Source organism: Salvia hispanica, chromosome 2 (assembly GCF_029641045.1).
Source record: "Salvia hispanica isolate PSC_SH4W2 chromosome 2, Shi_PSC_v1, whole genome shotgun sequence".
NCBI lineage: Eukaryota > Viridiplantae > Streptophyta > Magnoliopsida > Lamiales > Lamiaceae > Salvia > Salvia hispanica.
In genome coordinates, this window is record NC_142693.1 from 62,304,832 (window position 1) to 62,369,767 (window position 64,936).

At 33.6% G+C, this 64,936-nt stretch overlaps 5 protein-coding genes, 1 non-coding gene and 1 pseudogene across 12 annotated transcripts; 3 read left to right on the top strand and 4 right to left on the bottom strand.

Moving 5' to 3' along the window:
* The first annotated feature begins 4,858 nt into the window (after nucleotides 1–4,858).
* Nucleotides 4,859–6,175, top strand: LOC125210887 (uncharacterized). Of its 3 annotated transcripts, XM_048110520.2 has the most exons (6): nucleotides 4,859–4,988; nucleotides 5,075–5,140; nucleotides 5,222–5,281; nucleotides 5,351–5,410; nucleotides 5,484–5,528; nucleotides 5,592–6,175. In XM_048110520.2, the coding sequence occupies exons 1-6, from the start codon at nucleotides 4,933–4,935 to the stop codon at nucleotides 6,019–6,021; spliced, it is 717 nt and encodes a 238-aa protein (XP_047966477.1). In that variant the 5' UTR covers nucleotides 4,859–4,932; the 3' UTR covers nucleotides 6,022–6,175. The 3 variants fall into 3 exon arrangements, with proteins under 3 accessions (XP_047966477.1, XP_047966469.1, XP_047966492.1); XM_048110512.1 differs by having other exon boundaries at nucleotides 5,484–6,175; XM_048110535.2 differs by lacking the exons at nucleotides 5,075–5,140; nucleotides 5,222–5,281 and having other exon boundaries at nucleotides 4,890–4,988; nucleotides 5,484–6,175.
* Nucleotides 6,176–7,290: 1,115 nt separating this feature from the next.
* On the top strand, nucleotides 7,291–11,150 carry LOC125216764 (eukaryotic translation initiation factor 4G pseudogene; annotated as a pseudogene). Its single transcript, XR_007175455.2, has 3 exons — nucleotides 7,291–9,153; nucleotides 10,187–10,303; nucleotides 10,825–11,150. The product of XR_007175455.2 is annotated as a eukaryotic translation initiation factor 4G pseudogene (transcript).
* Nucleotides 11,151–22,097: 10,947 nt separating this feature from the next.
* On the bottom strand, nucleotides 22,098–25,509 carry LOC125211992 (transcription factor bHLH74-like). 3 transcript variants are annotated; one of them, XM_089063930.1, is made up of 9 exons: nucleotides 25,355–25,509; nucleotides 24,193–24,994; nucleotides 23,895–24,098; nucleotides 23,731–23,796; nucleotides 23,578–23,646; nucleotides 22,848–22,919; nucleotides 22,623–22,763; nucleotides 22,467–22,548; nucleotides 22,098–22,381 (listed from the first exon to the last, which is right to left on the bottom strand). In XM_089063930.1, exons 2-9 carry the CDS (start codon nucleotides 24,673–24,675, stop codon nucleotides 22,359–22,361), a joined length of 1,140 nt encoding a protein of 379 aa, XP_088920056.1. In that variant the 5' UTR covers nucleotides 24,676–24,994; nucleotides 25,355–25,509; the 3' UTR covers nucleotides 22,098–22,358. The 3 variants fall into 3 exon arrangements, with proteins under 3 accessions (XP_088920056.1, XP_047967954.1, XP_047967945.1); XM_048111997.2 differs by having other exon boundaries at nucleotides 22,467–22,545; nucleotides 24,193–25,509; XM_048111988.2 differs by having other exon boundaries at nucleotides 24,193–25,509.
* Nucleotides 25,510–37,368: 11,859 nt separating this feature from the next.
* TRNAN-GUU (transfer RNA asparagine (anticodon GUU)) lies at nucleotides 37,369–37,442 on the top strand. Its single transcript has one exon. It is a non-coding gene; the product is annotated as a tRNA-Asn (tRNA).
* A 1,753-nt stretch (nucleotides 37,443–39,195) lies between these two features.
* On the bottom strand, nucleotides 39,196–42,694 carry LOC125219247 (AP2-like ethylene-responsive transcription factor CRL5). Of its 2 annotated transcripts, XM_048121207.2 has the most exons (8): nucleotides 41,598–42,694; nucleotides 41,343–41,425; nucleotides 41,213–41,221; nucleotides 41,051–41,139; nucleotides 40,895–40,968; nucleotides 40,762–40,812; nucleotides 40,591–40,667; nucleotides 39,196–40,236 (listed from the first exon to the last, which is right to left on the bottom strand). In XM_048121207.2, exons 1-8 carry the CDS (start codon nucleotides 42,266–42,268, stop codon nucleotides 39,578–39,580), a joined length of 1,713 nt encoding a protein of 570 aa, XP_047977164.1. In that variant the 5' UTR covers nucleotides 42,269–42,694; the 3' UTR covers nucleotides 39,196–39,577. The 2 variants fall into 2 exon arrangements, with proteins under 2 accessions (XP_047977164.1, XP_088922146.1); XM_089066020.1 differs by lacking the exon at nucleotides 41,213–41,221.
* Nucleotides 42,695–54,873: 12,179 nt separating this feature from the next.
* On the bottom strand, nucleotides 54,874–58,002 carry LOC125211451 (uncharacterized). Its single transcript, XM_048111254.2, has 5 exons — nucleotides 57,606–58,002; nucleotides 57,401–57,528; nucleotides 57,152–57,264; nucleotides 55,171–55,356; nucleotides 54,874–55,081 (listed from the first exon to the last, which is right to left on the bottom strand). The coding sequence occupies exons 1-5, from the start codon at nucleotides 57,953–57,955 to the stop codon at nucleotides 55,052–55,054; spliced, it is 807 nt and encodes a 268-aa protein (XP_047967211.1). The 5' UTR covers nucleotides 57,956–58,002; the 3' UTR covers nucleotides 54,874–55,051.
* A 1,519-nt stretch (nucleotides 58,003–59,521) lies between these two features.
* On the bottom strand, nucleotides 59,522–61,614 carry LOC125202584 (heterogeneous nuclear ribonucleoprotein 1-like). The gene is made up of 2 exons (XM_048101011.2): nucleotides 61,231–61,614; nucleotides 59,522–60,626 (listed from the first exon to the last, which is right to left on the bottom strand). Exons 1-2 carry the CDS (start codon nucleotides 61,453–61,455, stop codon nucleotides 59,733–59,735), a joined length of 1,119 nt encoding a protein of 372 aa, XP_047956968.1. The 5' UTR covers nucleotides 61,456–61,614; the 3' UTR covers nucleotides 59,522–59,732.
* Nucleotides 61,615–64,936: the final 3,322 nt, after the last annotated feature.

A 64,936-nucleotide genomic window follows, 5' to 3' on the forward strand; every position in this document is an offset into this window, starting at 1 on the left:
AACGGAAATTATATTAGTCTTACATTAGATGCATATTTATTTCGAAAAAAAATCGTGTTATATGATCGATTTATGATTAAATATTAGACTCTATCAAATATTGATTAAAACTAAGGCATCATCGTACCTTATTGATTAAACACTAGACACTATAAAATATTGATTAAAACTATTAATTTGTCATTTAATAGTAATTTTAATAATTAAAAAATTTTATTTATATTTAAAAAGTGAAATTTAAAATTTAATTTTATAAAATTAAATCTAATATTGAAATAAAGAAAAGGATGATAATTTTGAAATAATATCAGATTTAATACATTACTGAAATAATATCAGATTTTACATGTAAAAAGACCAAATTGCTCAAACCCCCAAAGCCCCTAAAAGGGTATTTTCGTCACGAAACAGTGAAAAAGGACTATTTTCGAGATAAACGCTTAGTTCAGGGTTGTCTGGGGATATTTTTAAAGTTCAGGATTCATTGACGAGATAAACGCATAATTCAGAGACTATTTTTGTAGTTCACTCATTTCACAAATCTCAATATAGTGTACCTATATCAATAACAAAAAAATAATAAATATTATATACTCAGTGTAATAATGTGTAATGGATATTAATCAAAATTCACCTCCATACTCCTAGAATCTAAATCTATCTGTAAAATTAAACTCCACCATCTCATACCATATATTTTTATAGTAGTAGTACTTTGTTAACTAATGCTAGTAACTAAAAATAAATGCTCCCCTATCATAAAATTAGACGTGTACAAAAGACAAATTTAAGTTTATCCATGACTAATAAAGTTAGATATTCATATATTTGAATTATCCATCCTACGTTTCAATCTTCCATCATTTTTAAATCTAGAATAAACAAATGATATATAGATGTTACAAATGCTGACTATTTGCTTATAATTAAACTATATGCTAATTATATACTCCCTGTTACGTGATTACTCATTTACCAAAGTACTACACAATTCACCTTAGCAATTACTAGCATGTATAATTATCCCTAGTACATAGAGTACTGTTGCAACATAGTGCCAATTTCAGGGGTAAAGGAATACTAGAAACATAGAGTACTACTACTAATTAAGTTTCATTCAAGCTTCTCGATTGATAACTAAATAAATGATTATGATTAACTTATTTATATGAATTTATAACTATTTACATTATATAAACTCAATAAATATACTGATGGAACTGACAGCGGAAGCGTCGTTGTTTAATTTAACTAGTGTTAATCCACGTGCGATGCACGACGGAATATTTTTTCATCATACTATTTTAAATTATTAATTAATTAATTAAAATAAAAAATAATATAACTATGGAGATTAAAAATATAAAAATACACTATAAATAACAATTCAATAAATATAGTATTTAAAATGAAACCAAGACAAACACAATTATTTGGACAACGAAGAAGAGAGTATCAAGAGTTGACACTTTTGAAGTCAACTCTTGAAAAATATGTTTCAAATAATAATTCATATCTCTCTAAAAAAATGTAAATCACAATTTTAGTAATATAATAAATCAATAATTCATAATATTCAAAACATCAAAATTATGATCATAAAAATATTTATATGATAAACTACACAAAAATAACATTAAATTAATTGGTTTAGGACATTAATTCATAAGTGATCAAAAAATTTTTTACAACACTTAAATGTAACTATAGCAACAGCGATAATAGAATTGTACAAAAATAATAAATTGTGTAAAGATGAAAATAAATATTATGCATGTCTTGAGTCAATAATGTTACGATTCTTCTCTTTTTAAGAATTGTAAAAAATATTAGGATAAAATTCTCGAACCATATATACATGCGCTACTCTAACTATTGCAATCAAAAGAAAAAAAAACAATAAATAAATGAAAATTACAATAAAAATTACTATAAAATAAATTGAACTATAATTCTAGTTGAGAAAATCCTTCTTTCTGCAAGATAAATTACATTACAGTTGGTGATCTCGGATTGACGTATTATTACCAAAGATGAAATCCTCCTAACGTACATAACATCTCAAAACCGAAAAGCACCGATGAACTTGGTGGGACTCCAAAAATTGAGTAATACAATATTCCTAAAATGTACAATAAAATGTTGAGAGCTTGAGAGAGAATGGAAAATGCTTTTGTTGGTGTGTGATTTATCCACAACTTCATGCCTTTTATAGGCACAAAATTAGTCAATGATAGATCATGGAATTAAAACATCATAAATTATAAAATTAAGATAATAGAGGTTACAAACTTTGACTTTTCTTATTATTTTTGTTGTTATTAGCCAGAGAATAAAAGTTATAACGAATAAATGAGTTTCTTATTATAAAATTTCAAAAATTGAATAATAGTATTAAAGTACTAATCATTGTTTTTAATAGCTTAACCCTTTCACATTTAACTCTAGTTTGACATAAGTCTCCGAATTTCTTCATCATTTGGCCATGGAGTCATAAATTGTAACAGCATCATTTAGTTATGTCTAGCGGTTTGTAATTAACGCACAATTGGCCGTTACAAATCAAAAACATGATTTAGTTATATAGACCCAAAACTTATAAATATTCAAAAGCTTACCCAAACCTTATCAATATTCAATATAAGGCCAAAACTCGCCTTTTATATAAGTATAGATTTAACACACAAATAAATCACATAATAATCAGATCTATTTAGCAGATTATTTATACAAAATATATTCGCGTAATTCTCACATGTATCATGCTCATAACTTGAATTAATCATGCTTTAAGAACATTGAAACTTAAAACATGCTTTTCTACGGAGCAGAAAAATACCTAAATAATTCTCCAAAGAATTGAAGATGGCTAGCTACTTCTCCACGTGACGCTTTGAATACTAGACCACAAATCTTCTCTCTGGTTCTCGAACTGTACTCCGATATCAGTGTGGGCTGATCTCACCAGAATACTAGGAGTCCGATATCAGTGTGGGCTGATCTCACCAGAATACTAGGACTTAAATAAAGAAGACAGAAGAAATCCTTTTGAGAATAGGAGAAGAATTCGAAATTCTCCTCAGCTGGGAGGGGCGAAAATTTTCAAAAATTTCAACAAAATAAAATTGTGATTATTCTATCTCCTTTATTCTCCTATTTATATTAAGTTCCTTTTGCGCCCAAACAGGGATCTATGGAAGGTTTTGGATATGGGTTCATCCAATTTACTTTTTACTAATTAAATTGAACCCACAATTTAATATAAGTTACAATTTGAATATTACGAGCAGCCACTACAGAAGTAATATTGAACTCTCCCCATCCAAATCCGAAATTACAAGTAATCCGGGTTTCCGTTTAACTTTCATTTCCCATGCTTAAGATAAAAATGTCCATTAATTAATTAATGTCTGCTATGGACTTAATTAATTAATTTCTTATTAATTCCAAGAGTGGACTTAGCATGAAACGCTTATTTATTATTCATAGAGTAATCAAACTCCAACTAGCTAGGTTCCGAATAATAAAACCTTATTTCGCGCTCCTCTTAAGGACATTATCAAACGAGACTCAGCTCGCGCACGATTCAATATAATAGCAATCCTAGCACCGCTAGATATTGATCACCACTACCAATATATCAGGATCATTGGGTTACGAAAAACCCGCACCATTTGATAAGTCAAAGTAATGCATAATCAATACCGTATGCTCAATGCTAACCTACATTGATTAAGAAACAAATATTTATCAAGACCTCGCCTTTCAGTAGATAGCATAAGGACAAGTCTTGCTGTTAGATCCGTTCAGTGCTATACCACACCAATGTCATCTTATTTCAGTAAGACTTAGAAATATGCGAACTGTCATTGCAACCTTTCTCGATGGATAGTCAAATTCCAACTAGGTTGTGAAATTCATCTTTTTCTTTGTTTAGAACTGACCGTGTTACTTTAAAGTGGACGCCGACCACAACCGGTCTACAAAGACTTAGACTTTGTTAAGTTAACTTATACATTTAAACATGCATTAACATCCATTAAATGTAAAACATAACAACATTATGACAAAAATAATCTGTTTTATTCATTTGAAAATAAAATAAGAGTTTTACAGTATTCAATCACTCGAAACGTGATTTCTAGTATACAAACTCTAACATACACGACCTACAGTTATTACCACATTTTAAATAATAAATACATTAATATTTATATTAAGAGCCCTATAGTTATTTTACTACATCTTATAATCTAAAGACAACTGTTTATCAAACAATTCCATTATTTCTATTTAAGGATGTTAATCAGGCCAACCCATGCGGGTTGTTGGATTATGCGGTGCAGGCTATTGGGCTGTGGTTTTTTCATGGTTATAATTTTTCGACCTTAACCTTAATCCTTCTGATTTGGGGCTAATCAGACAAATAAAATCAACAATGCACAGTTCTAATTTTTATTTAATTAAGACTTAGATTTCGTTTTCACTACTTTATATAAGCAATATAATAATTACTAATAATAACATAATTCTTGTGCTCCGTCCTTCTCATGCTACTCACATCACTTAAAACTAATATACGTTAGACTTATAAAGTTATACTCCTTCCGTTTCACAGTAATAGAGACATTTTATTTTCCATTTTCTGCACTCATTTTGAAAAAATGATATTAAATAGTTAAAGTGAGAATAAAGTAAGAGAGAATAATATAGTGAGAGTTTATCTATAATATTTTCCTTATTTTACTTTTTCTCCACTTTAATTACTTATAATTATTTTATTAAAATGAGTGCGTAAAATGAAATGTCTCCCACTCGTGGAAAGGGAATATTCACAAATTCCATTTTCCAAAATCCTTCTTCAATAGTAGATGCGTTTTAAGAAGTGTATTTTTTGTCCCGTTCCCCAAATCTCCCGCATTTTTCTCGGTTATGGAAAAGGGCTCCGCCGCCGCCAGAAAACCGCCCCTCCCTCCCCGTCGTCAAAGGTCAAATTCAATTGGCCTTCCCTTGCTGATCAGCCGACGTTCACATACCTATCTCTCTCTCTCACACTCTCTTTTAATTTGTGCAGAATTGATGAGAAGCCCTCCGCCGCCGCCGCCGCCGGAAAACCTCCCCTCCCTCCCCGTCGTCAAAGGTCAAATCGGCGTTTCCTTGCCCTTAATTATCAGCCGAATTTTACATAGCCATCTCTCTCACCTTTTATTTTCCCCTGCAGAGTGGATGAGAAGGGTTCCGCCGCCGCCAGCAAACCGCCCCTCCCTCCCCGTCGTCAAAGGTCAAATCGGCGTTTCCTTGCCCTTAATTTTACATCGCCATCTCTCTCATCTCTTTTTCCCCCCTGCAGAATCGATGAGAAGGCCTCCGCCGCCGCCAGCAAACCGCCCCTCCCTCTCCGTCGTAAAAGGTTTAATCCAATCATGACTAATTTACACACAAGTCCATCAATCTCTCTCATTATTTCTTGCTTTTTTGTGCAGAGTGGATGACAAGTCCAGCAAATCGCCGCTTCCTCCCCGTCAAAGGTCAAATCGGCCTTGCCTTGCTCATCATATAATTTCTCATTATCTCTTGTTTTTTTCGGGCAGAAAATCGGGCGATACATCAAATCGTAGTTGGGTTGCCGATCAGCTGCGGTGTGAGGATAATTATATCAAAGCCATATCTAATATCTGTGTATCAATGGTAAAGAGAGCGTACAATCTGCCAGCAGACTTGCCTGATGATTTTAGTGTTGATTTAACTCAATACTTGATAACCAAGGTTCAAACTATTGAGCATGATGATCATGATCAGGCTGCCTTATCCTTGCTAAAGGATGGTCATTGCCGTGTAATGTTTCCCTTGTATCGCCACCTAGCACTATTTCTCCTGGCTCTGTGCCAGGTCGACGGAAGTTTGTGGCCTGATATTTTGGCTTATCATCACATTCAATATATTACAATGAAGCTTCGGTCATCCATCAAGCAACCTGATGCTGACGATGCTAGCCCCTCAAAGAAACTCAAGGGATCATAGATTTTGATCAAATATGTTATTTTCTTGTGGCTATTATGTTGACAATGTTATCTTCTATTAGGTTCCTGCTCATCTTCTGTATTTTGATTGTCTATTACTACTTTGTATGGTGGTGCATTTTCTATCTATATATGATCGTCCTTTAATTCTTGAAGAGCAACTCTAGTTTTAGGAATTTACTTTTTTAGTTGCTCTGTATCTGATTCATAAAGAGAGAATGTTGATTTCTTTAATTGCTCTGTATGTCTCTCCAACTGTTTGCTGCCTTCATTGCCATGGTGTTGGTACCAAAGAAATGGAGGAAACTACACAATTGCTATACCATAAATCTATTAGGACATACTAATTAGATTTAACTTAAATGAATCCTATTTTACCTGTTGTAAAGAGAAGAATCTACAACATAGAAGCAGACAATGCTTCTTGCAGCAAACAAGTCCTCTAGATAAACATTATCCTACTCGTTCATGATTCTCAACTTTATTCTCTCATCACCATGCTAACTTTACAGTTTTTGGTGTTGTTTTAGGATGTAATACTAGTTGATCTTTTAGGCAAGCTTTGCTGAGCTTGGACCTCTATATGGTGTCGTAAACTATCATCGACTCTATTTGGTCAACACTGAATATTGTAGTTAGTCTAAAATCTCTGTTTTTTTGCTCTAAAATCTTAATCATCATCGAGTTTTGGTGAAGTCTATGGAAATATGCATTTGTTACGTATCGAAAATATTTGGTAGGCTCCTGCTTTTGTTCCTATGGATGGTTCTGCATAATTATTAAAATAAAAAGATCCGCTAGTAGGCAAGAAATAAAGTAGCCGTGCCTGGTTCAGTTAAAAGACACGGCCAGCAGGATCAGGTATGATATGTCTTGTTTGTTTATCCAGTTATCAGTACCGTCCACGTTATGAAATTTTCATTATTTATGGGCTATATTACCCTATTATTTCAAGTTGGCAGGTAAACACCCTCGCTCTCAAGTTTGATTTCTCGATCCTTGGAAGCTGAAGCAGTAACACCAAATCTCCGTTGCCTAGAACTCATTTCGCATGTGAAACTTCCAAGGAATCAATATCTTTATAGTTTATATGACGTACAAGGGTCATGTGGACAAGAAAGATGCTGTGATCTATGCAGAGAGCATTGAAGAATCTTCAAGCATTAACATGAAGCAGTCATCTGAAATTTCTAGAGAGAGTGACCTGCCAAGGGAGAAACCTCCTCTGACTAAATCTTAAGCCTTTTTCCCTTCAGTCTTCGAATTCTGAGATTTCCTTCTTAAATTCGTGGAGGAATGCACTGCTCTTCCAGAAGGACTTGAGATTTCCCTTCATACGTAGCAGATGTACAGTGTCAATATGCTTGAGACACATCCTGGTCCTGGAAGAAACATTCACAGGGTTTCTGGATAGCCTCGCACGTTGCTGTGGAGGATGAGGATAAATGGAAAATTTTCCAGGCCCACTTATGTCAGAGCGAAAAGATATGGGTGCAGATATTGGATATGCGAATAATGTTGTTGGTTTTCGACCTGGTCAAGTAGGTAATTGTGGGATTCTAAAGAATCCACGGCCTCAAACACCCATGCATGGTTGGGGGCATCCTCTCAGGGCCAACGCAGTCCTTGGTCCTCAGGGAGTGTTATGAAGAAATAACTCCAAATCGGATAGATGGCAGTGGGGAACTGCTTTCCAGAAAGGTTTGATGCCTTCTCCTCAGACACCAACCCCAGTTATGCACCTAGCTGAGAAGAAGTAAGTGGGTAAGGTTACTGATGATGAAGAAGAGGAACAGATGCAGTTGAAGAGCATATTGAACAAACTCACATCTCAAAAATTTGAGAAACTGTTCCAGCAAGTTCAGCAAGTCAATGTCGATAATGTAGTTACACTGTCTGGGGTCATCTTGCAGATTTTGGATAAAGCTCTGATGGAGCATACCTTCTTGTTGCACCGTACTGCGGTCTTGCCTGAATTGACACTTTCAAGAGATTACTCTTGAAGAAATGGCAGGAAGAATTTAAGTGAGGAGAAAGAGAAGAACAAGAGGGGAGAAAGAGAAGAACAGGAGGCAAATGAAGCTGATGAAGGTGATAGTAAACAGACAGAAGAAGAGACTGAGTGTTGGGTAATATTAGACTAATTGGAGAATTATACAAGAAGATGTTGACTGAAAGAATAATGCACGGATGTATTGGTAAAATGTTTGGTCAGTATCAGAGTACTGGTGAAGAAAACATAGAAGCTCTGTGAAAATTAATGAGCAGAATTGGTGTAATGATAGATCATCCGAAAGCGAAGGACCACATGAATGCTTATTTTGACATCATTACACAACCATCCAATAATATGAAGCTGTAAGATTCATGCTGAGAGATTCTATTGATCTGAGAAAGAATAAGTGGCAGCAGCGGGGAAAAGTCTAAGGTCCGAAAAAGATTGAGGAGGTACACAGAGATGCTGCGCAAGAATGGCAAGCTCAAACTAGCTGACTTGGTCGTTTCAATCAGAAAGGGTCTGTCTATGTATTTTGCTCCTAGAACTCCTAGTATGTTATCTCCTCCAGGTCACAGATCAGCAGATTTTGTCCTGGTGGGCACAGCTGCGTGGCCATGGCTCCCAGGATGCTCAGATGGATGAGAGACATTCCTATGAGAACAGGATGATGTACATTCCTCTGCCTCAAAGACCCATTGGTCATGATTCCATAACCCTTGGGCCACAAGGTGGCCTTGTCCGAGGAATGGCATTCGGTAGTCAACCATCTGCATATGCCTCTCGTATGGCTGAGATATCAAGTCCTGGAGATGAACACAGGGTGGGACCTGGTCTAAATGGATTCAGTTCTATTCCAGAACGGGCAGCTTATGGCCAAAGAGAGGATCCCATGCCAAGATATGTGTCAGAAAGTTTTGGTGCTCCATCCAGCTATGACCGATTGGTGAAAGGAATGTTACACATGGGAATAGAAACACCAACCGCATTGATGAATCTCTTCCTGCTTCTCCACCTGCTCGTGGTTCCGCTCCTCCAACTAGCACAGAAAATATGTGGCCTGAAGAGCACTTGCAGGACAAATCAATGACCACTATTAAAGACTTCTACTGGTTTTTATGTGCCCCCGGTCAGGAGGTTTGTTGTTTCATTATGTTTTTATCAACCAGTTCCACTACCCTTGTTTTTATTGATTATTAAGTTGGTTGAACTAAACGATAGATTTCTCATTGAAATTTTGAAGCGAGGTTGAATAATAAATATTCCATTAGACACCTACAAAGACCAGGCTCATTGTTGTAACTACATTTCATACTTCCCGTCACATCTTGACTATATAATTTGTTGAGAGGTGGCATATGGATCAGCAGTTGGCAAGAAAAAGAAATGAATCAAATTTTGTGTCGAAACTCTTCTGGTTTGACTTGAGCTAGGGAAAGATTTAGATTACTGCTTATTGTAAAACACTTCTGGAGGTCTTTTTGCGTGTTCTTGACTCCTCGCCAGACCTCACTCCTTTGAATCTTTCTTGGTATGACCTTTTTTCATTTTGTTGAAGTTTCCAAACTGATAACACTGGAAACTCCTAACATATGTTATTTGATGGATATCATTTTTATTAGTACTCCTTTTTTATTCTTTAGATTCCTAGGATGCATTTTTCGTTGTACAGATGTATTTATTATTGCTTGGCATCCCCGGGCACTTTGATATGGCATTTGTGGAACTTGAGCATTGCCTTCTGACCTATTGAGTCCTGCACTGAGTCTTTGATATAGTGTTGGTTTGTATTGTGTCAAAAGTATGCATGATGGCTTACAGTGGAAAACCTTGATCACCCTAAAAAATATTATCCTAGTCAGTTTGAACTTTGAACACTATAAAAGTTAATATAGGTAATACATAACTGGCTTAATCTCAAACTACTTGGAATTTTGATATTGAGCTCGTAACATGACAAAAAGAGAAATGATAGATACCAGTGGCACTTATGTGTTCAGGAACATTAACTAATTACATATTGAAAATATATGGTTGGATGTAGAGCATATGCATTTGGCGAGATTTTGTGAATAGATGATTATGTTTTTGAGTTTTGACATCATATTACACCCTTATACTGTGTGATTCTGCATATGCATGTGACGAGATTATACTTTGGTTGGTGTAGGTGTTAAAAGCCATGAGGAGAAACAAGGATAAATGATTTTCTGATGTCTTATACCTGGCTGCGAACAATAATAGAGACATTGAGGAGGTCTCAGCTTCTAATGTTTTCGCGAAGAAGGTATTTATCACCTAATTCTCTCATGTAGAATGTTCATCAGATGTGTCAGTATCTGTATACCATGTATTTAACTCGTGTATATTGCAAGGTACAATCAGTGGGATATTCTAGGGGGTAATCCATGGATCTCATGCTTTTAAATGTGGGGATAACATTCAACTCTTGTTCCGGGAACAGGAGCTTTGGCCATCCTGGCCACTTTGCTGTCTCTGTATACTAGTCCCGAGAAGATGTTATAACTAGTCCATTTCATGCTATAAAACAGTTCTCATCGCGATGATTAGCTAGGCATATCCCACTTTGATAGCTATAGTTAGCAGGTGCTTTCTTTGTTGCCTTCTGCTACACTGCAAGATACAGATGCTTAAATGCTTTTGGTGTGCTGTCCTAGTATCGAACTTTTGAGTCTTTTACGATCACCAACAATTTACATGCTTTCTTATTAGTTTATCTTCCTGGTGCATCGACATCCTTTGGTTCAATTTTTTTGAAAGCTCTACATTCTCTCTGAATTCGGACAGGTTGAGGAGCGTTCTAGTCCGATTGAAGAACTACTTGAGGCAGACGAAGTTTTCTGCACCGGAACTGCAGTTGGTGTTGCTCCTGTAGAAGTATTACATATACCTAGGGTAACAGGTAAAAGTTCTAACTCCCAAAGCTGCAGTGCGTTTTCATCTTTTTGTAGCTGACACTGTCCCGTTTCTTTGAACCCGATAAGCTTTTGAGTACCTGGATACCTGAGTAGGGTATCAGGCCCCGAAAAATCCGGTTCCCAAATTGCCGAATTTTTTAAAAAACATTGAAATGTCCTTTCCTGTTGAATAATGCTGTACAAAAAATTATTGTATTGGATGACTAGCATTGATGATGAGCGAAAACTAAAAGCATAATGTTGTTGAATAATATAGTACACAATTCAAATTATGTGTGCGGGTTTGGTACCCGCAACTGCGGGTTTGGGATACCCGATGCGGATATGGGGTTACCCGTTTAACTATACGGGTCGGGATTGGGTATTATAATATTGAAGTTTTCGAGTACGGGTACCCGTTTCGATACCCCTAGTTTCTTTACTAACGTCAGAATCACGGTACATGAGTTTATTGGTAATAACTTTTTCCTTTGGTTGGAGATTCAAGTTACTTAGAAAAATAGTACTCCTACTAGGGATGTCAATCTAACCCGAAACTCACGGGTCAACCCGAGTTACCCGGTAAAATCATAGGGTTAGGGCCGGAAAATTGCAACCCATATTCAGAAGCGGGCTACATAGGCTAACCCGTTCGGGTCGGCGGGTTATACGGACTGGCCCGGGTGGGTTGTGGGTTAGCCCACAGGTTGAGCATTTAATATAAAATATTATTAAATTTTTGGATTATATACTTATATGAAGTATATTTGGTAATATCAATATTAAATATAGTAGTACAACATTTGATATGAAGAATATATGGTAATTATGTCTTCTCTCTCAAATTAAGTTAGGGTTATATGAAATGTATGATTTCCATTTAATTGTAGTCAGATTCATGTGTGATATGAATTAAACGATATGTTTATCTATTTTGTTTCAATTTTCAATTGCTATTATTTTATTTCTCTTGATCACTTTCATAATATTTTACTATATGCAACAATCTACTTTTTAATAATTTAGAATATTGGATTGGATAGAAAGTTACATATAAGATTACTATTGACCCGAATAGCCTGTGGGTTAGCTCGAAACCCGAAAATTTAGGGTTAGGGCCGAAAATTTATAACCCGAAAAATTCACAGCCCGAACAACCCGCACCCAAATAGCCCGACAATCCGAGTGGATTTTCCAAACCCGAGCGGATTAGCCCAATTGACATCCCTAACTCCTACTACTGCTATGTGTTGATACGAATTTTGAAAACTTATGTGGGACAAAAAAAAGTCAGTTACATAGGCCTTTAGATGTGTTAAAAATTTATTTTCTTATCTCGGATTTAGCCGGAACTAAACAAATCTGATGTTATTACTTATTGGTTAATAATTACGAGTTTTCATTAACTTTTCATTGTTTTTTTATTAATCCCTTAATTTTAAATGGAAATATAAAATCATCACTTTTCAATATCTTATCTTGCAATTGTATCGTGAAAGTCAAAATCAAAATTAATTTGACAAAATTAATAGTACTATTGATATAACAATAAAACCATTTATTTTTAGATATATATATGCATGTTTTTAATTTTATCAGTCCAGATTTATATTTATTGATAACACTTGTCCATAAATCAGAATTCCAAACTTCATATATGCAGCATTGGAGCTGGAACTTGCTATTGGACTTCATATAGGAGTATTTGTTAGTATTTGAATGATACTCCTATAATATACGTTGAGGGATGTTAGTCCACCACTTATTGGATATCATGAGCATGCGAATATTCTGTGATACAATGAGAGGTAACTGAAACATTCATTCATCGCATGCTCCGGATTGGACTTCTGTTCGTCCATAAACGGTATAAATGTCGCACATTCAACCAATTCATTTCACTCACATATTATTTAAACTAATACACACAAGTCAGACCGTGTTTCACTAACTTTTCTTAACATTTGTTAAAATTCATGTCAGAAAGTAATGAGTTGTGGACGAAGGGAGTATTATATTAGTTTTGCTAAATATTTTAAATTTAGATATTCTAAAATTCGATCAAAAATTGCAGTAATAGTAAAAAACTAAATGGAATGAACCGGCACACAAATCATTTTAATTATCTTTTGAATAATTCATAGGTAATTCATTCCCTATTTAGCCAAAAGTTAGTCTATTGGTTCAAGAATTAAAGGGAAAATGCCCCCAAAAAACACAGATTAATAGAGAATTAGTAGTAACTAATAGTAACATGACATTAAAAAGATTTCAAAAATAACATCCTTCCTAATAACATAGTTCTATGATGAAACTTGATGAAATGATTTGAGTTTGTTGTTGGAGGGCAATGCATCATCAACATCAAGTGGCTTAGTGGATGAGTGAAACTTGATCAAGACTAACTGAACGAGTTCATCAGTAAAATGATGAGGCCACCAGTAGCGGTGCTTGAATTCGCAGGTAAGTTGGAGCGAGAATACGAAAGCCTGAGCAATGCTATACAGTGAACGTGAAGTAAGATCCTCTGGGAGGGGAAAAGGATGATCGTCAAATTGGCGTCGCTTATGAGCCGGCGTAGATCGAAGCTTGTTTGCAACAAATTCCGCGATATCTAAAGTATATTTATATGACCAATTTTCCTGCACATTGTACTTTCTCTTTACCATAAGCGCAAACGCCTCACCGCTGCTCTTTACATACCTATGCTTCTTGGTACAGCGAAGTTGATCGGAAATCCATTGCCGAGCTGAGCCGAGACGGGGATGGAGTGGCGGTTTTCTGCAGGAGAACCCCTTCTTCTCCTCCATTATGTTTAACCTAATTTCAATCAAATTTGGGGATTCTTTTATAACCGAAAAATTGGGGTTTTTGTGATTCAGTGATATCATGGCTATAATAAGATTATAGTACTACAACTTAAAGAGAGAAAGAAATCAATTTAAATTAAGAAAAAGTCGCATGCATAATATTTACTGAAATATTTTTTTCTGCGTTAATTTTATTCTTATTTTTTGACATGATTAGAATAAAAGTAGAAATAGAAAGGAGATAAAAATGGATTTTAAAATAGAATTGGATTTATGGGAAAAGTTACACTTCCTGTCCAAGAAAATAGAGCATATTTAAAAAAGGAAGATTTTCAACGACTTCTCTCTTACTAATAATATGAATACTATATTACTAACACTATTTCTCTCTTACTCTTTTTTTTTTTTCCTTTTCTCTTATTTTTTCTCATCTCTCTTACTAATGATATGAACCTCACGTTCCACTAACACTACTGCAGGAGAACCCTTCTTCTTCTCCATTTGTTTGACCTAATTTCGAATGAAGTTGAAAATTGGGGATTCGGAATAAAAGAATCAAAGTTACAAAATCAATTGAAATAAATTTAAGAAAATTGGATCGTAGATCAGTTTAAATAGATCATAAATCAATCAAAGATAATCTAAGCATAAAATAGATCATTGGAAATACAAAATAAATGTGAAAGGAGAGCAAAAATGGATTACAAGTTAGATTGAATTTACTAGAAAACGTAGCTTCACACAATTTTATTTTCCATATGTCCCATATCAAGTGATTGAATATTTTTCGACACGTGATTGATGAAAATGATAATAAATGGTTAAAATAGACAAAAAGTAAAATAATTAATAGAATAATGAATATATTATATATTATTCTATCTCTTACTTTACTTTCTCTCCACTGTATTTATTATCATCTTTACAAAACAACGGCAAAAAGAAATCAATACAACTGGGAAGGAGTGAGTATTAATTTATAATAATACTTACTTTGATAGTAATGGGATTTTATCAAATAAAAGAAAATTATACTAAATTCTTAGAAAGAGATGAAAACATATGTAAATATAAATAAACAAAAAAATTAATAAAAATACTAGCAATATAATGTTCTCTCTTCCGTGCCATATTTATTAAATTAATTTACTTTTATCAAATTGACGAATAAGGAGAGGTACACTTTAAAGTTGAAATTTGACGTCGTAAAGAGTAGACACTCAATCTATCTACCTGCTTATATAATTAAACTCCATGCATGTGATTTATTTCGATTCTTTTTTCCTATATTTTCTTTTCTCTTTATGATAGTGAATAATTGCAAGGGAGGAAATTAATCTATGCAAGCAAGCAAGTTAGTAAACAAAAAAAAAATGTTGTGATTTATTTCAAGATTAGAGGAAGATTTCCTCAAAGTAACACCAGGAATATATAGGGGTCAAACATATTTTACTGATCCGATAAGAAAATTACAATTATTTTTTACGATAATTAATCCAAAATATGAGTATGTTATAAATGATAGTAATAATTAATTTAGATGAATTTACTGATTTGCGACTTAGTATTTGATACGTCAGTAAGATTAGAAATATCAATTGAATTGAATGAACAAGACCAGTGAGTTATTAAATTGAAAATATAGGCTCCAATCCAAATCAACAACATTGTATAGGTAAAACAACTCTGATTTATTTCATCATTTTTTAACAGCATTTTAAAAATTGCCTTTCAGCCCTCAGCTTTAATAAATGCGTATATCTAAGTACATAATTCAATTGCAACTACAAAGTAGTCATCGACTCAATGTGTGATCAATTCCTTTGCAAGTTCAAGTATATATGAAATCTAAATATACACTTGTGAATAGGAATGTGGTCAAATGAAAATTCTAAAAATGATATAAACTTAAAACTATGATCTGGACCACTGAAAAATGTCAACAGATCAAAAAAAAAAAAAAACATCAACAGAAAAATGTCAACAGAATTTCAACGGGATTGATGTTGTGTTGATATTGTGTTGATACCATGTTGACATTTAAATCTAGAAATTTTACATTGTGTTGATATTGTATTGAAACTGTGTTGAAGCTGTGTTGAGTAGTTTTGAGTTTGTATCATATATAAGTTTGCATTTTATCACTACCCCTATGAATAATCACAAATAAATTGAAGCATAAGAAAAGTTGGTCTATTGGTTCAAAAATTAAGGGGAAAATGCCCAAAAACCACAGATTAATAGGGAATTAGTAAAACAATGACATTAAAAAAATTCAAAATAACATCCTTCTTAATAACAAAGCATAACATAATTCTATCTACTCCCTCCGTTCCATAGTAGTAGAGTCATTTTGCCATTTTGGTACGTTCCATAGTAGTAGAGTCATTTCCTTTTTTGGTAAAAGTCAACACACATTTCCTTTTTTGGTAAAAGTCAACACATTTCTTCCCACCTACTTTACTCTCTCTTACTTTATTCTCTCTGCATCTCTACCTTTTTCATTTCCTTCTTTAGAGCATCTGCAATGGTCGGCTAGCGACCGGCTAACCGATTCGTCGCGCTAGCCGGTCGGTTAGCCGAACCATTGCAATCGGCAAGAGCGAAATCGGCTAGCCGATCGGCGTGGGCTGGCCGATCGGCGAGCGCTGGCCGATGCGCTAGCCGATCGGCTAGCCGCTATTGTGGCAGCCCGATCGGCCAGCGCCGATTATGTTTTTTTTTATAAAAAAAAAAAATAACCTATATAAACGCGATTTTCTCTCTCTCTAAATTTCTGTACAAGAACAACATTTAACGATGGACAACAACTAGGCCCAATACAAAATTAAGAACTAAAACTATAACTGATTCAAGGCATACTAACATTTTCTAATGTATTTTTTTAATAAATTAGTGAGGAGTAGAGTGGGGCGGTGGCTAGCCCAGATTTTTCTTTATTATGTAATTTTTTTATTTTTAGTTAATGTACTTTTTTTTATTTAAATAAAATTAACGAATTTTTCCCGTATATGTGTCGTAAATTTAATTCCGTATTTTAATCGTAATTTTAATTCCGTAAATGTAGTATATTTTGAATTATTTTTATTACGGCTGGCCTAAATCTGATGTGGCCTAAATCTGATGTGGCAGGTGAATTTTTTAGTGTTGCTGACGTGGCAGGGGAAAGAATGGCTGGATTTAGCTGGCCTAGGCACCATTGCGGATGCTCTTATTCTTCATTTACTTAACTCACCTAACACAACCTTTTCTTAATTTCCGTGCCGAAAAGAAATGCCTCCCTACTATGGAACGGAGGGAGTATGAAATAATTTGAGTTTGTTGTTGGAGGGCAATGCATCAGCATCATCAAGTGGGTTGGTGGATGATTGAAACTTGATTATGACTAACTGAGCGAGATCATCAGCAAATTCATAAGACCACCACGGATGCTTGAATTTGCAGGCCACTTGGACCACCAGTGCGAATGACCTACCAACCATATACACTACGCGTAAAAGTGGATCCTTTGGGTCTCGGAGGGGGAGGGGAAAGGGATGATCGTCGTGTTCACGTCTCTTATCGGCCGGCGTCGATCGAAGCTTGTTCACAACGAATTCGGCTAGATCTAAAGTATAATCAGACGACCAATTTTCCTGCAGATTGTACCTTGCCTTCACCATATCCGCCAACGCCTCAGCGCTGCTCTCTACAAGCTTATCCGTCTTGCTACGGCGAATTTGATCGGAAATCCAGAGCCGAGTTGAGCCGAGGCGGGGATGGAGCGGCGGTTTTCTGCAGGAGAACTCCTCCTTCTCCATTTGTTTAACCTAATTTCTTCAAATTTGGGGATTCTGTTATGAGCGAAAATTTGGGGATTTTGTGATTCAATTATATAAATGTAATCAAGGCTATTAATAATTAGATTCTAGTACAACTTAAAAAGGGAAAGAAATCAATTTAAATTATGAAAAAGTCGGATGCATAATATTTACTTAAAAGATGTCTTTCTGCATTATTTTAGTACTCTTATTTTTTGACATGATTAGAATTAAAGTAGAAATCGAAAGGAGACAAAAATGAATTTTAAAATTGAGTTGAATTTATGAGAAAAGTTAGCTTGACACATAAGATTTGGATTTTATCAAAATTATGTACTTTTTATATGTATCACAATAAAAATTACATTTTATCATTTTGATCTGTCCTATAATAAGTCATATTTTACGTTTAATTAGGTTTCACATTCTATTAACTTAATATATTTCTATTTTATTATAAAATCAATATAAAAAATGAGTTATATATTGTACTAGCTTTTCTAATGTACTGATTTTTATATTTCTTAAAATCAGTGCTTACATGAAATGTGATTCCTACTGTGTAGTCAAAAATTAGGAGTACATTGGAATTCCAAGACCGAAATTGAAAGAAAATGCATCTGTACTATGGAATGAGAATGGGCCAAATTTAATAAGCCAGTTCTTTTATTGGGCTTTCATAAATATAGTTCAATATGGTTTTGTCAAAAATATACTCCTAGTCCTATTCCAAAATATATCCAATAAAAGTGAAATAAAAGAGCTCATAATGAGATACGAGTATTTATAGTATATTTTCAAAATGAGTGAAGATAATGAAACCTTCTAATAATTCTTTTAAAATAATTTTTCAAAGTGAAGTAAGAGAAATCATATTGTTTATGGACAAATATATCCTCTTTTTAAATTTTTTTGACCATAGGAGTAGCTTCTTATACTTAAATCAATTCTTAAACCTAATTCATTGATTTAAATATAAATTGATAGTTGCTAAAATTCTCATTTACTCATCTTCTTATGAAGCCTTTTCAACTTTATTTATTTTATTTAACATAATTTTTTTAATGCTCGTATTTGAAGAAACGCTTGAACTAAATTAAATAGGACTTGAGTCCGGCCACTATATGGAAACAAGTACTGGTAATATAACTATAGTAATAAATATTTTGTTTAATTGAAATGTTAGTAAAATTTCCACACGTTACTTTTTCTTTTAAAGTCCACATGTTATTAAAATGGTGAATTCCAAATTTATAATATAAGTGTAAAATATAAAATTAATGACATAATACCAAATAGGTTTCGTCAAATTATACTTCATAAAGCAAATGAAATAATAACAAAAAATTAGTATAAAAATAATCGAGAAATGAGAAGAAGGGGTAACTTATTAATTTGATTAGACCATCTTGATCCAATTATCAAAGCATATAGGTTAACGCAACAAAAAGTGAGTTAATTTTCATAAGATTTAAGGCCAAAATTGGTCTTAAACTATTTTATTTTTTTTTTTCTAAACTTTATTTTTTGGATTTTTTGGTCCTTCATATATAGAAATTTGATCATTTTGATCCTCCGTCAATAGTTCCGTTAATTTTTTAACAGTCAACACATTTTGTCCAATTTTGACCGGATTAGAATCTTAATTATGACTTTTAAGTCACTAATTATTATATTCATTAAAAAACAGAAATAAATAAAAATAATAATGAAATACGTCTCTCTCTCTCTCTCAACATTTCACTCAAAATTCGACGGAATCTTCCTCCGATTCGGCGACCGACACGAACAGGCAGATGATGGCGAAACCTAGTCGTAGAGCTAACCTCCGATCGGAATCGGGATCCTGTTCCTCCACCTGGTGGAGCGCTCGGCGGAGGAAATGCAGTACGGCAGATTGGGGGGCGGCTTTTCCAATTACGGCTCCAGCGGCCCTAATTCGGGTTGGAGGGGGTCGGAGTGAGCAAAATCTGAGCTTGAGTTTGGCCGAGAAAGGTTTGGATTGGAAGAAGCTGGACTTGGAGGTTGCAGAGAAGAAACACTCGGTTAGTGGTGGGAGTAGGCCCACAAGTTCTCACTCGACTGCTCTGGAGTCTCCGCAGGTGAGCGGGTCAGAGGCACCTCCTGCATAGTGAGACAAGAAGCTGGATATATTTGTTAAAATAATTAGGAAATAATTTGTGATTTAAGAATCATAATTAAGATTTTAATCTGGTCAAAATTGAGCAAACCGTGTTGATTGTTAAAAAATTAACGAAATTATTGACGGAGGACCAAAATGATCAAATTTCCATATGTGCAGGACCAAAAATCCAAAAGATAAAGTTTAAGACCAAAAAAATAAAATGGTCACATGTTTAGAACCAATTTTGGCCTTAACCCTTTTCATAATGTAAGGCTTCAAGATTGGCCTCTTCGATCCAACAAAATAACACAGGCTCATTTCTAGTAGCCATATATACCAAACAAGTAAATAAGATCATATCGGAGCTCTTATCTTGACATAACATTACCACTAAACAGCTCCTAAGTTGATTAGTCTGGGTTATATTGCTGACTTTTTAATTTGCTAATTCTGTTATCTCATCAACTCAGTGTATCAAAAATGTCAACACGATGACATTAAAACGTCAACTCATAATTTTATTGACATTTTAATAACACATAATTTTATTGACATTTCAATACTCTGTTGATATTATGTATTACTGGCATTTTATTGACATTAAAACGTCAATAACACGATGACATTAAAACGTCAACTCATAATTTTATTGACATTTCAATACTCTGTTGATATTATGTATTACTAGCATTTTAATGTTATCGTGTTGACATTTTTAATACATCGCGTTGATGAGTTTGCATAGTTTGCGATTTAAGAAAATTTAGCAATTATTCACGCCTCTATCTAACTTATTATCTATTTATGGTCTCCTTTCTAAATCTACTTTTATTTTGTACCCCTCTCAAAAATATGAAATACTTCCTAAATTACTTTTATTTTGTACCCCTCTCAAAAATATGAAATGGAGTACTTTATTTAGACATAATAAAAATACTATGAATTTGTGAATTTCTTCCTATTCTTCGTGTTCCAATTGTAAAATCCCCAAATCTTAGGTTAAACATAATGGAGAAGAAGGAGGGGTTTTTGTCGTGCAGAAAACCGCCAATCCATCCCCGTAGAAGATCAAATCGGCAGTGGGTTTCCGATCAAGTGCGCACCAGGGATGAGCTTGTAAAGGCCAACGCTTTGGCGTTCGCAATTACGCTGAAGCGAAAGTTCAATGTGCGGGAAAATTGGTCGCGCGATTTCATCGTGGATCTCGCCCAATACGTTGTGAACAAGGTCCGATCTACGCCGTCGGATAAGCGACGCGAATATGATGATGATCTGTTTCCCTTCCCGGAGGATATTCCTTCAAGTCAAGTGTATATCAACGGTAAGGCATTCGCATTTGCGGTCCAAATTGCCTGCAAATCGAAGCAAGTGTGGTGGCCTCATCGTTTTACCGATGATCTCGCTCAATTAGCCATGGCGAAGCTTCAACCATCTACGGAGACGCTTGACATTGATGCGTTGCCCTCAAACAAGAGACTCAAATCACTTTGATGTTGATCACCGTAGGATTGTAAAACTAGACTATTATCTTAGTCATAATCTGTAATGTATTTTTGCTTTTGAATAAAGTTATGTTATTAGTTAATTCTCTATTAATCATAGAGCAACTAGGTTCTCTTATGTTTCAATTTATTCGTGATTGTTTACAACTGTATGTAAGAATAATGGGGCCATGTTTCATAGAACATATATTGCTACCTTCATTGTCACCACAGAAATGGAGGAAACTAAACAATGACTTCTGTATAGTTGCTGTATGGCATGGCACAGTCAATGCTGCAATGCTTCGTGAAGCAAACCAACGAAACATACGATTCGCATTAATGATGACGAAGAAGATATCAAGTACAAGCACCGGAAAAAGTCCCAATTGGGGGGAAATGATTTGTTGGGTGTGGATACTCAATGAATAAAAGGGAAGGTCGGGGACCAATTTGCAATTAGTGAAAGTTTGAAATTCTGTTACAACGGCTACTTGGGGTTTAACCGTTTTTCAGCCGATCGAGCTTGAGGGTGCGATCAAAATCGTGCATATATACTTTTCATTAAATGATGAAAGTAGAGTTAGTTAACACTTTTCTTTGTGAAGAAATCAAGTAGGAGTATAAAGCTAGTTCTAAGCTCTCGAGTTTGAGCGTTGCTTTCGTGATTGTTTTATGGTGTTTGATTGTAGAGACTTCTTTCACTTTTGTAATACTTGAATAAGAGAGCTTGCAAGCTTCTTCTGTGGATCTACTTACGTCCAACCATGTAAATTCTTGCTTTTGTTATCCCATTTTTTCATCGTTGATCGTTTGTTTGCACAACCAAGTTTTACAAATTGAGATAAATATAAAAGAAAGATATTGTACAATTTTTAAAACTTCAACAATACTTCACAGAATGCAAATGTTGTATATTTGTGGAATACTTTATAACCAAAATGCACTAAATCTATAACCATTTTCTATATTTTTCTCTCATTAAATAGCTTGTATACAACAAACAAAAATCATCATCTTCGGCAATTGAATTTTTCAGTCAATTTTCTTCTGTTAAAATTTGAAGAACCAAGAGTTAGGTGGAGGCTAAGAACCTATACAACACTGAAACAAAACCAAAAAAAAAATTAAACCTTCATCATTTTTATAGCTTTTAATTTTAAATCCTCACTCCAGTCGAATTCTCGAATGTACGGTTAGACGAAGATCTATAGCTCCATTTTTGACGACCCTGAAACACATGATCAAGAAGATCAGAAATTGATAGAGAAAGACGAGTTTGTATCGCGTCAACAAGTGTGGTAGGTTGTAATTACCACTCCGCGCCATGCTGCCGGAGGGATCGGGATCAAACCCCATTTGGAGAAGACCTTGGAGCTCAGTGTTCCACACATGCTGCTGCACAAGATGCTATAAGATTTACAATAAACAAGAAAAGGTCGAACCAACTCTAGTGAGACGTTTGTGTCTACCTGGGGTAACGAATGAAATGGTGGGCCAGTGCCCGGAGCACTGCTGAAGGCTCCTTGGGGGTACGGAGGGAAAGGGAGGGACGAACTCAGCCCTGGAGGAACTCCGAGTTGGGTGGTATTTCCGCCACGCAAGTGAAGAATCTGGACGAAAAAATGGAATGTGAATTTGGTTTGCTAAGAAAAATGAGATGAAGAATGTGTAGAAGGTGAGAGTTTCTTTCTCACATCTTTGGACAAAAGCCTGTCTATATCCATGTTGAGCTCTGGATTTACGGTTGCAAGCTTCATCGATAGGAACTGCAGCGAAAAGCGAGTAGATATTTAATTACAGTCTCATGATCTCCCAAAGATTTCCATACAATAGTGAAGCTCAAGTCTTAAAAAAATTGAATGGAACAATGTCATATTCTTTCTTCTCCCTAACAAGATTATAGAAATTATTTGTACAGTTATCCAACAATTCACCCAAAAGCAAATTCTTTTATACTATCATACATCCTAATTATCAACCAAGCACCATCTTAGCCTATTCAATCTCGGTGTATTGGTTTAACAAAACTTATAAATCTCTATGAATTGTGAAACGGTGGCTGTCATTTCCTGATTGCTATTTGTATGTTTATATATTCCTAGCTAATCTTGAGTTCACTAAAAGCTTATTCTGAGGCAAAAATATCAAAGATACAAAACACACACACAAACAGCATTACTTCCAAAATCAGATGTAGATTACATATTCTCAGGAAGGAGAGTGGATTTGGGTCGAGGACTCGAGAAACAAGACACTATCTAAATCCCCCAATTTTTGTTCTGTCTCTCTAATAAGGTTTCATTATGCGAAACAACGCTGTCTAAGCTTATTGACAGATTCGTGTGCAGCAAACATAGTAGTAAAATCAACTTTCAGCAGAAAATTTCACAGGCATGAGAATTTTTAGGCGATGCCTATGCATACCTCAACCTGTTGTTGGAGTGATTGCACATAGTTGATAATCTCATCAAGCATCATTGCTTTTCCAGTGATCTTGAACATTATAATTCACAAAATTAGTGAGAAACTTCTTCGATTCGATAACAAAATTGGAAGGTAAACTACAAATATCAGTACCTTATTGCAGCCAGGAACCAGTTCCTGAAGCAACCTCATTCTCTCACTAATCCTCTCTCTTCTCACCTGCATTCAAACATTTAATTTTTCCACAATCAACCAAATATCATCACAGTTTTCGTTTCACTTCCAAATCTTGATTTGAAACTGAAATTTTATCTTACCCGTTCTGCAAGGCTGTGACTGTTTGTTGCCTGGCCCCTTTTGGCTCTAACATGAATGTAATCATCTTTAGATGGCTCTGCACCGCTCTGATCATCCTTGGCTTGCTTCCCACGAGCAACACCTTTCTCCGATTTCTGTTTCCTTTCGTCGTCTTCTCTAGATGTATCCCCAGAGGGATCCTTGCGCTGTTCTTCTTCGCCACTCTACATTAATCACAGATGAAGCCAAAACACACATCACATTTATGCCTTATGATAAACAACACACACACACACACAAAGAGTAGCAAGAATTCACCTTTGGTGAAGCTCCTTGCTGCACCTCCCTCTTCCTCTTCCCATAAGGTGAACTTCCCAACATCCCACCATCTGAATTTGGGCAATGATCTTGCGTAGCCCCTTTCTGAAGATTAGGCGAAGAATCGGGGTTGTGGCCAAAGGAAGTGACCATCTCAGAGAAGCTGTTGCCACTCCCAAAATTGGGGATTCTTGGAACCAAATCAACAAGACCAGAATCAGAGTGGAACTGAGCCAAAGAGCCACCGATTGCCTGATTCTCCAACATGAGTGGATTAGCAAACTCACTCTGAGACACAATGTTGGAGTTCCCAAAATTCCCACTTTGACTCAGTGACACAATTGGATCCCAATTAGAGCCATAGAACATGGATTCTGAGCACATTGTCACTCCTGAAACTTTGTCAGAAGCTGAATTTGTGCCCCCTATTCCACCGCCACCCCTGTGTTGAAACACCCTACCCCCACTCCCCTCAGACCCCATAATGATCAATCAAACAATAAATTAGAGAGAAGCCCAGAATGTAGAACACCCCCAATTGAAGAGCAATGTGAAAATGGGGTTTTAACCAAGAATGTATGGTAAATGTCTTGCAAGACTCAACAAGGCACAAATGAACTTTGCAGCTTTACAGCACTGAGAGTCAAGTTAAAGAAAGCAAAAGCAATACCTAATTGCAGCATCCAATCTACAGAAAGGAGAAAAAAAAAAGTTGAAATCAAATTTAGCAGGCAGAATATCAGCACTTCACCATTTTCTCTCTCTCTCCCACTCCTCTTTTGAGATCAAGAACTACTCCAAGCTGAAAAAGAATGAATCTTTCAGAGGCTAAAGGAAGACACTGGGCATTGGCTAAGTAACACCTCACAAACTATTAGAGAAAAAGCAGATTCACTTTCCCCTCTTTTTCCTTACAAGAATTCACAAAACAAATAAACTGAATCTGCATAAATTGTGCAATTCTTAATTAACTACTACTATATGTTGTAGATTTGACCCAGTGGGAGGGAAGAACCCTACAAGAATCCAAGAAAAAGCTAAATCGCAAGGACCCTTTTGTGATATTCTCAAATGATGCAGCTAAAATTGAGTAGGGAAAAGCAGGAAATTCCACTTTGACATATAAACAAACAGGATGTGGGCAGAGTTAGAGAAGCAGTACATTTTATACTGGGCTTATATGATTGATGTCAACAGCATCATATGCTTGCTTAAGTTACACAAGAAAAAGGAGCAAATTCACCAACTGGGTACTTGAACAAACAGCAAAGGAAGCATCAAGTTTTCCCATTTTATATACTCTCAAAGACAGACATATATATTCAAATAATTTCATTGACAGTACATTACTAGTAATAAAATGTGCTTCATTCTATCTTACTTAGGGCTGGGGAAAAATACCGAAATACCGAAAAACCGGTCTTATCGTACCGAAAATATACCGAAAATACCATTTTTTTTGGTATACCGTGACTTTCGGTATGGTATGATACCTTACCGAAAGATTGCGGTAAGGTAACGATATAAATTTTCAAATACCGCGGTATACCGCTGCATACCGAAATTCGGTATATACCGTAAACTAAGGTATATACCGTAAATTAAGGTATATACCACAATAATATAAACACAATTGTATATAAAATATATTTTATATATTTTTAAATTATAAATCTATTGTGAAATATAAATATAATTATGAATAAATTATATTTAATTTATTTTTAAAATTATAAATTATAAATAATATTTTAAAAACTCTAATTTTCTATTTTAATTGATGTTGAAAGTCAGGTATACCGCAAAAATAAGGTATACCGAACTTCGGTACGGTATACCGAAAATGAGGTACGGTATCGGTATGGAAATTTGTCATACCGAATATAAGGTATACCGAAGTTCGGTATACCGAAAACTTTGGTAAGGTAAAGGTATGACTTTTTCGCATACCGTATTTACGGTAAGGTATACGGTATGGTGGTTTCGGTAAGGTATACCTTACCTACCCACCCCTAATCTTACTAGTCTACCACTACAATTTCACTTTATCAATTCTATTCTTTTGCACTTTCTTTTTTCTTTTTAAAGGGAGCTTATTTCAGTCCATTATTTATACACAACAATAATATTTAACTAGAGTATTTCTCAATAATTTTCATTTTTAAATAGGAATTGTTAGTTTTATCAATAAATTTTTTCAAATTTCTCATATATAGCTTAGTCTCATTCATGTACGAAACGTCTTATGGTGATGCTCAGAACGATTTCATCTTATACACAGATGAAAATTCCGTAATTTAATGTATTCCACTTTTAAATTTACAAAACTGATTAAAATTTGACCAAATTTCATGAATTAAATAATTATTATCCTTTTTAATAACTACTTTATGGGATAATAGCTCATAAAATTGGCGAAGCTTTGATCAGTCGAATTCAAGGTAACACATTCTTTTCTTTATAATTACACTTTATATTACCCTTTATATTACACTCAAAATGATAGTAGTACATTACTAAAATAAAAATATTAGTATTTTTTATTTATTCTTTCTCCAATTAATATACCAAAACAATAGTAATATCTCTGAAAAAGAAATGCTTCCAATTTATTCATATAAAAACTTAATCATTATTCAAAACTTTTTGTTTGAGAAGTATTGGAAATGAAAATGAAATTTTAGGTAGCACTTTCACCTGCCCTAAGTTAACATTTAAAAAGTATAGACTAACCACTGCCAACTGCTCTTGCAGGTTAAATTATTACAGAACCTAATCTTTTGCCTCTTTTCCCCCACACTTTACTAATTGCAATTTTTATTTAATTTAACACCTTACCATACCATAACATAGCAAGAAGCTAACTTTACTTTTTCTGTTTTAAATCAAAAAATCGTCATCATGGTTTTGGAGATGTTCTTCACTTGAACATCAAGACTGCCTCAACATCTTTATTGTATATTTTCAATTTATTTACTGACACATTTGCCAACTATTCTCTCTCACAATACTTATCTTTGCTGTTACACACTCATTTCTCAATTCTTTTGAGATAGCCCTTCATTATGATGGGGTGCACTATTCATCACTCTTGCTACATACACTAAATTAAACTTGTTAAAAAAAAATTATGATAGTGTTTACTTAAAAAAGCAAAGGTAGTGATGTGGGAAATAAACATATAGTAGTAATGAAATTATGAAGTTTGATCAAACACACAAGTTTTTTTCACGCCTAAATTTCGAATGACTAACGATGTAGTTTTGGAGATTTATAATTGTTCAACAACGATTTCTTCAATATAAACGTGATGATAGTAATGACGCATAATTATAGTATTGTAACCATGAGAACGGCTAAATAACGACTCATTCTGTTCCCCATTAATTATCAATTTTTGCATTTTCGTCCGTTTTCCATTAATTGTCCATGTATTAATTTTGCAAAACTTATATATGCCACGTGTGCAGAAGGGGAATTGGGGGTTTAAGGTTGTATGGCAGGCGATCGATGCAGATGTACAATATAGTTTCCCATATTGGTTTAGGTTTGGGCATATTATATTAATACAATTGTCAGAGCAGTCTTTTTCTTTTACTTTAGGGCTTTGGTGATGAAGATAATGGAATCTAATACATCTATTTTAATTCTTTCTACTTGTATAGGTTTCCAGCTGTCGTTGTCTATATACTTGTAATATGGTATCTGTAAATTATTATAAAATAAAAAAAATCACTCCCTATTTTCCAGTCAAAGCTAATTTTCCAGTCAATGTTTTATGTAATGCTGTTATCTTGCTGGAAAATGAAGGCATTCCCAAGTCAAATAGATGCCTTATTTTGGCGTCAAATCTATGTTAGATCCGAATTGAGAGCGTGTGTAAGAAATTGAGTATAATTGTTTTTTAATTATTGTTTTCTAAGATTATTGGGGTTTCTATTTATTTTTAATTTTCCTCAGGTTGATTTTGAATAAATGGACTTAATTGAATTTGAGATGAGTATGCAAAAGTGTTAGTGGATTTGGTTATTTTGAAGATAAGATGTAAATTAATTATTGTGTTTACAATTAACAGAGCAAATCGAAAATCAAAATCAAATTCAAATATGGCACTGGACCAAAATTTTAGTATCAGGAAATTGAAATAAATTGCTGCAGGAGGATCATAATACATGATTTTTGCTATTGTTTTATTTAATTTATGTTTTCATTTTGTATATTCCAACAAACAAATCATTATTGTCTCTGTATCTACTCCCATTTCTCCAAATTCCTTGCTATATTACACAACATGAAGTGAAAAAGAAGTGAGTGATGAGAACAAAAATTTCGGGAAAAAAAAACGAAAAACACCAAAATAAAAGAAAAACAACAATTTTAGGGGAAAAAGACAAAAAGAATATAATCGCTTCATTTAAAAAATTAGTAACTGATGAAAATCCAATTCAGTTTTTTATATTGCTAATTCAGAAGATAATTTTATTTGTTCTTGAAGTTCGAGTCACGTTTTAAAGTCATCTCAAAATTATATCATAAAGTATACGTTAAATATTTATGAATAACTGCATATTAAATTGGTGATTTTTGCTGTTATAATGTACTATATATAAGAAATGCAGAATTAAATAGATTGGAAGAGTTGAAATTTGTTCATTCCACCGACGTGGAATTGTAATTACTCGAGCACAACCAACAACAATAAACTAAAATTGACATGACTCAATTATGAGTCATTATATTGTACCAATAATATATTAGCTGTGAATCATTTAAGTCATTCTATTTAATTGTAACATAAATTTCTTTTTTCATGTGACATGAAGAAAATATAAAACTCGTCATTAAAATTGCAGAAGAATATATTCAATGTCTCGTTATTACCAAATCAATTCACCTAATTTTTTTTAATGAAGTAAAATTGCTAATAAACCAAAAAAAGTGATGATTCGACAAAGAAATACCATAAAAGAGACAAACCAAATTTCAAACTTTGCGATTAGATTTTCACGTTAAATACCGATTTTTTATTTTCCATGACTATGTTTTTTTCCATCAATTTTTACAATTTTCCATATGCCACTTCCAACTGATATATGTGGTTAGGCCCGTAACTATACCATTGACCATTGATTCTGAAACGTTGGTCGAAGTTATGGGCTAAATCACAAACTGACGATTTGCAATGCTGCAAAAATTAGTATTTTCTTTAGAGAACGGTCCGATTTTCAACTGAATACCGTAAAAATTCACTAATTCTGAATCAAATTGCAATCACCTAGGTTCTCCAAGGGCTAATTCCTCAAAAAAGACAACACTCAATTTCAGATCATAAAAAATTCCAACTCTATAATCATCTATCGGCACAAATTACTCCCGCCAACTTCATTCAACAGAGATTGAATGAAAAATAAATTCATTGAACTCTGAAATAATACAGAACTCCTACTCTATAAATTCATTCAACTGGAGTCGACCTTCATCTTAATACTCCCAATCATTTTCTAGTCACATCAATTGCTTCTTTTATTTACTTTTATTATCATTTGAATCTATTTCTAAGCACTAAATTGCACTAGTAATCAATTTTTATGCATGGCCTATATACCATCCCTAGCTTCCCAAATAATTTTCTATAGTAAAAAAAGTACACGCAGACTTTAAAATCCTTGTTTATTAAACAAAAATAAAATTAAATATAGTTAATATTTATGATAAACCAAATAAGTACTAAATGATACCCCGAAAAATAAAATTTATTTAAGGGTTTGGGAGACAAAGGGTTGAGAAATGATGATAGATATAGCACACGTAACTTAGGAGTGTGTGAGCCCATCAATCACTCTTCATTTTTAAGTTTTTGATTGAGTTTGGGGTGCCTCTTAACGCCTATACTTTATTTCATCTACATGCAACAAACTCATGAACTTTTAATCCACTACATAATTCCCCAATAAATAATTCCGTTTACCTATTAAAAATATTTAAGAGCTGTGAAGAAGAATTGAAAAATGCCAACTTGAAAAGATACAAGTAAGAAAATTGAGACTAATTTTTATTAGTCCATCTCAATTTGTTTTTTAAAATCATTAGTCAAACATTTGGGATTTCTTCTTCTTTACGTATAGAGTTTGCTTGATTTAGGATGAGAAATTTATATATCTGAATTAGAAATTAAGTGGAGGGATGTATGAATTAAATAGACCACTTATCACATAGTAATATTTTACTTAGCTATGGGACTATGCTATTAAAATGATTGCGTATCATAATTATTTTATAGTACTAGGAGTACTTAATTTGTTGGACACTCATTAAACAAACAAGTCCAACAACATAATGAATAGTGTGTGTGGCTTTAGAAATGGGCCTTTATATTTGTGGTCCTGCCTAATTAGAATTAAATTATTACTCTGTAAATTACTTGAAAAAATGATCATTATGTGTACTTAATTTTTTGTGGAACCACTTTTCTGTCCTCGACAAGATGTTGTTATGCTTTGTCACGTGAGATTTGTAGACTATTAGTACCATACTAATAAACCAATTAATGTTAATGCTATGATCGAACGAATTTGTCGCACAAGATTTGGTCTAAAATAGTGACAATCACACGTCCAGAGCTAAGCTGAATCTTAATGAAATAATTTTAAATTAGTTCATATAAAATGACATTGTTTTGATGCAAAGAAGCTCATTCATAATCCATTTCAATCCAAGCGAGATCAAGACTATAATCAATTAGTTTTATTCCTCGGGCATTTAGTTTATTAACCAGCCAAATATTGGTTTGAAAATGGAGTGTTTATTTATCAATTGTATTAAAAATTATAACAAAAACACAATTTAGAAGACATTATTTTACATAAATGATAAGTTTTTGCACTTAATTATAATGCAAATTATGTACATTTATTTTTTTCTCAAATTAAAATGGTAAACTTTTTGGTTTATACAAATTTTAGTGGATGAGGACAGCCATGAGGATTGGTAAGGTACTTGAATAGTCAATTTTTTAATGTTAGTAATATTTAATTATTCTCTTTCAAATACGTGTCATGAATGTACAACAGTAAGTATATTTTTTCACTCATTGTTTAGTTGCGATGTATACACAGATATAATTCAAGAAGGTAGTAGAGCTGTATAATGCAAATGAACGTAGAAACGTACGAGATGATTAACTGATACATAAAGAACTCAAATTTATTGAGAATTTTGGAGTATAAAAACTCAATATAAAAATATTGTTCAAAAATATCTCTTAAAATCAACAATGAAGCTTTATATAGGCAAAAGAAATCCTAAACTTATAGAAAGAAAATAACTAAGAAATCATAAACTTATGGAAAGAAATAACTAAAAAGATAATAAGCAAAAATAACTATAAAGAAATAATCAAAAAGGAAAACCTATTCTATTAACTAGGAAATAAATAAAACCAGAATAATAATTTGCTTAGCCTCCAAGTCATATATTCTAGAACAGCATCACTATACTTTGCAAATATAATTACATTTATCATGCATAGATTTTATTTAGAAATAATAGTTATTTAAATTATGAAGTTTGATCAAACTTTGACCATAAAATTTGAAATTGAAATATTATATTATTAAATTTTAATTTTTTAAATTATCTCATCTAGATATAAATTGGTGTACTTTAATGACATCATTTTGTACATCATAAAAATGATATTCTATATATGAACAAAACAATTAAGAAAAACTAGAAACTTTGTAATTTAATGTTTTAATTTCAAATTTTATAGGACTGATCTGAATTTGAATTAATTTGATGATTAAATAACTATTAACATTTTTATGTATTATCAGTGTTTTTATTTAAACAAGTTTGTTTTGATAAATGAACTGTAAATAGCCATATATCTATGGGCCGAAAGAAGGGTGCTATTGGTGGTAAAGGACCAGGGATTCATATTAAGTTGGGCTTCTCATTTTGGGCCTCTATAATTACAAATCTAGATAAATCTATTTAAAGATATCCCTCTTAAATCAATTATCAATTAAAATATAAATACCTCTCTATTTGATGATTTAGTCCTTATAGCTCCCATTACTTTCGCAAAAATAGTAAAATCCCCCAAATTTAAATAAGGTGGAGTTTTCCTAGTGTTGAATTAAGATCTGTTATAAGTTTTCTAAACTTAAAATGAAGGGCATTGACGTAATACTTTAAAAACTTTAATGTGGTTATATTAAAGTAAAAATAGCCGCTTTTAATTTCATTAAAGAACACGTCAAAACTTTATATTCTATCTCTAGATTATAATTATTAATTTTTACCAAAAATGTAGTATCAAATTTAAAATGCTTTTATAAGAAATTTAGAGTAATTCAATTCAAATTGCATATGTTACATTACACGAAGAAAATTATCATGGTCATTATGCATTGTGGTCCAATTAAGTGAGAAATACGACGGGTTGATATACTTTTATTACTATACACAATTTTTTACATCCACTTGGAATGGAACTAAACATTACGTACAAAATAAGATTTGCAACATGAACATTGAACTGTTATAATGATATTTATTTTGACTTTAAAAATCATAATTGATTTGTACTTATTAAAGTAACTAAAATATCCTTTTAGGTTAAAATTAGTGTGTGAGAATGAATGTATCCATGCGACTAAGAGCATCCTTAATCCCGTCCCGGATTTGGGCCGCAAGTCCCCTCCACGTCATCATTCTCTCAAACTAGGGGTTCCAGGCCACAACTCCATTAACCCCGCATGCCACAACTCATGCCACAACTATTCATTTGCACTATTCACAACTACAACATATTTTAATTGTAAAATAGAATACGTTGAACAATTAAAACCGGGAAAATTCATTGTTCAGTCGAAAAATAAAAAATTACAAATCCTAGAAAAAAATTTTACAAATCCTAAAAAAAAATTATTAAGACCTAGAAAATAAAATTTTCAATTCCTAGAAAAAATATTGAAATAATTTAGAGGATAGAAATGGAGAAATTGGTGGAAGAATGTTGAAGAAATGGGTATAAATAGGCCAAAAAAAATCAAAAAAAGGAAAAAAAAATCAAATTTAGGGGTTTGCGGCCCGTCCCGTAGCAGATAACCCTAGGCCGGGCTGGACCCCGGGAGCGGCCCCGGGACCGGCCCAGGCCGTGACTCACCATGCTCCAACGCTGTTCCCGGGCCGGGACTTGCGAGTTGCGGCCCGACCCATCCGCGTTAGGATGCTCTAAGGTAAGTAAAATAAAATAAATATTACACCAACAGAGATTTAATGTTTTCAAGAGATACCGTCCTAATAAACAAATACTACTCCGTACTACGGTACTATTCTTGTAGTAGGGTCTATCCTTGGTCATAAATATTTTTTCATCCAATAAGTTTGACCTTTGGGATTTGGTATTAAATTGTGATGATCTAAAATTAAAAATGAAAAAGAAAGAAGAAGTTGAGTTGGGCCAGTGTACCACCTGGGATGGTTGTGTGATAAATGCCTACTAATTGAGATGGGCCACTTTGTCCAAGCCCTTCAACTACACGTGAATATCATAAATGGGTCGGGTATTATTGTACGGGTCAAAGATTTAGATTATTCATGTCTTGAATTTTGGACTCACCTTAGAATATACTAGATGCAAAATATAATCATTAATGATCATCATCATATGTGGAGTACATTTGACTACTCCCAACACATAATAAATTGCAAAAGATGCAATTTTAGGACTTCCACAAATCAGTTTTCTAGAATCACTTCATTCGAGAGATTGGATATCATGATATTTGTGCATTTACAATACTTCTTCATCTATTATTCAAAATTTACTAAAATACTAACCACATTGTTGTTTACCGATGCATATTTTTACCTATTGAGACATTTATTGATTAATCTTAAAGAATACATAGAGAATGTCCACTTTAACTAAATTTGGTAATAAACATTGAAAACCCAAGTATGGGAAACCTTTTAGGTAGGTCAAAATTATCTTAAAAGGACAATTTTTTAAGCTTGATTGAACTTTGATATGAATGGTTGAGCAAGATTGTAATAATAAATTTCTTACAATGGAAGACAACTTCACTAGGTCTCCCAAAACATTATTGTAGACACAAATCCAGAAACAACAATCTGGCAATTAATTGTTTTGTCAGATCGAAGGAATCACGTGAGATTATATAAAAATTCATGGATGATACAAATAAATTTGGGACCATCCGCATTTAATTAAATGTATATTATGTGGGTTTCATGTCGGGAAACAAGTACCCTTTGGAGGGAGCATATGATATTACACTTTCACCTAATAATATGAAAAATAAATATTGAAACCATGTAATAGTCCCATCGTTTTCATGGGGCAAACATTATATTGTTTGGTTATTTTCATTGAATTTGGTTTTTATAGGACATTTTTGTCTCAATCTGATGAGGTCCATGATTTCATGTTTGAATCCAATTGTAGATAGAAACTATGATAAAATGCTTGATTTTTTGTTACTACAATAAATATGGGATGTTTTGTGTCATCTCCTTTTGTGGAACTTGTTTTATTTTACCTTTATGATTTTGGGAAATTTTGGTTTATTTTGTTGTATTATTTGTCTTTACTCTATACCATATCATGAGAGAGAAAAGGATAGAGAGATTAAAAGTTGAAATCATCCCAAGTGTAATAAAGTGAATTTATTTTATTTAATATTTGTCTTAGGCCGGTTTAATTTGGTAATTTCATTATCCATTGTTGTTTTCATTTTGAAATATACTACTGATACTTATGAAAATATTAAAATTTTACTAAAATTATTACCAAGTAGTACTAACTTATAAATTTGAGAATTCATCCAAAGAAAAAAAAGGCACTGTCTTGAAATTAATAGAATCCAATCCACCGACTCACATCTTACAAGGGTGGCAGATGGAAAAGCAAGAAAAAAAAGTTTAAAAATAGAAGACATGTAATTAAAAGATAAGGTAGCTTATTTATTTGACTTATGTAAAGATAGGAAAATAACATTTTTGTTCTCTTTAAAAATTAAAAGTTGAGGCTGATCGAATCAAACATAAAGTCTTTATATGTATAGTAATGTGTTACACACTAATACATTGTGACACACATGGCAAAAATGCCTGTATTGCAATTAATAATTGAAGGATGTTTTGAAATGGTGGCTAATTAAAGTTCAATGGCTAATTAAAATTTGATACCAATGGTACTCTCTTTGTTTACTTTATTTTCCGGTGGATTTAAGCTCCAAAAAGGCAAAAATGTATGCCAACCAAGCTTTGACTTTAATATGCTTTAATTATTTTATAATAACACCAAAAATATAAAGTTTTGTTATAGGTGTTACTGACGTGTGGGCACTCTGTACTACGACAATTATTTATAGGCGTCAAACAAATTTCAATATCTCATATTCAATAATTAAATATGTATAGTAATTACTAGTATAATACTATAAACTCTGAATATCCAAAGAAAATGTCAAAGTGTTCCGGGCCCATGCCCCTCCACGGTCCCACCTTTATATTGCCCGGTCCGTTTTTCCGATAAAATAAAAGGCTCAAATCGTTCAAAAATCCTCTTAACAATGAACAACAAAGTCCAATATATAAATTAGTAAAACTAAATACACTTATAAAGAATATAATTAATTAAATAAGTTATATAATAAATTATTAATGATGTCAATAAGTTAAACCACATTTGTATCAACCAACCAGAATAGAATTCATTTTTCAATTGTGTCTATATCACTTTCTAATTTTAAGCATGTCCTTACATATTTGCTCGAGTAAAAGAAAACGCAAACTCATGACTCATGAATCAGTACAATCGTTTGAATTTCTAACCAAAATAAAACAAAATAAATTTGGATTTAGTAAGTTGAATAATGGTGGATTCGGCTCTCAATAAATGTTAATTTGAAAATCACTAATTCCCTCAACCTTAAGGATTAAGGAAATGAAAAATAAATTACAAAAATAATTAATCCTGCCGTAACAACGAATGCACATAAGTAATAATTACATGTTTAACTTAACTAAATCTCACTTTGGTCTATTCTTATTAAAGCTTCTGATAATTATCACTTACTATGGCACCCCTCGTGCACTACCATTAGTCACATAATAACTGTCTTACACAAACTTTAATTATCATTATCATACATATCAACTCCAACTGTCCACAACAAATATAAGTAATCATTAATCTTGACTATCTTAAAGTTTTGAAGAATTTGGGAATCAATTTGTTTCAACTTTTACATATAATTGAGGGAGTATCTTTCTGCTTTTCCCAATATTTCCAGTCGGCTTGTGATCTTTTTTGACCATTTTAATCAATATGTAGAGACAATATATTTAGTTAGTAGTACTAGTAATTTTAATTTGATTAATGTCACACCTTTTTCCCCTAATGTAGTTTTACTTTTGCTAACGTCCCATCGATGATAGACAATTTTTCCATAATTTTCTTGGTTATCAAGAATTTCCACATTCGTACATTCAAGGGAAAAATTAAAAAATAGGAAAATAGATAAATATTTTTATGATTTGAATTCGATATTAGACTTTGCTATAAATATATTTGGTGTGAGGCCGTATACATACAAATAAAAGCATGCTTTTATGTTATACTATATAATAAAGAGCTGCGCGTGACACGAATTATTAAAATATGATAAACTTATAAGTAAAATTGTCGATGAAAGAGGTGCGCTTGAAAAATAAAGGTTTGTTTATTTACGAATTTTTACAAATTAGATATTACACAATTTAATTATATCGTTAAAAAAACAAAATAGCAATCAATTAGCAATACTATGAATTATGATTGAGCAGACCAACCCACAATGACTCAACGAACCATCAAAGCAATAAAATAACACACCAATAAATCGAAAATAATGGAGTAATAGATAAAACTTATTCAAAGAATATCAAATTTAATTATGTGGTCGTTTTAAAATCTTAAATGAGGAAATACATTAGTAAAAGGACCGCTAAAAAATGGAAATGGGGAGACTAAAAAGGCTTTTAAAAATTGATAGATGACAAAACTTATTATTTAAAAACAAATATTATTACTAATGCACGATTTAAATTTTAATATACTTAATACAATTACATGATTAAACTTGAAAATAAACCATAGTTGCTGGAATAGCTCAGTTGGTTAGAGCGTGTGGCTGTTAACCACAAGGTCGAAGGTTCAACCCCTTCTTCTAGCGTTTTTGTTATGCTAAATATTTTGTATTTTTGTTTAAATAAATTCCAACATTGTTACGATTAAATCCAATTTTTATAGATTATAATAATAATGTCCCAATCCTTAAATTTGTTGCAAAATCATTTGACTTTCAATTTGCACTAAATCATGGATTAAAATATTCATGCCTGTTTTCTATTCAAATACTCCTAGTTTAGAGTTGAACACAGTAGATTAATGTGCAAAGAGATATTAAATTTTCTAGTGAATATGTACTTCACCATTCCACCATTAATAAGATTACAAATTCACAACCAAGCAAGTGTGCATAAACAGTGAAGAAATGTCACAAGTTGAATAAAGAAAAGAGATTCATGTCCATTATCCAGCTAATGAGGTGAGTGATGAGAATAGAAGAATAACATAATGATTATAAGATCAGTACAATATCAAGAAAAGTTGAGCACTAGTCCAATATTTTTCATGGGTCTATGTCAATTTTGGACTACGTCAATCAACTATTTACCCCAAATTAATGTGATGCATATGAAAATGGGTGTCGCACTTCACTACCAAAATTTGGGTGCTTTCAACTTTTTTGCTGTTAATCGAAGACTTGTGACCAATAATTGCACAATACCTAAACCATATGTGCACAAAATTTGCCTTCTTTTCCGGCATCATTCCCTCCTTGTCCATTCTTTTTTTCATGCATTACAGAACTAGCAAGATAAAATAATAGTGAGAGATAGAGTAACAGTACAAAGGTAATTCAGAACGAAAATAACAATAAAAGTAGCGAAGAACACAATAAAACATAAATAAAGAGGCATCGCACATTTTCAGTAAAGTAAAGACTCAAATGAAAGACCGGTAAACAATAGTCTACCAAAAAGAATAGTAATCTCATAGTGGCTCAACTTAGATGAGAAGTTCCAAACAACAGAATACCGACTTACCCTAGTAAAACATACTTGTACTAACCAATTCTTGGAACCAACTACTCCCTCCGTTCCACAAAGATTGTCTCACTTTGACCGAGTATGAGTTTTAAGAATGTAATAAAAAAGTGAGTTGAAAAAGTTAGTGGAACGTGGGTCCTACTTTTATATATTAGTTTTATAATAATATGTGAGTAGGAATGAGTTAGTGGAATATGAGTCCATTACCAAAAATGGTAAAAAGTGAAATGAGACAAATTTTATGGAATCGACGGAAATGGATAAATAATTGGATGGAGGGAGTAAAACTCTTACATGGATCACCCCATGCAATAATAATTGGAGCCTCATCAAAGATTCAAAACTAGCAACATGAAACTCACACACACACACGTGTAAGTGTGTGTGCAAAATGCATTACATGGATGTAAGAAGAATGATTGCCTTGTTAGAAATGCCCATATCAGGACACAAATGTGCTTTTCAAGTCCAACATAGAAGCAAGTGGAGGGGTGGTGGAAAAGCTTAATTACAAATATTTAGTGCACCTTAAATAAGATAAGAGACAAAGCCTTGCTAATGATGCCCCATAAATCCAAAAGCATGCAACTCACAAACACTTCTTAAAAAAGAATCTCCTTTTTCTTGAATTATGGGAGGGAATGTCTGTTAACTTTGGGGAAAGCTCAGAGAAGGAAAAGTTGCATGCTTATGATTATGTAATGCATTTTGAGTGGGAGAAATTAAAACCATTGATAGCTTTGGTCAAAGTGAAAAACACCCCTTTAACATTATTGGCCTCATTTCCTCTCTTTTCTTGTACTTGAAAGGGAATTAATGTGACAGATGTTATCATATATATATAACTAAAGCAGATTCAATAATACAAAGGTTAATTTAATCATGAGAGCCCTAACAAGATTCCCTCCATTTTGCAAAATCTTGATCCCAATATGAAGAAAAAGCAAATTTTGAGTTTGGAAAAAGTTCCAAACACTTTGTTACAAATAGATAACTGGATCCCACCCTTGTCCCCTCCATGATTTCCAATGTCTTCCACCATTACACAAAAAAAGCTTAATCCATTTTTTTTTCTTCATTTTCTTTTGAATCTGCCTTCTGCCCTTCTCCCCTTTTTCTTAGGGGGTTTTGTTTTTTTCTCCCACTTCATGCAAAGGCATGAAGCCCTGTGAAACGACGCCCGAAGGAGCTGCCTTCAGGCGTCGTTCCATGCCGCAAACACCGGCATGTGAGCCGTGGTGAGCGACACCGGCCTGATCTGAGCGGTCGGGATCCAAGCGCCCACATTAGTCGGGGGGCTCACGAACTTATCAGGCCCCCCGTATCTTTCGGGGCTAGCCTCCCTCGAGCTGCTCAGGCTCGTGACCAAGGACGACGCGTTCGAGAAGTGGGGCGCCATCGTGGCGTTCGACACCCCCCTCTGGCTCGAGTTGAGACCGCCCATCAAATCGTGGAGGCCCACGGAAAACGTAGGGCTCTGATAGCTCCCGAGATTCAACGTCTTCACATCGAGCGTGCCAACGCTCCCCTGATGCCCCGGCACCGGGGCATCACTATGGAGCACCATCTTCCAATCACATCCATTGGAAACGTGCTCGACTTGAGCACTACTGCCACATGCCTCGACCCTCTGGGTCGAGGAGAGGGTCGAGGCATGGCACTCCTCGATGGACGCCACATCAGCGGTGGGCCTCACCTCCTTCGTCCTACGTGCCACCTCCCCTGTCGGCAGAGTGTTGCTGGCCATGATCTTCTCCACGTCGTACCGGGAAATGTCGAAGTTGGTGACCGCATTCACCCCCCGGAACTTGATCGCCGCGATGTCGTACGCCTCGGCGGCCTCCTCCTGCGTGCCTGAAAACAGAGGCACAACAACAAAAATTCAAATTTTTTACTGCAAAACTACTAATCAGGAATAGTATGTCACATTACAAAAGACCTTTCCATTTCCCCTCTTTATCATTTTGTCTATCAAAACCAAAAACAGCCTTAACAAAAGTGGAGTCCCACCAAAAAACCAGTACAGTCAAAGTTGCTGTGTGAAATCAGCCTTACCAAAAGCAATCACAACTCACTGCTCAAAAAGAAAAGAGTGCCAAACAAAGACATTTTACTACAAGCCAAACATAGATCAAGATGACATTTCAACACAAACACTAAAATTCTCATGATTTCAAGAATGATTGATGATGTATCACAAATTCTTACTGAATGTTCCAAGGTAGAGATCCTTGTTTCCGGCCACCCGACCGATCCTCGCCTGCCATCTCCCATGCTGGTGATGCCTAAACACAACAAACAAACCAAAGATCAAACCTTTACCTTTTTGCAACTCAAAGATGTAAAACAAGCTCAAGAATCAAGATCACTCAAATCAACCTTGTTACTCCTCTGTATATCGAAGCTCCTCTAGAAAAACCACTGCTTTTCCTAAAAACATAAATATACAGTAAGATTTCAGACAAAAAAAGAATGTCAATTTCCAAGATTATGGTAAGAAACAAACATTCACCTTCTCAAGTGGGCTACATATTCCTGTCGGCTCATGTTCTTCATATCCTCAAGTTCTTGATGGTAGTTCTCCAGCTGCAGATTGTGTAAAGATGAAAACTTTAGTTCTTGAAACAGATAAAAATGTGGTGATAAAAAATGGGAAAATGAGATTTACGCCAAAATTGATGTGGGTGGAAGGCCCCCAGTATTTTAGAGCAGCAAGATCATAAGCTCTTGCAGCTTTGTCTTCCATATCATAACCACCTGTAACTAAATCTTTAAGCATATGTTTCTACTTCTTTAAATTAAGCAGTGACATAATAATCTAAATTCTTACCAAGATAGACTGAACAGCAACAGCAAAATCCCACCAAGTAGAAAATGAAGAAGAAAATTAACTCCATGGTAAGAAATAAAATGAATAAAAAATGTGAAGCATTTAAAATGGTGTTTATTTTTGGACTAACCTTGTCTTCCTTTTCTGGTCTGCCCTTCCTTCTTGCAACTGTTATCCCACAAGTGAGCTTCATACCTACCCGTCCAACGATGTCTGTGGGGAACACAAATAATTCACAAATTATTCAAAACCCAACAAAAAAGATCACTTTTTTAACATGAATTTCAAAAACAAATCATGACTTGCTGACAAAATTCACCCCAAATCTTGAAAAATAGAAGCAATGATGATGATGTTTGAAGGAAGATGAAGATAAAAATGAGACCTTGTGACGCCGCGATACTGAGAAGTTCTCTGGCCAAATGTGTCGATGGATTTGCGGTGAACAGTCTGCTTCTGCTGTGCTCCTCTCTTCTTCGTTTCCATGGCGGCGGATTCCGTCGTTTCGGAGAGGTGGAGCGAGGCGGTGATGCAGCTCGACTGCGAGCCCGGGCTCATCGACAAGCTCAGAGATTGCGGCGGCGGCGCCGCCTCGGTCAGATTGTGGGTGTGATCCATCCATGTTTTGAGGCATGGGGCGATTTCCTCTTCTGGGATTTGAGGGATTTGGTGCTGGTAGAAGCTGTAGTTGGAAAAGTAGTGATTTTGGTGGGTGTAAAAGTCCATTTCTTGGTGGCTTGCGGCGGCGATGGTGGCGGCGCCGAGGAAGTCTTCGAGCTTTGGGGGAGGCGGGTGGGATTGGGAGAGGGCTTCCATGAGGCAGAGGGAGCCGTCGGATTTGAGTGGCATCACGGAGAGAGGGGCGTGGAAGTCGCCGCCGGCGAAGATGGCGCCGGAGTTGGAGAGGTAGAAGTTGTTGTTGGGCGTGGCGGCGGAAGAGGGCGTTGCGGCGGCGGCGGCCTCCATTTTCATGTGGGGTGAGAGGGAGAAGCCTAGCCAGTTGCTGATATCTGCGGCGGCGGCGGCGGTGGTGGTGGTGTCGTTGATGTCTTTCATTTTGTTTGGATTGAGTGTTTACACACACTACACGCAGTGGTTTGTTTGGCTGTTTTTTTTTAGTTTATTGGGCGAAAACTCAATCAATCATTGGGTGGGAAATGGAGTAATCATTTCATGTTTCTCTCTCACTAGAAAAGGCTTCTCTTCTTGTTTTGATGTTTATCACAAAACTAGAGGGATATCATATAAGCAAGAAAACCAGTCGAAGAAATTAGTCTTTTTTCTTTCTTTCCTTACTCTCACATACTTATATATAGAGAAATATAGAGATGGATATATAGATAGATAGAGAGATATAGAGAGAGGGAGAGAGAAGATAAATGTGTATAGTTTGTATGAATCGAAACAAAAGGAATGAATTTCAGCAAAGCAAAGTATGCTGGGAAATCGGTGGCATTCCTCTCTGAATTTCCATGGGGATCTGTGTATGTATTATGTATATATAGATATGTGAGTGTGATTTATCTATCAAAGGAAGAAAGAATGTGACTTTTGCTTTAATTTCATTTCTATTTCTTGTGATTAAACCCTAACTTAAACCCTGCAGAAGCTGATAATTACAAATGAGAGAGAACATTTCAATAAATTTATCTAACCATATTAATTTCAAATGATATGACCACCTCCCATTTACTAAAAAAACACATGTCTTATATTTAGTTATTTTAATATGGTCTGATTAAAAAAAAAAAAGATTTTGATTAAAATACAAAGCTGCTTTTTATAAGGAGTATGTCGGTATTAATATATAAATATACCGAACCTACCTGTTTATATGAGTGGGACTATGCAGCAAAGTAGAAAAAAATTGTTTCGTTAATTGGAAATTCTATTTAGTATAGTAAATGAAATGAATCTTTTCAAGAATAAATGTAGATTGCAGACTATTGGAATTAGCTAGATCTGAAAACTAGGGGTAAGGTGTGAAAATGGAATAGCTAGGGTCTGAATTTAGAATTATACAGAAAAAGCTGTTCTCAAAATTCCTTTCAATGCAGCCATATATTTAAAGTAAATAGTCAGAGAAAATAAACTTTGGGTTAAAATTGATTTTAATATCTCGCCATTTGCTAGCTGTAAAATAATCAGTAATTTACAATATTCTAGTACTAGTATTAGTACAAATATTTTTTGATTATTAGGTTTATATAGAAAAAGATGTTTTATTTGAGAGGGAGAGAGTGAGTGTATTTATTAGATAGATTTGATGGGTATGGGGCTGTAGATGTGGGCATCATGTCATTTCATGCAGACAGCTTTTAATGTACATTTTGAACAATGGAGGTAAGATCGGATGTTACTCTTTTCCTCCATTGAATGTCTGTTGTTTAAATTTGGATAAATTTCAGACCCTTTAACTAGATTTCTCAAACACTGTAATTTCATTTTTAAGACAGGATTTACCTTAGTAAATCTAGTGCAATATTGCTTTTACACTGTCAGAATTTCAAATCTAGCAGCTGTTTGCAATATAAAATACGTACACAAATTTCATTTGTTTTTTAGTGACAAATGTAGTGGTGTGTTTTGGTGGAACGGCGTTTGGAGGTTTACAATTTTGGGTAAATGCACATTTGTTTAACGATTATGATACCAAATCAAGCAACTTGCGAAAGAAATCTTCTCTTTGAAACCCTAACTTAAATTTAATTTTTGTAATAATAGATAAATTTTTGGAGAATGTGTGCAACAAGAATTTATAAATATATTTTAGAACAAATGTGAATAGGGGTAATTGCTTTTAAAATCACCAACTTTCCATGAATTCCGGTTTTTCCCACGAACTTTAAAAAGTTCGTGTAATGCCACGAACTTTATTGTCGGTTGCTATTTTCCCATGTCAGGTTTTCCGGTCTGATTCAAACTGTTCGTTTCCTATTAAGACAATGTCCAAATTCTTTTATCTTACTATCGTTATCTTCGTCTTTGAAATAGCTTCGTGTCGGTACCTTGTACGCCTCAATCGGAACTCGGATCAAGAAGTTATGGCCATTATGATAGTACAAGGTTGCACAAAGGTCGCAGCCTTCATCAAATGACCATAACTTCTTCATCCGAGTTCCGATTGAGGCGTACAAAGTACCCACGCGAAGCTATTTCAAAGATGAAGATAACGATAGTAAGATAAAAGAATTTAGACATTGTCTTAATAGGAAACGAACAGTATGAATCAGACCGGAAAACCTGACATGGGAAAATAGCAACTGAGAATAAAGTTCGTGACATTACACGAACATTTTAAAGTTCGTGGAAAAAACCGGAATTCATGGAAAGTTGGTGACTTTAAAAGCAGTTACCCCATGTGAATATGCATAAATGATAAGTAAAAATTAATGAAATATGAATTTTATTTTTATATACTAGAGCATCCATAACCAGTGCCACAAAGGGGTGTCGAAACGCTATGAGGGTGCAATCCATGGCAGGACGGGAGACCCGTCAACTATCATGGTCTGCATTGTGGACATCCGGATCAGACCGTTGAAGAGTAAGGCATGTTTTTTTGGGGTGGAATTTATTTTTTAAATAAATATGGGAATTGGGATGACCGTGGGTGGTAGAAGTTGTGGTTTGTCAAAAAAAAAATAGGGGAATGATGATTTGGTAGCACTTACAATTATTTAAAGGGATATTGATCCCTAAAACTGAACTTTGGCATAATTCTAGCATCCGCGAACTATAAAATTACTCTAATATATCACAAACTTTACTTTCCATTATTTCCCACCCCGCCCAAATAAGATGTTTTAAGCAAAAACTTATTCTCGTAGACAACCGTGAAATGTTTATGATATTTAAGACTACTTTTTAAATTCGTGACAAATAAAATAAAAGGCCACTTAGAAATCACGTTGATTTAGTTGTGACAAATAGTAATATGCAAAAATCATGTATGTTAGTCAGATATGGTTGCAGTAGGAAATAATACACGGATTGTAAAGTTTGTGAGTTGTTAGACTAATTCTAAAGTTCATGGAAATTACTAGAATTAGGCCACAATTCGTAATTTTGAGGACCAATTAAAGTATATATATATGTTACAATTAAGCTGTACGTATAAGCTTCAACAGTATTCAAGTTTACCAAAATATAGGGACCTCTATTTCATTATAATTTTTCATAATCTTATAAGCAAAAATGTTTTTACGAAAAGAATAACTCTGTTATGACTTGTTTCATCTAACTTCCGTTTCTCATTAACTATGATTCTTTCTATAAATTATTAGCTTAATTATCTAACAATTCCACAACTTAATTAAGTAGTATAAGCTTTTCAGACGTCACATCTTACAAGCTCTTGTAACATCTTATAACCTCCATGATTTGATAAACTCACTAAAATAACTGTAGCCAAACCCAATTAATTTATATTCATAATAATTCTACATGAGTTTGATTATGTCACGTCGTTGTAATATATATATGAGTAATTTTCCTTTTTGCCTTTCTTAATAAGCACTCAACGAAATTCTCAAAAATTAATTAGACAATGAAATTTTATCACCTGCCTCATATTATTTGAAATCGACTAACCATACCTTAAAAAAAACTTTTAGAATCACGATCATTTTCTTCCCAACTAGCTAGTCATTGTAACTCAAATATATAAATTAATTTTAAAAAAATCAAGAAGTAACTTTTTTACGTTGATTTATGAGGAAAAGTTGGATTGGTTTGAATGCATTAGTCAATAGTTTATTAATTTGGACAAAAAGATAAAGTTTGTGTCTTTTTGCTCCAAATATTCCCGGAATGATGATCAAAGGGCCCTCTAAAATCACAATGCTTTTCTTCATAATTCTTTTACTTATTTTTATGTAGTTTCTAAACTTATGGATGTGGTGTTTAACAAATTAAATAAGTAATTATTTCATTAAATTAGATTAAAAGGTTCCATAAGAGTAATACTTATCTGCTTTAACAATAATGCAACACCAATAATTAATAACTAATAACCTTTTAATTACTTGGTTTTACTCTTTAGAAAATTACTCCATATCTTAAAATTAGTTATGATGGGATTCGTGGGAAGGATTTTTTGCATGGACAAGTACATGAAAAAGAGTTTTAAGGAGACATATTTTCAAATGTAAATGATTTGGTTTGGATGTTGAATGAAAAATGAATACCCCATATAATTTTTTTGGAGGGAGAAAAGCAAAATAAAAACAGTTGTAATACTAAGGAAAAAGGGACTCTTTTTTATTATATGGCAATAATGAGTGAATCCACCTATATACAAACACCCAAAAAGAAAAAAAAAAGAAAAAAATTATTCTCTTATCTGCAAAACCAAATTATGAGAGTGTGCCCCAGGGCAAAAGCAGCTGATCAGAATACCTTTTTCCATCTCACTTTCACTATAATTTTCCACAATGATATTAGTGGTTTCATTTCAAAGAATTTTGGTAGAGTTAGATTGCTTGAAGATAAATGTGTGTTTGGATATTTTGTTCATATGATGTAACATCTTGTTTTCCTAGTTATCATGTGCATGCCTTAGCTATTGCTTATTGATGGATGAAAATTCGTGTGAGTTTTCACTCGTCGGGAGCTCAAAGAAAGAGTCACTATTCTCGTACATGAAGTTTTTTTTATATAGAACAACGCTTAAGTTGTTGAATCGAAATATATCATATCAATCCAAACAATGCAATGGTCGGAAGCAATCTAAAAGTCCATCAACAAAAGTAGTCACAACAAACAAACCAGAAAGACTGAGAGAACATAAACGAACATAATGTAGAACACATAAATGGAACAGAATGGAAAGGCAACAATGAGCCGCAACCAATGGAAGAAAATCATTAGAAAATGACTATTGTTTTGTTAAAATTGTTCTTATGAATAAAAGTTATTATTAATGTGTTAAAAGTTATTGTTTACAAAAAAAATAATTATTCAAGACATGAAGAATTAACACGTTTAGTATTTGTATGATCATGTAGTATTTCTTTGCATGCAAATGCATGTAGTGACTAAACTAAGCATATGAAAATTACCCTTGCTTGTCTAAACTACACTTTTATAGCACACACATAATACTCCTATTAACAAATAAATCCTATAAATAGTATTGATAAAAATAATAAACATAGAAATTAATTTAAAATAAAATCTTTTAACAAGAAAAATTAGTGCATGAAATCAAATTCTAAATTTTGAATATATTGAATTATATCAAATATATATAGTTATTTTTTTATATTATGATCATAGGTACCCATAAATTTAATTAATAATTACTTTGGTAAACTTCCATTTTCTTTGAAACACAACTAAATAATTAATTGTCGACGCATTACACAATTTTGGAAGTCAAAACTAGACTAAATATGTGGAAACAATAGGATAGAAGAAGAAGAGAGGTAGGAATATAGAAAGAGGTAAAATAAAAAAGAGAGGTGCAGCAGTGATCAGACTGCAAATTTTGGAGGTAGCTGTAACCCATTTAGGATATCAAAATTAATTTAATTAAGATTGAATTATTAATTTAAAAAATATACTAGGAGTAGTATTATGGCCCATGACCTATGAGAAAATTGATATATAATCCTCTATATCAGAAAAATATGAGAAGCAGCTTAGAACATCAGAAACTGAAATATTTTTCGTTTTAATAGCGATTATTAGGTTTTCTGAGTGAAAAGTTATGCCAATAAATATTCCTGCATCGGATTGGTATATTTATAATGTTATCAGTGGTGGATTTGTATGTAGAGTTTGATCAACTAACATATTTTCCAATTATAAATCCATTATCCACCACTATTAATATTATAATTATGAATCTAAATTATAATTGTTCATGTTCAGAGTATATTTTTCGCAACCTACTATAAATAATAATAAAAACTAAAATAAATATCCACACACAAGTGAGAGAGGGTATCATCTATCACGTGACAGGTAGGAGAGAGAATGGAAACACACAAAATCCAAAATAAAATCTAAGGAGATCAAAACAAATTAGAAACTAGCTCAGTGACAGTCTAGTATATTTCACCATATCACTTCGCACCCTCAACTATAAAATTGTTACATTTTCTCAACAACAAATATTATTGTATACTTGAAAAAAAATCATCAAAGCAATGTATTTATAATGTCAACATGATCATCAACATAAATTTATCTTGATATTTTTTTTATATACTGTGTTAATATTTAAAATATCAATATTAACACAATGTATTAAAATATTAATTCAGTTTATGTTGAAATTTTAATGTCATCAGGTTAACATTTTTACTACATTGTATTGAAAAGTTAGTAGGTTAGTAATTTAAGAAAATTAGCAACTGATTAAAGAAACAATAAGTCTATGCAACCAAATTTTGTACAACCAAAAATTGGTTTATTTGAGTAAAAAAATAATTTATTTATGCATTTAATTAAAAAGTATAGACATATATATAGTATAGGGAAAGTGCACAATATTATGGTATTTGTGTATAATTTTTTTAAATATTTTTGAACCATAAAATGTAATTAATGCATACTTTAATACAAATTTTAAAAATAATAGAGAAATAATTCAAATATAAAAATAAAAAATTGAAAATGAGGCTAAAGACTAATAAATTGGTTTTAATTTGTTAACTAACTATATCTATTATTTTAATATTTAATTAACACATCAAAATTACTAATATAATCTTGTTTTGGTTGTACAAAATTTGGTTGTTTATCATTGCTCAAAAAGAAATGATGAGTAACTGTCTGGTAAATAAATAAATAGTACTACTAATAAACATGTAGGAGTACAATAAAATAGTAAAATTAAGATAACAACAAAGTAAATAATCTGTCTCAAATTTGGCAAGCTTTGTACAAATTGTATTTGAGATTCTCTAATTAACTTTGATAATAATATTGTATCGGATGTAACTCACACCATATCTACTACTAACAACTTAATTATTGTCTGTGAGAGAGGTTTTGCATATTGCAAATATGTAATTTCTCTAACTATATTCATTTATAGAGGAGAAATTATACATTTGGTAAAGTTAAAGGAGCAAAATGGAATCATACAAAAATACATATGTGTTTGTATTTATATACCTTAACACGTGAGAATGACATGAGTCTGCACTCTTTAATTCCAACCCACCCCACACCCAAATAGTACACTGTTATATGTCTCACTGTTACTAGAATTTATTATTTTATTGACATTTTAAATTTGTTTTGTTCCTCAAGAAATTCAAATAACCAGCTCCAAATTCAGAAATATTTTGTATCAAATAATAAAAGTTTGTCAGGTATATAATTGTTGGCTGTTGATTGCTACAAGAGAGAATAATATTTTTACAGTATCATGGATTATTAAATAAGGTCGTCCATGCATTTCTCACTAGGAAAATATCAATTGAATGATAGTACTATTAAATGGAGTAATATACCACAAAATAAATACACGAGCATACTTCATTCATTCGAGGTGCGTTATGGTGACATCATCTTTAAAGTGACAACGTACCACCAACTGCATCCTGCCATGTGGCATGCTATCCTGCAATATTAGGGGCGTATCCAACAATATCATAGTAAGCGTTTTAGATGGATTTCTACAGATTGCATGACAGTACTACGTGGAATCGTGGATTGCAGTGTAGATTGTTGAGTATTGCATTATTGTCTATGAGGCAAAATAACCGTATACAAAAGCAATATGTCTATATATATACAACAACTGAGACATTTTATGCATAAAGTGCAATACTCAACAATCTACACTGCAATCCACCTATTACTATCATGCAATCTGTAAATGCCTACTAAATGAATATTGTTGGCTACGCCCCTAATATTACTAGATAATGTGCCACGTGGAGATTAATGGTATGTTGTCATTTTAAGTAGGGTTGTTATCTTAATACATCTCTACTTCTCTATTTACATTAATGTTAGTATATTATTATTATTTAGTAAAAATAAAATGACATAAATTAATTTAGTTAAAGAAAGCAAAATAAATCCATCTCTCTCTACAAAGAATGATGTGTCTCAATCTAAGCCAAATTGTATGGTCACAATCACCATAGATTCCCTCCTTTCTTTATATCTGTGAGTAGCTAAATTGACTGCCTCATCTTTAACACAAATAGAGTAACAACCTAAGATACATTAATAGATACTATACCACTAAAACAAATTCAAACTAATATATGCATTGGGGGGCTATGGGGGGTGGTGCTGTCTTTCATCAGATATTCATTGTTAAGTCTTTCAGCTTTTTGCTATTCAAAGATTAAATACAATAAACAAAGAGGGTTCTTCAGCTGATGCAATAGCCTTAAAAACATGTGTATTAATTGGCTTTAGCTCTTTTTTAGTTTTCCTTTGGCTATAAATGGATAGTTTACTATGGGGATTTATTACCATAATTCTGTGTTTGGAGATTTTTGGAGCAGACATGTCTCCACTTTTGCCACCTAGATTTTAATTGGGCCTCTCCATAAATACCTTATTTGCAAACTAGTCCCTCTAGATTTAAGTGGAGTATTTCCTCATGGAGTAGGATGTTGGAATAACTTGTGATATTCTTATTACGATAAATGGAGTATAGTACTTTTTTAAAATTTTGAGTAACAAAAATTAGATAGTGTGTTTTCAATAATAATAAAAAAAAATGATCTCGTATTCGGTGTAAAAATGTGTGTCATTTCAACAACAGTTCGAATTATGATCATTTTTTAAATTTCACTTATATTTTTTCATCAAGGCGTTCGAGTAACTAGAAAAATAAGATTAAGTCAATTTCGATTCTTGAGTCTTCCTTTTGGTCCTTATGAAGCTAAATATTTTTGTAATTGGAAATGTTCATTCCGAAGTCTTTTTATTTTAATCTATTTGTAACAACTTGTCAACTTATTAATAAATTCATACTACTACAAATTATTGGAGAATGATTGCATTAAACACACAGAACCCCAAGAGTAACAGGTAGTAGATAAGTTGTTTTAAGAGTCCTTGTCATAAACTAATGGGTATTAATGAAACTAGAAGACTACACTAATTACAAAATGGTGATCAATTTTAATGATTAATCATAGACTCGTCATTCGTATGCTTTAGGCCAACTTGAAGAGTTTGGTACACATAAATCTAGAGATCATGTTTCTTTTACAATCAAGTTATTCTCAATTAAGGAACAGTTAGAGTGAGATAAATGTGCATGAATTCATAAAAATTGTAAGTAAACTACTAATTTTATAATTATCATCAATTAAAGATATTAATTATAGTGCTTAAAAACATGTGTAACACAAGTATTACGAGCACTATATATATGTGAATTGCTCCTTATTGCTGATGTGTTAGCTGATGCATCAAATGTTATTTTGTGCTAATTGTAAAAGGGGTGAGATGAATATTTTAAGAACTTGATTGGGGTTGATATGATAATTACGATCTAAACAGGGGCCAAAATGAAAACATTGATGACGTGGAAAAGGAGATAGTGAAAAAAAATGAAGCGGCAATTTCCCTTTGTTAAAAACTTCCTGCTAATATCACTCTTTTGTTATTGACAAAATTTGAATTTATGGAAACTTTACATGCAATTTACATCACTTCAAGGTCCATCAATATTTTGCCGCAACAAAAATTTAAAATTCAAATATAGGATCAAACAACTTTTAAGTGGAGTACAAATTTATTTGCTAGTATTCCCTCAATTCTATAGTAACGGTGTCATTTTGTCATTTTAGTACGTTCTATAGGCAATAGAGTCATTTCTCTTTTTAGTAAAAGTCAACGCATTTTTCTTACCTACTTTACTTTCTCTTACTTTTTTCTCTCTTCATCTCTCTAACATTTTTATTTTTCACTTTATTATTCCTTTACTTAACTCACCTAACACAATATTTCTTAATCTTCGTGTCGAAAAAACACACCTCCATTACTATAGAACGGAAGGCATAATTCCTAATAGAGGATTCCAAACTGGATTTGTTATTTGCATAATATTAAGTCTCCATTAATAAATAAATAACAACTGTATTTCAATTATGCAAAATTGAACTGAAGATAGATGATTTGTATACTTAAATGGCTAAAAATGTTTGACTTGGTGTGGTTATAGGGATGTAGCTAGAGTAAGATAGTTGGAAGATGATGTGATTAAACAATGGGAATAGAAAAGGATATCAGTCAACAACACTATGGATATTGGATAAGGTTATAATAAAAGATAATCTGACAAAATTAGCTATGGAAATATCAATCAATGGAAGAGTGATTGGGTGAAATGAAGAGAGCAATTAATGAGAATGTGAAATGAAGCCCAATCTATGGAGAGGGCTACTTGACAAAATCTCTGAGTTATATACAGTCTGGTCCTATTCAGCAGACCTATTACCCTTCGTCCTTTCACACCAAAACAAGTAGTAGCATCTACACTTTTCATTGTAGATTAAAATTTACAAAAATATCTTTAATAAAAGTAGGAATCGGTAATTTTTGATACAACACGATGATACGATACAGACCCGCATGAAATTAGCGCAACATGAACACACATGTTTGGGATTTGGATCCTTATAGGGTCGACCAATAAAAAACCGAAGATAACGGGTTGGGTTGGGTTAGTGTTATACGTTAAAAAAAATAATTACTTTTTATTAATTAAAAAATAATTAAATTTTACTTTAAATTTAATTAATTATAAAATATTATACTTTAATTTTAATTAATTAAAAAAATAATATTTATGAATTCTAAGAAAAATTTATGCTTAGATTTTATTAAAAATTAATTTTTTTAATTATTTAATTTTATTATTTAGATTTAATATTACTATACTTTAATTTTATTATTTTGATTAAGAAAATAATAATTTTAATTTGGTATTTTTTTTTAATCGTGTAATATCATGTTTTAGTCGTTATTGTGTCGTGTCAAGTTAACTGACTGTAGAGGGTTGACTTTTTTTGAGTACACGATAACATGCACGAATCCGACATGAATCCGTTGGGTTGGGACACGATAAGAACCCAATGATTTCGGATTGGGTTGGATTTTGACCTTATTGGGTTGAGTCAATAATGGGTTGACACGATAACAACCCAACTCGCACGATTTGACTGTCCTAAGTTATCACTTTATTTGTTAGTACTATGAATGTTAAATAAATGTGGTAAGTATTTGTTAGTACTATTATAACATAAATACTTTGTTATTATAAATAAAAGCAATAGTGTGTTTCACATAAAAATAATAACTATTCTTAATAAACATTATTATTTTAAAGTGAAAATTTTAATTTATTAAATAATGATTTTAATATCACTGAGTTATATACAGTCTGGGTTAAGTATTTATTTTATTTAAGTGGACGGAATAAGTAGAGAAAATGTCCCACAATACTGATAGAATATAAACAATTGATATTTCGAAAGTATATATAGCAGGTTAGTGTATTTTACTCCCTCCGTCCCATTTTAGGAGTTTCAATCACTTTTTCACATCCATTTTGTAAAAATCATAACAAATTGTTAAAGCGAGAGAAATGGTAAAGTAAGCGAGAGAATAATTGAAACAAGATCATTCTCTACATTATTCTATCTCTTATTTTACCATTTCTGCACTTTAATTATGTTTTACTTGTATCATATTCCACAAACGAATGTGCAAAAGTGACTGAGACTGTTGAAGTGGGATGGAAGGAGTAACTAATTATCGTTGATGTACAAAAACGAAAAAAAAATACACTATTATTAGAGGAAAAGTGAGTAATAAACAACAATATCTGTCTGATTTAAATGAAAGATTTACTGCCTTTTTATTAAATGCACATCTCTGATTTGTTAAGGTCATGTTTTTATAGTAGCTCAGAAACGGGATGAGATCGCCTGCTGTGCCAAATAGCACAGCAGGAATTGCTGTGCTTAAAACGCAGGTCTCCAAGGCATAAAACGACAGGTATGTTTCTTCTATTTCCTTTTTCTTTTTCCTTTTGTTTAGATTTTTCATTCTTTTTTGTTTCTGCTTCAATTTATTACTTTATCATTCATAAAAAATGGTAAGGATCGTAGTTCCAATTTCTTTAGTAAAAAGAATTTTGTGCTTCAATTTATCACTGTATCATTCATAAAAAATGCAAAGGATCCTAGTTTCAATTTCTTAAGAAAAAAGAATGGATAATCTAAACAAAAGGAAAAAGAAAAAGGAAATAGAAGAAACATACCTGCCGTTTTATGCCTTGGAGACCTGCGTTTTAAGCACAGCAATTCCTGCTGTGCTATTTGGCACAGCAGGCGATCTCATCCCCTCAGAAACCTCATTAAATTGTGATACTATTTGTAATAAATTGATCTCTGCACTTTGCCTAATAATATCATTAATAGAGTGAAAATTGTTATCATTCTCATAAAAAAAAATCACATGCTTATGCACAATGTAAATTATGAAGCATCACTTGCCATCGACACACAAACTCGAACAAGAATACACGTTCTCTTGTGTGAGTCGGGATCTCACAGGATCACACCCGTGAGATCCCACCCACGGGAAGTGTAACCGCAGTCTTCCCTCGTCGTCCGAAATAATGATCAAATGGTTGTACAAGAAACATTCAATGAAGGGGAATCATGTGTATGAAAAGTAGTAGTATAAACTAGATATAAAAAATGTGTATCAATACAGATATCAAAACTTCTCTTCATTTACACTTTCCCTCTCTTTTAAATGTAAAAGGAGGGAATCACAACAAGTTACCTCCAAGGAGGAAATATGATCACAGTTAGACTCTCTAAAGAATTGCTCTGCTCATCACCATCTTCTCACCAACGATGTAAGCAACTGCGGAAACAAAATTGTTGGTTGTTCAATGAATCTCACGAAAATGGCATAACGTCTCATTTGCTGACTAGAAAGTGTTTTGTGCATACCTCAAACAGTTCGAAAGGGCTGCCACGCTTGTATACGTCGTTCTTCTTGCCCTTGTCGGAGGGGAAAATGGTAAAGAATAATGCTCGCCATCCAATAAGTAAAACGGCTGTGCTTCCCATGGTAACCAGCATGAAGTTCGTTGGTGGCGGATGGCCAATGGAGAGTGCTCTTATGATTATTCCCAACTGAAATGTGAATGACAGCATGTTATGGTGTGAACGAACATCACTAAGATTCACAGTAAAAAGGTCAAGGTCTCTGTATCAAAAGAATTCCACAAGACTAGGCAACAAAGGAATATTATGTTTTGTGAAAGGGGGATGATATGCTTCAAATAATATGGTGTTTTCAAATGAAGATTTTTTTTAAAAAAAAAAAAGAAAAAAAAAAAAAGCTGACCCCGAGACTTTGTATCAGCTATCAACAAGAAACTGGACACCCTCAACCAGAGAGATCACAATATAGAAGTTGAAATTGCAAGCCTTCTAAACAACAAATTATACGAAACCTTATCACTCTATAGCCCCTCAACTGCTCTACCAATCTACTATTGGATCATTTTTTCACCACTACTATTTCAACAACACAGCCACCTTCAATTTGCAGTTCTATAACCAGGATGCCTCCTTTCAGTTCCTGCAGATTCCTTCTAACTTTTCTTCCACTAGGAAAAGCACATTTTTCTTTATCACTAAACCATGCTCGTAGCACTTTCATAGTTTGACAATTCACAAAAGTAAACTGAAAGCCTAGCATGTAATCTTGGAAAAAGCTATTGCTGCTTGGTTGAATTGCAGCCTCCTCCGCTAATAAAATCAGTAAGCCTCCACATACTATAAAACACCATTTTTCAGCAAAGAAGTCTCTCCCTCTCTCTCACAGTAAAGAAGGCATTCACGGGACATTTTAAGAGGTTTAACAAGTGAACTTTGCAAAATATAAGCATGTTCAGAGGCTAGAGGACGAAGACTGATCGACATTCGAAATGAATAAATATGTAAAAATATTACTTTAGAGTAGATTTTTATTAGATTCAATTGTAATAGACATCTAATCAGGTAAGACAAATCTAATCTTGAGTATGAACTTGAGAATTACCAATAAAAGATAAAACTAACAGGACAAAAAACACAAGCCAAGGAGGCACTTACAGAAGGCAAGCCACTTAAAAGTTATTCAGCAATGTCTATCCTTACTAAACAAGCTTTCAGTTTTCCGCTAAGGTACAGAAAATGAACTGATCCACATGTTTAGTCTTTCACAAGAATTCGAAAGTTCGATAGCATGACTCATATAACTTCCAAGCATTATTTCTTTGTGTCTAAAACAACTATTGAATATCTTTACCTGATTACAATACTTTATACTATTAAGCATCTATTGAAATGCCATGGTGACACTGTGTTCGTAAAAGCTTTCCATTCTCACTATAACAGAAGTATAGTTGCAAGGTGCACCTTTGGATATTTATGAAGCTGTTAGTCCCTTTATATCCAGTGGTGAATACATTAAAAACTAGGAAGAGGCCTGCCGGATGAGTTCGAAAGGACCTTGAAGGAAGGGGTGAATCGACCTTAGTTTGGCCAGCCAGAAACAAAATAGTAGTATCTTAGAAACCTCAAAAATTAACCCGAAATTCCTCAAATAGAGCTCCAACATAAAAATTTTCACACCTCCTACTTGCGCATTCCAAACTTATCGTAAGCTAAAATCCACAGCATGTTCCAGCAAAGCTTAAAGGTATCTCTCAAAAGAAACCAAGACAGATAAACTCCTAGAAATCACTAATTTCTGTCACAGTATGTCAATTACAAAAGGAAAAACAATAGTCACATTCTCTATACCAACAAAATCTCAGACAAGAATGTGAAAAATCAGCAGCTAGACTCTCAACAAACAAACAACTACGACAAAGAAACAAGTCAAAAACAGAGTATATACCATTTCGTATAACACACGAAACAAGAAAAGAAGAGTTACCGGAATCCCCAAAGACCAGGATTTCGCAGCTGCAACAACAGCACTCTGTAAACCATTCTTCCCTCTGCCTTCCTTGCTGAATCCCCCAAGAAAGTATGCACTCAAAAACCACCCTAATCATTCAAACAGACACAATTCAACACTACCAAATGCATAAATTACTTTAAAAAAAAAAGTAAATGCAGCATATACCCATAGATAAAATGAAAAAGGAATCAACTTTACAAACTTAGGGCGCGAAAAACACACCTGCAATGAAAGGGTCGGCTGTTTTGAAGGTTTCAAAATCGAAAACAGGCAATCCATGGCTAGACCTCCCAATTGCCGCAAACAACAACAACATTGCAACATCGCCGCCAGCTAACGCAGCCACAAGACTGCAATTTTGCAATCCAATTTCAGCAAAACACAAGCCCACACACAAATAGAGTGAGAGAGATGAATATGTAAATACCCCCATTTGGCGAGACGAGAAGAGGAATCCGGCTTCTCGAACTGAATCACGCCTTCGAGGGGGACATTTTCCTGGCCCACGAGCGAGATGGGAGTCGGGGCGGAGCCCTGGTCGTCGAAAGGGGCGGAGGAGGAGGAGGTGGAGGCGGCGGAGGGCTTGGCGGAGGCGCCGGAGGAGGAGTCGGCGGCGTTGGCGAGCGTGAGGGGTTTGAGGGCGCGGGAGGCGGAGAAAGTGGGGCGGCGTTTGGAGAAGAGGGGGGCGACGGGGTGGACGGATTTGAGGGAGCAGTGGTGGGAGGAGGAGAGCACCGCGCCGCCGCCGTTTGCGGCCGGAGTTAGCAGAGGCATCATTGGAAAGAAAGTCTGGTTTTTTTGGGGTTTTTTTTTCTGGTAAGAAAATGAAGAGATATAAATATGTGGTCTCTGATTATAGCATCTATCGAAATATTTCAAATCCCAAGTTTTATTAATTTTTCAAATACAAATTTAAAAATTGGTCAAAAATAAATTTAGACTCCTGAATGACTCAATTTTTATCGAAGTGAAGTGTACAGTAATAAACTTCATTTTCAAATTTTCAATTTTCTTGTTGTGTACAATAAATTGGTATTAATTATTATCATATCTTCATTGGATAGTTCTGAAAATTTGGTTTGAATTAATGAGATTTTTTTCAAAAAAAGTTGCTAATCGCCGTCGGATGGTAATAAAACCACAATTTTCTAAGTGTAACAATTTCCTAAAAAATTTAAAAGCAAATGTTAGCTCACTATAATGTTAGACATCACATGGATTATTTTTGTTAAACATAGGAGATGTAATTAACATATTTAAATTAATTATTCACTAATGACAATATAGAAGACGAGGAATTTGCTTATAGTAGTAGTAGATATTAATGAGGTGTTGATTTATTGGCCGATGCATGCGCTATGTTTTGCTGTCATAGTAAATAACGTATTTTCATAGGAAATAGCCTCCTTAATTAACACCCCACCAAAATTGATGGCTCATTAAAGTGGAAACAATTCAAAACACTCAATATATTTAAAAATTAAAAGTTGGTCAAGAATTCAAGCTCACTTCAATGCGTGAAATCGTATTTCGTGGCGAAGTTATCATTTTCATAATCTTTTGACCAAGCCTTCATTTTAGGATCCAGTTATTAGTTAGTAAACATTACAAAATGAACATTATTATCTAATATAAGAAAATATTTTATGATTTGATGTTGGTCCTAACTCTTAATATGTACATCAGTGATCAGTGTACATGTCTAGTAGCGTAAATAAGAAGCCAACAGTTTTTGCACATTATAAAACTTTTTTAAAAATATTCAATTTTAGTTGATTGAGCAATAGTATAATAGTCAAATTAGCTAATTCTCTTCCCTCCCATTCAAAAAAACATTCCATGAATCGGAAACAATAACACATCGAAAATTGCTAATAAACCTGCCATTTATTTAGTCAATATCTTAACAGCAAAGCCACCTTATACCCAAAGCATCATCAACATTCATTCATAGCAAGAATACCGAATATGCATCTTACATGAATCTCAGTTTAAAAAAAAAGAGTGGCATATATTCCTTTCCCTCAGCAGTTTCAATAGGAAATGAAAGTCATCATAAGCAGTACACAAAATGACCAGGAAAATCTGACTCGGGAAACCATGATGATTCCTGAAATTACAATACAAATAGGGACCATTACCATACAAGATCATCGCAACTGACTCGGAGATCAACTCAAGGCTTTTACGAAATCTACTTCAAAACGAATGCAAAAAAAAAACAAAAAAACAAGCACCATCCAAATAAGCACCCTCAGAGCATCAATCAGGACTTACCTCTATGGGCAGAAAGTGACTCCAGAGCATGGCCATCAACATTTGTCAGGAGAAATGGAAACAAGGTATGGAAAAAATAAATTTATAAAAAAATTATATTACAATAACTGAGTCCAGATTCCATTGATTTTTGAAATTAAGAACAAGAAAACACACGAAATTTTTATAAGAATTAGAAAGAGATCTAAAGCATGGACATTGGAAGAATGATATACCCAACTCTGTCAGTGGGAGAAACTTCTAACATGTCAATATCCACAATGAAGATGGCAAGCAGTCAGCTTGAGTTAGCAGCTTGGTAAGACTTATCACTAACTCTATGACTCTGTTTGCTAGCTGCACCTCCGAAACCTCTACTGGAACCAAAAGAATTGGCATCTACATTATTTATACCAGTCTGAGAGGGTGTTGACTCAGTCGAGTGTTGAGCTTCTCCACCCAATATCCCACCACCATATCCGTTCATAGACAGTCCCATAACTCCAGGTCCGCCATTCACGTAGGAGGGATACACAGGAGCGGCACTTCCATAAGGCAGGAAACCTCCCCTGACACCAACCATCGCTGGATTCCAAGGACTCCTTGGGGCAATTGGAGTGAGTCCGTAACTAATTCCACCATACCCTCCAGAGGGATAACCACCACCATACATCCCAGCTCCGTATGGGTACCCAGCCACATTACCATATCCAGGGAAATACCCATATCTAGAATTTACAGGCACGTAACTCCCCTGCTGATAAGAATTGAAGCTAGTAGGGCTTCTTGCATCGCCTAACCTTCCATTATAACCAATGTTACTACTGCCAATTCCATCCTTTGGAACAGCTCTTTTAACCTCGACGAGCTTTCCAGTCAACTCATGGAAGCTCTTCTGCATAACTTCCTCCACCGAATCCTCTGAATCAAAGGTAATAAAACCAAATCCTCTCGGCCTATGAGTCAGATTGTCATGCATCACAACTACATCAGTAATCCTACCAAACTTCTCAAAGTATCTTCTGAATTCTTCCTCAGTCAAGTTAGCCGACAAACCCCCTACGAAAATCTTCTTCGTCCTAAACTGCACGTTGCTCCTACTGTTAGTCCTACTGTTATTCCTACTCACTCCCCTATAGTTCTGTTGTTGACTTTGTTGTTCGCTCCTGGGAATGGCCCTCTTCACTTCCACCTATAAATGACAAGTTGATGGAAAAGTTTGAAAGATTAAATAACTCCAGCCCGCGAACAATATCATGTTTTCAATAACTTTTCCGAATTAAAGAGGAAGCAAAAGTGTTAAATATACAGGGAAAGAATGAGGCGCTAGCACCTGATAATCAGAGCAAATCAAGACCTAAAGCTAATTACAAGAAAAGGAAACTGTTGACAAAACCTGCAAACAGGCATCAAAGTATATGGTAAGCAATGAAAAAGTTAAATAAAAATTAGCAAAAACTGCATGCGCGAAAAAGGGTGCAAAAACTCCAGCTTTGAAAATATAAATAATTAAAATTAAAATATAGCAGCCGATGCAGGAGAGCAAACAAACGCACACAACGATGCACAAGGCGAAGCTCATTGACCACGACAGTTCCAATTATTCAGCCATGCACGGGGAAAAAACCCAAAAGAAAAAAGATTTAAAAATAAATTAAAAAAATGGCCAACACAGAAGCGCGAAAAAGAGATAATTTGAAGAATACAAAATCAGTCGACAAAAAAGCCCTAAAAATAAAGCAAACGGGGAGAAAATATGGAAAAACCCTAAAAAGTAGAATAAGCAAGAAGCAGACCGTTCTGCTAAGAATTTGATGGGAATCCTGAAGAGCGCGGTCGACGGCGGAAGAATCCGAGAAGGTGACGAAGGCGAAGCCCCTGGGGTTACCGGAAATCCGATCCCGAGCAATCACGGAGCCCAAAACGGCGCCGTACTGGCCGAAATGGTCCTTGAGGGCATCGTCCGTCGTGTCCCACGAAATGCCCCCGACAAACAGCTTATTCTGCTCCGAATCGTCCATGATTTCAGCTGAATTGCGATTTGCGAGGGTGAATTAGCCAGGAAAAATGAGGATGGTGGGAATTGGGGAGAGGGGGGAGCGAGGGCTCGGAGGGGAGAAAACTAGGGTTTTTTGGGGGTGGAGGAAAAAAATTGGGGGGAAAAGAGGGAAAGGGAAAGGGGGAGATGAGAGAGAAAGAGTGGTTTGTTTGTTTAAGTACGAGAGAGAGAAAAAGGGGTCCCAAAAGTGAGGAGACTGAATCTGAATTGGTGTTGTGTTTAAATGGTGACACGTTGGAGAGATTTAATTAGGAATCTATTGTCTTGTTTTTTTGTTTTGTTTTAAGATTATTTATTTGTTACATCAAGTATTTTTATAGGTACACCTCAAGGACTCAATCTCTCGTATACTCCTTCCGCCCCTAATTAATAGTCATACTTTGATCGGACACGAATTAAAAAAAATATAAAGAAAAATTTATTAAAAAAATTAGTGGAATGTGAGATCCATTTCTTTATATTGCTTCTATAAGGATTTGATCAATTGCTAACTAATTATCAATCCAAAATTAAGACCAATTTTTAACCATTAGATTAGAAGATCTTGCGGTTGATATAAATGTCAAGTGTAATATATTTTAAATTTAAATAATTATTAATTAAATTAAAAGGATATTAATGTCAAATCCTATGTATTAATTATAACTAACTTCTTTCTCTCTCCTCAAAATCATCTCAAATCTTTAAATTTACATAACTCTCTCAATTTAAATTATTTTTTCGCAAAAAATATATCAAATTAAAGATAATTTAATAAGGATTCCAACGAGATCTCAATTGCATATGTTCCGACGATGTTCGGGTGATGAAATTTGATAAATTATATTTCAATTTTCGTACATGTTGATAAACAGCTTTAATAAACAAATGCAACAAAAAATCTCAATATATTGTAGGCAAAATCTCATATCATGCATGTCCAATCTCAATAAAAATGTGTTGATATTTTCTTGTCCTTGTGTTGATATTCTAATGTCATATTGTTGATATTTGTAATACACAATGTTGATATAAAAAAACACCCACGAAAATTATCATATGATAACATAATGACGATATTACCCTTTTGTTGATATTTTGTCTACTATTTATTGAGATTTGTGAGCTTTAATCTCATCCACTCATTTTAAAATCTAAGAGTGGAGATTTAGTCTTGATTTTGGATTAGAGTGTTATAAGCATTAGAATAAGACCCTGCTTTTATAATAAAATGTGAGTGAATTGAGTTAGTGGAATGTGAGACCTATTTACTATTTATGGTAAAAGTGAAGTGTAACTTTTAATTGGGGACGGACCGAAATGAAAAGTGTGACTCTTAATCGGGAACAGAGGGAGTAATTTCTAGTATAAATTATATATGAACCCAGGCCGGATCTGGGTTTGACCCGGCTAGAAGTCGGGAGAAAGCATCGACGATGGAGGAGAAAGAGGGGGATAGGGTGAGCCCCTGTAAGTCTTTGTCACTATATGATGTGTTCTGATTTATATCGGTTAATTTAAAGAACGGATGATACTCAAAAGTCAGTTCTAATCCTAAGTTCTATTTACGTTTAGATGAAGCTCCAAATGAGATACTTAAGTAGATGTTCTATTTATGCTAGCTTGAGATGGATAATTCTCATATTTCAAGCTTTAGATGACATGATATTCAAAAGTCTTGCATTCAAAAGTTACATATAGTAGTATGATTTTTGAGCTCCACATATGGGTGTTTTTCAAATGATAAATGTGGTCTAAAATCATTTCTTATCCGACAATATTAAAAATGATAAAATATGGCACAATAATTCTTCATATAAAATTCTATGTCAAAATCACATATTTTTCCTTTCTCATTTCTCTAAAATCTTTCTATACGTTGTTTTATTTTAGAGTATGAATTTGTCAAATGAAAACTTCATGATATAACAAAAGTTAAGCAAGTAGTATTAGAGAATTTTGATCAAAGGTCTGGGCCCACTTCGAGTAAAATATTTGAAAAATATCATAGAGTAGTAGTACAATTTTTGTATTTTTGGATTTTTTTTTGTTAATTACTGCTACTGCTTTCTCCGTCCCAACTAAGTTCGAATCATTCTTTTTTAAAAAAAAAAAGCAAAACATTCAATCACTCTTACTTTATTCCACCATCTACTTTACTCTCTTTTTATCTTTTTTACTTTATTTCTCTCTCTAACTTTTCAACCCAATTTTTTAATTGGGACGGAGGGAGTAGTACTTATTAATCGTGATTTTTTAGAGTATATTATTACTTTCTTAATTTTAAATTTTAATAGTATGGTGATGAGTTTTAGAGAGAAATTCATGTTTCAATGATGATTTTATCAAAATAAACATAAATGCATCAAATGACAACGTAACTCTAAAACCACATCCGACTCCACACTAAACTCTTCCTAATTAAGCCAAAACCTATTTTAGACTATTCACCCAAAACTACAAGAAACTTAAGTACTTCTCATAACCAGAAATGTTTGATCCAAATTTACGGGATATATGTTAGATTTTATTTGGAGAGTAGCTAGGTTGTCGAATGATATAAGATGCTAGATTTTATGGGAAAATAAGTATTTAATTTGGAACGGTTTTTTTGTTTAGATATTTGTTATTTGTATTTTAAAGATCAATAATTTTCCTCCAATTAACCAAAATCTAACTTATAAGATGCTAGATTTTATGTTTTGAATAAGTGTTTTGATTTTTGGGTCCTTTGATATATATATGATGATTCGTTGAACATTATTTAAGTCTTGATAAATATCATTTATCCGTGTCACACATTTTTATTAATTGGTTGATGTTATGCAACGCGATTCTAACGGTGCGATTTTCATTTTTCGCATGGATCAAGTTTTCATGATATTATGGATTAAAAATCATGAACTTTTACGAAAATTTGGTATTTCCCACATCTTTTAAAAAAAGTCTAAAAATCACCAACTTTTTGAATCGTGCAGATTTCCCACACTAAATTTTTCAGCATAAGTTTTGCCTAGGTGGAATGCTGACATTAATTCTAGAGTATCCACATTATCATCAGTTTCATGATCCCAACAAGATGGAATATAGCTTCGACTATTACACTTAAGTTTATTGACATTTCAAGTAGGCAAAATTTATGTCGGAAACTTTAGTGTGAGAAATTCGCACAATTTGAAGTTGATCATTTTAAGACCACTTTTAAAGGTTGTGGGAAATACCATATGTTTGTGAAAGTTCATAGTTTTTCTAACCAATTTCCACAACCTTTAAAAGTGGTCTTAAAATTACCCCTTTTTGATTGTGCGGATTTCCTACACTAAACTTTTCGACATAAGTTTTTGCGTACGTGTGGAATGCTAACACTAATTATAGATCATCCACATTATCATATCTTTCATGATCTCAACAAGATGGAATATAACTCTGACTATTACACGTAGGTTTTTTGACGTTCCAAGTCG

Bases quoted from the DNA above. Each gene is read 5' to 3' on its own strand.
- LOC125211451 (XM_048111254.2), bottom strand. From the start codon at position 57,955: ATGATGCCTCTGCTAACTCCGGCCGCAAACGGCGGCGGCGCGGTGCTC. The intron at 55,357-57,151 runs GTAACTCTTCTT...TTCACATTTCAG, and splicing joins CCTGGTCTTTGGGGATTCCG to TTGGGAATAATCATAAGAGC. The intron at 55,082-55,170 runs GTATGCACAAAA...TTGTTTCCGCAG, and splicing joins GCCCTTTCGAACTGTTTGAG to TTGCTTACATCGTTGGTGAG.
- LOC125219247 (XM_048121207.2), bottom strand. From the start codon at position 42,268: ATGAAAGACATCAACGACACCACCACCACCGCCGCCGCCGCCGCAGAT. The intron at 40,668-40,761 runs GTTGATTTGAGT...TGTTGTGTTTAG, and splicing joins ATATACAGAGGAGTAACAAG to GCATCACCAGCATGGGAGAT. The intron at 40,237-40,590 runs GTAAGAATTTGT...CTCTGTTTTCAG, and splicing joins TCTCTACCTTGGAACATTCA to GCACGCAGGAGGAGGCCGCC.
- LOC125211992 (XM_089063930.1), bottom strand. From the start codon at position 24,675: ATGGGGTCTGAGGGGAGTGGGGGTAGGGTGTTTCAACACAGGGGTGGC. The intron at 23,647-23,730 runs GTACTGATATTT...ATAATGTTCAAG, and splicing joins TGGTTCCTGGCTGCAATAAG to ATCACTGGAAAAGCAATGAT. The intron at 22,920-23,577 runs GTATGCATAGGC...TTTTCGCTGCAG, and splicing joins CACTCCAACAACAGGTTGAG to TTCCTATCGATGAAGCTTGC.
- LOC125202584 (XM_048101011.2), bottom strand. From the start codon at position 61,455: ATGGACGATTCGGAGCAGAATAAGCTGTTTGTCGGGGGCATTTCGTGG. The intron at 60,627-61,230 runs GTCTGCTTCTTG...TGTCATTTATAG, and splicing joins ATCAAATTCTTAGCAGAACG to GTGGAAGTGAAGAGGGCCAT.
- LOC125210887 (XM_048110512.1), top strand. From the start codon at position 4,933: ATGGAAAAGGGCTCCGCCGCCGCCAGAAAACCGCCCCTCCCTCCCCGT. The intron at 5,141-5,221 runs GTCAAATCGGCG...TTTCCCCTGCAG, and splicing joins CTCCCTCCCCGTCGTCAAAG to AGTGGATGAGAAGGGTTCCG. The intron at 5,282-5,350 runs GTCAAATCGGCG...TCCCCCCTGCAG, and splicing joins CTCCCTCCCCGTCGTCAAAG to AATCGATGAGAAGGCCTCCG.